The following is a 72089-nucleotide window of genomic DNA, read 5'->3' on the forward strand; positions in this document are numbered from 1 at the left end:
GTTCCTTTGCAGTGGGCTTGGGAAGCTAATTCCTTGGGAACATACCAGGATGGATTAGCAGTCACATCATGGGATATTGTAATCTGGAGCAAGGGTCTGAGTTGTCCCCTGAAGGACTAGACAGGGTAAGTAGTGTTGGAAGAAGGGCATGAATTACTGAAGTTGTTCCCATCCCAGATGAAATAGTGATTGTAGTTTTGCCCGTTTCATGGTGTTGGAGGAGCAGCTACCCAGGGAGTTTGCAAGGCCTGCTAATGGAGCAAAGAGCTCACCACAAACTTCTGGTACAAAGGGCCATGTAGGAGGAGCAGAACTGGGGTGTTCTTCACAGTATCTTAATAAGAGTCTGGCTAGGAGGTAATCAACCAAACCTGAAACACATGGTAATTGATGTTGAATTAGAAAAGGCAGAATGTATTTCACCCATCATAGGCAATCTTCTGAGAAGGAACACACAGATTTCCTGTATTGCGCTTTGGATGGAAATATAGAAGGTAACCTAACCTAAGCTAATGATTTCTCATCAGATTCCCCTGGCCTTTTCAGTGTTTTTGTCTATTTGTATTCATTTAGTGAAGGCAGCTGGTAGAACACACATGTGTTTGCACAAGCACTGTCTTGGGAGCCAGATTGCACTGTAGTGTGAGGGCCAAGGCGAGCTGTGACCGTGCTGAGCTATCTGTTGTGCAACTGAAGAATGGCTTCTTAATTGACTATGGTTTTATTTAACAACTAGTTTAAAAGAATTCATAAACTATTTTTTCCCAGTTGGCATATTTGCTTCCCTCAATGTAGATTTCCATTTTTTATCAATTTGCTTCTCATTTTTTCAGCATCCTTCTTGATTTTTTTTAAACCAGCCAAAGCTGACAGCTGTTTTAAACAGGTTTGAAACCAATTTATTACTTCTGTGCTGTCAGCACTGGAGTCTATGTGCTTAAAAGTATATGCATACATATATTTATTTATATTTACACATATTTCATTCTACAGCATGAAATTATAAGGCAGGAACTATTCACTTAATATATTAAAATGCCATGTGCAACTCTTGCACTATATCATAAAAACAATACACAGTAAATCACATATATTTGCTTGTATATGACAGCCTATTTAAAGCCAGAGTCTCACCTACTTCAGTTTCAAACTAATTAAAAGTTGTCATTTAAAAGTACTGAACTTGTGTTTTGGCCCCACAGTAAATCAGAGTTTCAAGGTTCTGTGATTTTGACTAGCATAGAGTGTGAAGTATTTCTGAACTTGCACACAGAAAGAAAAGCAGAAATATGCAGAAATATTCTGTAGTTAAGTTCCATTACATGTCACAGCTTTAATCTTTCCTCTCACTTCAATGTCTTTGGATTTCATGAGCTGCTGCTAGACCCCAGTTTTAGCTCTTGCCCCTCTGCAAATAAATACTTCCACAGTGTGGACCAAACTATAACTTTCATGTCCACTGGCAAAGGAAGTGGTGACTTGTGCCCTGAGCACCTGCTGTGCTGTGACGGCCTCCAAGCACTCACCCTTCAGCAAGGAAGAAGGAGAGGGGATGTGGAAGACCCTACAGCTAAATCCCCTCATGTGCTGGCCAGTGATGAAGTGCTGAGGTGAAATGCTCTGCACTTCCCAGATCTTCTCCATTTTATATTTTCTCCACCTCATAAATGGGTGGTGTTTTGTCATGACCATTTTGCTGTTATTCAGACCACTTGTTACATTTTCTCTCCTGATGGCAGAGGAGTCACTCTCAGCACCAGGCTCCAACCGCTTCTGGCTTTTAATCAGGAGCTACTACTGAGCCCAGGGCAACAGGCTGGGTGAGTCCATGTACTGGCCCTGCAGTTGGAATGCCAGATGTGCCACGTAATGTGCTGAATGCCATTATTAATTAATGTGAAGCCTTTGCCTCTTTTGGCAGGTTTGTTTCAAGTGGCTTATTTTCAGCTCGGCTTTTCAAATATATTCATTATATTTTGACAGTGCATAATTGCCCCAGATGTCCCCCCTTAACTTTACTTTCATCAACAGCATCTGACACACCAGGTGATACTTTCACTATTGATATGGTAATATTCATGGTCAGTTATGCTTTTTCTTTTGGATTGGAGAGATCAGTGATAGGACACAGTCCTTGTCTGGGGGAGAAATGTCAAAAGGCCTTTGCTGATGGGTTTCTGATAAAATATTTTGACTTGACTGGATTCAGTCATGTGCTCTGTGCTGCTGTGCTGGCTGACTTTCAAAGCTCTTGGAAAATGTGCCTGTGCCTCTGAGTTCCTGTGCCAATTCTCTAGCTGTTCTGCAGATCAGAAGGGCAAGTTTCAGGTGTTCTGCTCTCCACGTGCAGAGTTGTAATTCATAGTGCAGGCCAAGTTAATAACCTGATTAATTTACTTATACCTGGCCTTCTGCCACAGAGTGCAAAACATGAATCCTGAAGAAGTGTCGGTGCATTTGCTTATGAAACACAAGTCACAAATTGACAATTTTTTTTAAACCTAAATTCAATATCAATATTGATTGGGATGGGGAGGAATGATCAATGCCTACGTGTAGTTAATCATTAATGTAGCACTCCAGAAGCACTCTCTAGTGAAAAGCCATCATGGCTAACTTATTTCTAAAAAAATCAGATAGAAATAGAAATGTATATTGTGGGTTTTAGCACCTAGTTTTCCAATTGTGGTGAAATCCTTAGGAAAAAAAACCCAACACCTTCAAAGGTTTGTACAGGAAATGTTAGCTTAACTGTTTCCCTTGCTTGAAAATAATTTTATTTTCCTTCAAGGCTCATCCTTTGTTACTCCTTAAGGCTTCTTATTACCACAGTGACTTGAATTCAGCAATGTGTGTTCTTTAAGACCAGTAAACACAAATATCCCAATTTTCAAAGTTTTACACCCTCTTGAATTTGCATATGCATGCATATATGCATACATGCCAACCCCTAAATCCTTTTTGACACACTTTTAAGTTTCTTGAATGTTTCTTCCTGTGCAGCAAATATTCTAAAGGCATCAGCTATGAATACTTATTCAGTAGGTTTTAGATTTAGTTCAAAAGAAGATGAACATTTTAAAGCCAAAAATACAGAAGGTCATTGCTTCTGGGAGAAATGGACTGTGTGTAAAGCATAGCAAGAGGCTAATTCTTTTCTGTATTGACTAGCTTTTGAAACCTGGACAGATTTGGAGCCAGAGGGACTGGCTTTTAATGGAAGCCTGCTGAGCTACCACCTGTCTGCTGAGCCACATCTCAGCTCATCTAATTTGCAAAGTCAAACACATTAGCCTAAAGGACCGCAAACATGGTGAAAACACAGGACAAGAAGACAGTCTTCATTTACAAATTTCAGATGGCTGTTTGATTCAGGACCATGTGGGCTCAGAAACTTGTAAGCAGGATAGAATCCTGTAAAATGGCACCAAACATTTGTGTGTGTATTCTATGTGCTCACACAGAGAAAATATTGTAGAATGAGTAATTAAGGCTTACATAGCTGTTTTCAAGATTTCTATTGTAGGTCTGAATACAAGATAAGGCTCCTTCCTGTATCAGACTAAAGCATTTGGAATCATCAGGTATTGACTTCAAAAGGAAAAACATAATTTTGCAGCTGCACAGAACTTTAGAGCACCCATAACTTGAATGTTATAGGCAGTTTTAATTTTTGCACATCAGAAAGGTCAGAGCAGACTTAAAAGTACAGGAAAGATCACTAAAATGGATAAAGGGATGAAAGAACTGCAGATTAGCTTGGGACTTCAGTCTGGGAAGGCTTTGGGGTGTGTGGCTAAGGATTATAAAATCATGGAGAAATAGTTAAGGTGACTGCAGAACGGTTATTTTCCTTAAATACAAAAAATTTGGGGAGGTTGTTGAAACTGGTGAGAAACTATTTTAGAGGACATAAGAGAAATTATGTCTTTATGTAGTGGGTATAACTTGGAACTCATTGCCTTGGAAATTAATGGAGGCAGAAGGTGCCAGCAACTTCAAAAAGGGACTAGACAAAAAGGAATGCAGTTACAGGTGCATAGACAGATACTAAAGGGAATGGGCAGTATTATCCTGTAATTGATTGGTGAAGGAATATGGAGAGTTAATTTTCCTAGATTTCGCATAGTCCTAGTTTTCTTCATATTCCTCAGAAAGGAATTTCTCAAGGAATTAATTAAAAAATGATGACATTCTACTTGAGACTGCCTATGCAGTGCTACACTAATTACTAAATATACATATTTATATGTGTGTATAAAAACGAAAGAGTCATTCTTCATAAATTTGTATGTTTGGCAGGTTGGTCCTGTTGCCTTTTCAGACCCAAATGTAGATAACTCCTGTGGAAATGATTTCATACTGTTTTTGCACTGGTGTAATTGTGCTTGGTTAGTTCAAACTGGGCAGATGTCAGTAGCTGGCAGTGACTTACACCCAGATGAAGCAACCCAAAGGGGTTCCAGTGACCTGCTCTCAGAGCTGACTGGGCTCAGGACAGGTACAGCAACAGGTACCATTGCAGGCATAGATATAAATGTATCTATTTCTTTCTGTGTGCATGTGGGTGAATTGATTATGATATGAATGTTATCTTGAATCTATAATTAAGTCACTGTTATAATTGTAGTAAATCCTATTGAATCACTTGTCAAAGTAGTCATGATTAAGTGCTTGCTAAACCCTTTTGTACCCTTATTTTTTTACATCCATGTCATTTGCACCCTTCCTGGTCTCTGTGTAAATAATTTTGAATTGATTTCCATTTGTGTGCTTCAACTACGGGGTAAGTAATAGGGCAAATCTTGCCATTGAACTCTGTTACGTTGCACTTTCACAAATTTATATTAAAACTTGCTTTTCACCAATGCCTTTGATGGTGATTCTCTAAGCCTCCCAAACCACCCATTCATAACAGAACTGTCCCAAAAGTAGGGTCACAGCCCTGCTGGTTGCTGTGGGACCGGTTACTTCGTTAGTCAGTGACAGCCATGTATGAGCATGTTGAGGGGGCACATAGTCTGTTATCTGCATCTATCCTGATTTAAGTTGCTTGTTGTTTGCACCACACAACTGGAAGAAGACTATGAGCTGAGGAGCAGGGCCAGGAGCCAGGCAAGCTGTATCTGGATTCCAGATAATGAGCTGGATCAGTCTCCAAAACTTGGTTTTCTCTGTCTTCCTGGTGGGAAAACTTTATGAACACCTGAAACTGCTCCTCCCCATGAGATTTTATGAAAGGAGCAATAGTTTTTTCATCTGGCTTTTGTCTTCCCTTGGCTCAGATTTGTATTGCTCAAAGGTGTTTTTTAAATAGGATTAGTAAAAGCTCACAGTCCATAGTGCCATAATCTCACCAAATGTGTGCAATTCTGGAAGCCCTGTGCAAGATGCCTAAAATCTGAATCCGTAGAACAAAACAGGAATTGTTCCCCCTATGCTTTGTGGCTGCAGGAGACCTGTGCCAGCACAGTGTGCTTGCAGAGGATATCCCTGGGCAGCCTCATTCTGGGGACAAGGAAGGTCCATTTACAGCACTGGATAGAAGCCAAGCAGCAGGAGGAGCTCTTAGGAGCTGTGACAGCTTATGTAAACATGATCTGCATCCTCCAGGGAAATGAAACAGGAGTTCACCCACTCGTTCTCCTGTAATCACACATCTGTAATACAGTCTAGAAATGAAAGACAAATGACAGCTCCCATGTTGTGCTGCTCATCTCCTGGTGAAGACAGAACTGAGCAGCAGCTGAAATTTGATGGACAGGTTTCCCAGAAATAACAGGATAGGAAACCAAACTAATAGCTTTAGATGAAGGCATGGCTGTGAGTATTTTTTCATCTGAGCTCAGTTTTCTGTGGGTGAATATGATTATTCCAAGATTTGAGGCTCCCATCATTCATACTAGCACTGTATTGAAATCACACAGCTCATTGATGTGGCCAGGCAGAATGGGATAAATGATTTCAGGCTAACGGCTAATGGCTGTCTCTTCCTTATGTTCCCAAAGGGCTGGGAAAAAGCCCTGTTAACCTTTCCTCTGTATTTGTCAAAGATTACTTTTGTGTGTCCACTGGGTCTGAAATATTTGATGAGTGCTTCGAAGGTATTGTCAAAATGAAATGTACTATTGTGTTGAATCTGCAGATCATGTGGCGTTATTTCTGCCCAACTGACTGATGTGTAGAACTAACTTTCAGCAAGAACACTGACGTCAAAGTGCAGATATAAGGGTTTTTTTAGGAATTTAGATTGATATGAGGTTAAACATTGCTTTTTTATTTTTTTGGACATTCATACAGTAAGTGAGTGTGCACATATACACATGGGGAAATTTGCCATGTTTACCAGCAGTAAGCAATCGGTATTTTGTGGTGTAAACATCCCACAGAAAAGACCAGCCACACCAGTGTTCTTAAAAATACTCACTTGCTGACCCCTTATTTTCAATGAGATTCCCATCCCCTCCAAACCCCCCACTTTCTCTCCCTCTGTTCTAAGGTGTCCATATCTTCTTGGAGATGATGTCTCGTTCCTGAAATTGCTCAGAGGGGATGGATGCAGTTTGAAATATATTGTGTTTGCTTGACATAGCTGCAGAGAGGAGAGGTGGTGGCACACCTAGTGCCTGCAGGCTGTGAGGACTGCAAGGCTGGCGTGGGGGGGATGGATGCATGCACATGTGAGACTTCTCAGCCCGTGTCTTCAATGGCTTCAAGCCTAAATGTTGAGGAACTAACCCCCTATCTCACAGCTCTTAGTACTCACTGCTCAACACAACCTCTACAGCAGCAGGCTCCATGCCAGACAGCACCGTGATTTATTCCTTGCTCTCAGCAGTGCTGGCACATTGTGCAGTGCTGGGTACCCACAGCTGCATGCTCTATCTTACCTCTCTTCTCTTCACCCCATCAATTTGATGTAATAGCTCATGTGCATGAAAAAAATCCCTGAGTTAAGAGGGTTAATGCCAAAGCCTGTGGCTGATGGAAGAGCTGCGAAGACTGTCTGTGCCCTAAACCTGGCCATCCTGCACATCCTGACTTGTGTCTTCCTGTGGACATTGATACTGTTCCTGACAGGGTTGGTGTCCTCCTGACATCATGCCCAACTGCCACGAAACCACACCCAGTTTATTTCTGCCAGGGCTCCATCTCTTTTTCATCCATCTTTTGGAGCCCAGGCCCAGAGCTTCTGCTCATCTCTTACAATAAATAGATTGGTAAGTGAAATTGTGTTTAGTTGCCTAAAAGCTGTTCTCAGTAGTTCCAGACAGTGCAGCATGGGTTAATAACTGTAGACTGGGGTTCAAACGTTCAGGTAGAACTGTAAGAAAAATGACTTCACCAGAAGCATGGTGACGCAGCTCATAGGGAGCTGTCAGACCTCAACCTTGGATCTTTTCAAGATGTGGCTGGACAAAGGAATGACAGACCTGAACAAGTGAAGGTGATTTTTCAGTTTCAAAGAAGAAGTTGAATTAAGCCATCTTCAAGCAATATTTCTATGTTTTTATGATTGTTCATGCTCTTAAATCATTGGAATGGTCCTTTGAATGTGTTTGGCCTGGGACTAGTATCAGTGTCCTGTATCATCCCCAGGCATCACCTGGGAATTAGCCTAAGCCATTCCCAATACAGTTTAAGTGGTGCTACCTTGTTTATAAGGAAAAGAGAATTTTAAAGCATGTTAACAAGCCATTCCATACAAGTTATCCTCAGTGTCCTAGCATCCAGCAAACATATAAGTGTTTAGATTTCCTAGGATAGATGTGTCCTGTCAAGGAATCTAAAGTGTGAATCAATGCATGTGTCTTTCCCACTTGGCTTTGCCTCTGGTAAAGGCAATCACAATGTGGCCATTTTGTTATCTTTGACAGAGGACTAACAAAATGTGCACTTATTTACTGGAGCACTAGGATTACTAGTTTATTACTTTAAAAGTTCTTTAAAACATGGAAATGACAACCATTTATCACTGCTGTCAGGAGAGTAATCTAGTTGTGATCTAGCAGATATGTTTCTGAGGATTCTGCAGCAAAATGAAATTTATCATTGTCTTTTTCTATAGAGGTGCAGTGTGATGTTAAATTCAATTAGGATATACAATAAGAGGGGGTACTGATTTCCAAGACCTGAAGTTTATTGCCTTGAATTCTTGGAGAGGGCTTTCCAATCAAATAAACATGAGACTCTGGAAATCTTTGTTCAAGGTAGTGTAGTTGTTGGGTTCTAGTCTAAATGTGTATGTAAGCAAGTTGGTAATTCAGTTTTTTCACTTTAGAATTTAGCTGTTGCTATCATTTTAATTCTAGGATGGATCATGAGAATTCTCTTTTGGGATCAGACCAGGGCACTTAGTCCAACATTCTGTCATAGGCATCATCTAGGCTCAGAATCAGTCAGAGCCTGAGATTCTGGAAACCAGTGGACACAGCTGTTAGTACCATATGGTGAAGAAAAAACTGCAAATAGCCCTGCAGCAAGGGGTCTGGAGTGAGAGATCAGGGAAACTCACAATAGCTGTATTCAGACCTTTTTTCTGACCTTTACCAGTGGGTTTACATTGCATCTGAAAAGTTTCCTCTGTTTCTGTTCACCTTTCCCATTACCAAATACTGAACGCAGAGGAGCTTGGTCTCTAAGGTGCTGTGCTCAGGTTAAGAGGAAGGACAGCACGCTGCCTCGAGGCACAGCTGGCCTCCACTTCCCTCGTGGGGAAGGGAGACAGAGCAAGATTGCCCCTGGGCAAGAGCTCATGCAAATAAGATGGTTCTCAAAGCTGTGGGTAGAATCTCCAGGCAGTCCTGCCTCAAATGATTCCCAAATTGCTATTTGGGACTGAAATTGGGAAAAGTGGATGTTTGCACTCACACGGGATTAGCCAGCTCTTTCTCCTAAAACCTTCCTGAAGAAGAAACTCTTATTTCCACTCCAGATTTGGTGAAGTTGCAGCAGTGAGATTACACTTTCTCTAAAGATGAGTGAGGATTTAGTGAGAAGGTTTGAATTAGAACCTGCCTTTCCTGCCTCCAGCCCTGAGTTCAGCCCTGCAGAGCATGCTGCTTTCTTTTTCATTTCCTGTTTTCTTTATCCCACCACATCCACTTGGAGAACGATGAAGACATTACGTCTCCTCTCCAGGTTCAATCCCTGTATATTCATTCAGTTAGTGACAGATTTGTTTTTGATTGTAATACAGAATTCAGCTCATCAAGTTGTTGTTTTTTTTTTTAATGTGTTTTAGTATTTCTAAAATTAAAAAAAAAGGATTTTTGTAGTAGCACTTTGCAAAAGAAACATTTAATAGTAACACATAATTACACTCTATAGTTGTCAAACAGGAAAGGGGTTGAGTGGCTGTCCAATAACAGGCAGCAGAAATGCTATATCAGGTACTAATGCTGCTTAACTTTTAGCTACAGTGTAATTATTGGTATTTTAGTCTGCATTTATTCCCATGTGAAAGTGCTGCTGTAATGTGGGAAAGTATTCTTAAATCATAATGCTTATCAAAGTTAATGTGCATCTGAGTGAAATTGAAAATGTCAATCACCTTAGAAAGAAAACGGAGAATTGCTCATACTTTCTAAAGTCAGTTGTTAAAAAAAAATAGGACTGTATTAGAGGTACTTGACTCTTGTGTTCTGGAAAAAGTTCTGCAAACATGTTGTTTTCCCTTACTTTATAGAGTAATAGAAGGACTATAAAAGAACATGGTGCTTGAACATAGAGGGCAGTAGAACATAATATAGGTCATTTGACATTACTCAGACTGGTAAGTGGCTGATAGTATTCAGTTCAGCATGTTTTTTACAGCACCCTAAATTAAACATCCAAAATCTTTAGGAGGTTGCATTTGAGCCTAGAAAATAATGCGCTGGAAAAGCTAAGTCATCTCTTACATCCTTGAGGTCAAGGTGTGTTTTCTGTAGTGTTTTGAAGCCTGGATGCACTGAGAAGTCTTAGCAAAGAAAGCCCCACCTGTAAGTGTTTTGGGCATCTTAAGTATATTTTTCTATAGGGATTAGTTTCCTTCATCAGGATTAGAGTGTGGGGATGTGGGGAGTGCAGCATTCTCCTCAGACACTGCACATACTTGCGCCCCTGTCATTTGACAGCGCTTGCACCCTATTAACCTGTAATAGACGAGACTGAAAATACACCTGACACCCTTTCCTACATTATTACACAAAAGCAGAGATGAAAATGCACAAGCAAATATGATAGTAAATAAAAATGGTCCATACTAGAAGCACAGGGAAAAAATACTGTGAAGATCCCTTAAAATTTTGAGTGGTTGCTCATACAAAGTGTTTCTTTACTAAGCATTTCAGTGAAGGGGTGCTTGCCAAACAATGTCTTTTCTATGTGTGAATACCTATATTCATGTCAAAAGAGTCATAGCTACAGAGGAAGAAGAATGCTGGCTGGTTTTAGAAGGATGTTATTTGTCCAGTGTTGTTGTGCTTGAATCTCTAAAAGTATTTGCCCGGGGAGCAGCAAAATTATCATGTGCAAAGTAGTCAATCACATGCCAAACAGAGATTAACTACCCATTTATGGATTACCTGAAACAGGCATTTATTTACATATTAAATTTCTCCTCTTGTTCTCAAGAATAACTGACAAGACAGGATTGTTGTCAAAGAGGTTAATGGCTAAACATGTCAGATTTATTCACCATGAATCATTCAAAACAACCTGACTCTGTTTTCTTTTTCCAGTTGGAATAAAAAATTGCTAATAGGTAGAAAAGAAGGTTTACTGTCCAAAAGATTGAGCACAAGATACTGGTTGGAAACATAGCTGAATCCTTTAACATGTACATAACGGCAGTAAATGTGTAGAAGTATTGTTTGGTACATATATTTCAGAGATACTTTCAGGTTGTTTTAGATGGCAACTGCCTGCCTTGTTATCCAATGTCCTGAAATGAGTAATGCTATCTGTGAGCCCCAGCTGTGACCTGTATATTCCTAACAAAACAGGAGCTTTTTTGTAGCTTTAGTGAAATGTGGTGAATATGCCAGACCAGCAGGTGAGTTGCGCACTTACTAAATAGCGGCAAGCAAACCTTCTTTGGTGTTAATGCGTCTAATTGCAAACATTAGGTAAAATCAGAAGCTGACTAATCTGGAAACAAAGGGCTCTCACCTACTGAGTCAGCTGGTAGCTGGTGACAGCTATCTCTGTATGGGATGAGCAAACTTTCTCACAGGCTTCAGTTTGAATCATAAGGTTGGAGATCACAAACAATGTAGCATCCACAGCTTCTCATCCTGTCAAAGAAGGGAACATAAAACACCTGAGAATCAGAAAGAATTAACAGAAAATTTTCTGGTTGTTTCTTCCATCCTTTGAAGCTTGTGGAATGAGTTCTTGCAGTTTTTCACTCACCGTTAAATTCTGATCATCCCACCATTTTTTTCCACACCTATGATATATGCACATCAAAACTTCCTGCTAAGAATCACCCATAACGTTAGCTCAGCTTCCCTTTTACTCCTGAGAAGTCTTCAAAACTTCCAAATTGCCTGGGAGCTTACTGGGAGCTCTTTTTGCAAGAGAGTAGAGTCACTCTTAACCCTTTGACATCAATACCCTCTTTCTTCCCTCCACTCTGGTACTCTACTCATTCAATTACTTTTCTCCTCAGCTAGGATGAAGTAAACATTTGGCACCAGAAAGTGCTCCCAAAAAGTGCCATCAGTTGGCTTTGAGGCTGATGGACAATGGAAGACCAAATGCTGTGGGGAGAGACACTGGGGAAAGAGATCTTTCTGCTTTGCAGCCCTGACCTGAGGCTGGCTCGGTTCTGTAGAGGCAGAAGCCGATGCAGCTTTGTGCAGACAGTTGTCTCTGGCAGAGTCAGCCCTGAAGCATTAAGTGCAATCAAACATAAGTCAGCAGGGCTATATAGTTCATTTCCCAGTGGTATTCTATTCAATCATGTGCTTAATGTTTTGATATATTTCAGAAGCATGGTAATAAAGAGATACATCTGTGCAATGTCATCTTTCACTCCTTTCAATGCAGCCACTCTAGGCAAATTCAGTATCATCTGTCCAAAGCAAAGCACAAAGTAAAGTCAGGCATCTCAAAACCAGAAAAAAATACATTATTTAAATGATAAGTCAGGCATTATTCTGAGTTTGGACTGATAAGCCCTCATACTTGGCACATAAATTATTTCAATAGGTGATTCAAGGATGAAGATGGCCATCACCTGAGACTATTAAAACATCAATGATGAAGTAGTCTAGTCAGCATGCTATTTGCTTCTTGGGCTTTCATATAATGACTGATTAATTTAAAAATTTATAAACCAAAAATATCTCATGATTTTGTCTATTTTTTCTTAATGGCTGAGCTGTGTTTTTTTCCTTCTTGTAATGATTGTTTATTGACTTCACTTGTGTTTTGTTTATTGAGGTTTGCAAATGACCACTTGTATTGGTTCTGGTGCGAGTTTTCTATGTTACAATATCTAAAACTTTTCCCATTAAATGAAATGCTGAAAATCCCAAATATTTCAGCAGTCAGGTCTGTGGGATAACTCTCAGTTTGGTGATGCTGATGTGCATCATATGGCTGCAGATTCAGCTCCCGGAGGAACATAAATGGCTATAGCATAGAGTTATCAAAGTAAGAAAAACATGCATTATTTATTTACTAACGTGGAACTGGAAGAGTTACAGTAAGGCTAGATAGTGTCTCAGATATATCCTTACTGTCTAATCTCAGTCGAAATTATACTGGCATCTGTCCCATATAAGGAACTAAATTTGAACCATGACTTGACAGCAGAAGAACATTCCTATTGACCAAAACAAGCCTTTTTTCACTCCTACAGACTGCAGACTCAAGCAATTTAACAAACATGCTGGCTTAACACAAGCATAGTGGGGAGGTTCAATATCTTCACAGTGACTTTTTCCATGTACTGAATCTTGATTAAAATCTTGGGCCTCATCTTTAAAATGTTTCTTAGAAGCTTGGATTTAAGTTGATCTGAAAGATTGTGTGAACATGAAAGATAGAATGTGGCTGGAAACACTGTTCCTTTAGCACTATAGTGTCTGTGGAGGTGGCATGTCCCTTGCTAGCTTCTTCCATCCTCATCTAAGGTCCATTATGTGCCGTACAAGCACAGCTAATTATTGCATTAGGCACACAATTTTGCCTTTTGTCTGAAGTGAGAGTGAACAAACACCAAATACTGTGTTGCTTAATGCAGTAGCAGAAGGGATATTGACATTCTGGGAATGATAAAGCTGCAGGGATTTCTGCAGAAGAGAATGAGTGGCTGATCACTGCTCCCAAATCCCTCCGAGCTTTGTACATGCAGCTGCTGAGGTTATGATGATGAGTCTGGTCCATTAAGAAAGGTTTTCAGAAATGTCACTCAGCTTTATTTAACAAACAGAGCTTACTGGCAAGTCTCATGGCATAAGAGAATGGCAGGTGACTGAATATGACCTATGCAAAAGACTTTTGGTCTGAAAACTGGGGTAAACAACAGCAACACAGAGAGTATTTGAGTGATTGAGAACTCACTCAGCTCCAAACCATACAACCAACTGACTTGGCACTACTGTCTCAACAACAAATGGCCAGCTAGCAGTGACAGCCCAGCTGGTGTTCAGAGTTCAGATGCCCCTAAAACTGATCCCAGAAGCAGTAGCCAGGAGATCTGACCTATTTGAAAGTGCCAGAAAACTCTTGGGCTTGGCTGGTTTCACACAGAGCTTTTTTCAACAAGAGGTGGATGGAGCTCATGGTTTTGCTTTGCAGTTTTTATGTACTAACAGTGCCATTTTGTGTCCTGGGATTTTGGATGCAAGGCAACAGATGAATTTAGCTTTTTATACAACTTTTCATGCATTGGCTGTTTCATGTTTGTGACTTTTCTTTCACCAAAAGGGAATAAGATCTGCCAGCTGTTACTTGAGCGCCATCAGCATGGAGGCCTGTTTACATTGCTCGCTTCTCTGTCTCAAGCTTTCTGGTGGATGTTCCATGGCTGGTTTTGTCCAGCTGACTCAAAATCATAGACTCACAGAATAGTTTGGGTTGGAAGGGACCTTAAAGATAATCTTGTTCCAACCTCCCTGCCAAGGACACCTTCTGGTTTTGGACACTTCCATGGATGGGGCATCCAGACTTCTTTGGAAAAGCTGTTCCAGTCCCTCACTACTCTCTGAGTAAAGAATTTCTTCCTTATATCCTTTTTAGTTCACTGTGATTACTTCAGAGAAATTAATTACTAATTAGAAAACTGACTGGATGCCAAACCTGGCTTATACTCACACATAGGTGCATACCTTTGGGGCTGGATTTTCTTTTTATAAACACAGATAACAACATGCTGAACTATTTTTACCTGTGATTCATGATAACAATAAGGCATTGCTATTTTCTCTCTTATTCCCTGGCCACCGGTTACCACTCTGATGTTTGCTAGTCCCGATATACACAGTAAACGAAAATAGTGGGACCAGTTTAAGCATAGGCAGACAGGCAGCCATCTGTGGTAACAGTCTGTAAGCACTGCTAAGATTGTGATAGTGAAGGAAAGCCAGGATCCTGCCTCTGACTTTGCCAGGGCTGGTGCCTTGGAGAACTAGGCCTGTTCTTGAAGGAGACATGAGGGCTGAGGAGGCAAAAGCTCCTACTAGGAAAAAGGAGTCTGTACTCTAGATGAGATTTTCCAGATGATGAGAGGAGAGAGATCCCTGCCCTCCACTTGTCTTACCACCAAAATGCACTGAGCCCTCTCCTCCAACCTGGCCCTCCTCTGCTGCGCTATTGCTGTCTCCCAATTAATTTTGTCATGAGAAGTAGTGGGCCAGTTTTGAAAAATAACAAATTCATCCAACTATATTCCCTGCTAAGTTTTTTTATCTTAGAATACCTCAACGGAGTTCAGTCCTGTTCATCCTGAGTCTGTGGTGAGAGGAGTCTGGCATTGCTCTCAGGATGTGGTCTGCAACTCAGATGTCTGAGAGTACATCTATTAAACTGCAACTTACCACCACATTGTATTAACAAGCTATTAAAGACTCTATCTTCCTTGACTTTCATTGGTAGCATTAATATGATGCAAGTATGACCTAATGGAAAGAATACCAAATCCTGTGGATTCTCAAAGTCATTGTGGACACTGGCTTTGCTGCTGAAGAGTTACTCTTGTCTATGGCTTCATAGTCATTTTTCTGGCTCCTGTAGTACAGGATGCATTTTAAAATCCTACCACAAATCCATGAAGAAAAATATTTATAGCGCCTGTGGAAGGTAATAATTTCAGATATTTATTAAAAAAACAAAACCCCATGCAATTCTTCTTCTAAGATAAGTAAATTTCAGCCTTCTACTTTTTTTAAGAGTAGACAGCATTACAGGGAATTTTGGTGTTTAATATTCTGTGCTCATAGTGTTACCGAAAACAGCAAGAAAGTAAACTCCCTAACAATATGATTTTCATATTAGAAAGCAGGCATTCTTTATTACAATGCTGATGCTTGAGGGGATATTTCTACCAAAATATCATGTGTGTGGATGTAGAAAAGCTCACATGTATATACATACATGTATTTATATATATGTATATACATATATACACTATGTTTTACATACGTATCTGTTGGTTTTCACAAAAGAAACATACGTATGATAATAATTTCCTTGGAATAATTAGCCTATTTCCCCTCCCACTGATGCATGCATTTTCTTGTTCTGGGGGTCTCTCTGGTGGGCTTTGTTGGGCAGAGACCCTAAAGTTAGAGTTGACTGCCTGATGAACTTGATGTTCCTTCCCAAATATGGAGCTGAGTTGGCACAACTAGTCTAGTTCATGCCTTTGGAGACTCCTGACCAACGAAGTGCATTCACCTGTTCCTCTGCTTCATTACCGTTTACCTGGAACTTAATCTCAAAAGATTAATTTACAAAGGCTTTTCTGGCTCTGGATGTTCTCAGAAAGTTTCTAAAAAGGGATGGGGGCATCTGCATATTTATCTGAGAAAAAGACATCCAGTTGGAATCTCAGAAGAAATACACACAGTTGTAGACTTTGGATAGCTTAAGAGATCTGAAACTGTATTTTCTGTATGTTATTTTTGCATCTCTGAGTACCAACAAGGCAACATTTCCTGAATTTTGCCCATTGGCAGAAGCATCTGTGCAATGACAGAACAGGAACAAATTGTTGTAGCAGCATTATAATTGTTATATTTTTATAGGCTTAGTAGGGCTGTACTCCCAAAGAAATGGATCCAAAAGACAATTTTTGTTACTTAATACAAAGCTCCACTTTGAAAGAATGTTGGTAACAAGTTCCAGTTCAGATTAATTTTACTTGGTCCAAAACTGGAGTTACTAGACCTTAAACTGTACAAAATGACTGGTTTGGGCTGTAGCATAGAGGAGAAAATGGGAGGTGCACAAGCCTCTGTGCAACCCAGTCCCTCTGCAGAAGATGGGTGCTTGCCTGGACATGCTATGAATAAGCTGTGTTTTGCTATGTGAAATATTAATTAACAATTTTCAACCTTCCCATTGTCTCTGAGAGGTCCAGTTGTGGGTGCTGGACTGATCTTGGACCTGCTGTTGTAGTGTTGTCATTAGCACTGCCACCCTCAGGCACTGCCAGTTTGGTGCTTGCAACCTCAAAACTTTCCTCTCTTTGTTGGTTCCTGAGTTTAACAATACTATTGGGTTATTACAGTGGAAATGGACTCCCTAAACCTCAGCTCACTGCAACTGGACCTTTTCATATAACTGAGATGCTAAGGATAATTTTTTTATTTTGGCCTTGACAGAACAAATTTTTGATTATCAATCAAACTCCAACTCCTGAAGGAAAAAAGCAAAATCATGTCTTCTACAGGTTAATTGGGCTTTCATTTAAAGAAAGACAACATTTATAACTTTTCGTTTCATTAACAACTTCTTCTCCTCCTTCTAAATATCTGCTAACAGGTTTAAGCTCTCCCCCACCCCAAGCCACTGGCAGAAAATCATATAAGAACTCCAGACCTTGGTTATAACTATGACAACTCCATCTGGGTAATTTAATTTATCAGAAATTATGGCCTTATCAAAACTCCCACACTTACCTGTCTTGCACTGAGCATTTTTTGTGGTCATATGCCTAATCATGGATGACAGAAATGCTGACTGTGTAGTGTCATGAGGAGAAGTTGATGCAGGAATGCCTCAAGGTACCACAGAGGTCAGGGAAGTACAGGGAATGTGGGTGGAATAGCCCAAACGCCTGCTATGCCATACTGACATTATTGCAAATAACAAGTATTACATATGAGTTTTCTGAGGTATGAAATGTCTTGGGCAAGTGGAGGCTGTGCGAGATCTTTCTCAGCTGAAAATGTTCTCACAGCCCTTGTATAAACAGTAGCTTCTATGTAGGTATTTCATTCTTAACAAGCAAGTAATATTCATGCAGATGAACCATAACAACTGTCTTTCTCGTCCTTTAAAATTGCCTTTTTGCCATGGGAACATACACCAAAGGAAGTGAATCTCTGGAATTACTGCTGGTGTTGTGGTGTGACTGGATTCAATGGGAAAACAACAGCTACTGAGGAACTTTATTTTTCTCTGGTATTTTCTGAGGCTCAGATGGGCAGCAAAAGTGGAATTTGGTACAGGCTGTACCTACTTATGTTATTTTGTCAGATTATGTGGTTATTTTTGAATGACTGTCCTGCAAAAGGAGACGATATGCTGGGCTGTGCTGTAACATACATAGATTAGAGTAGCTTCCTTTCCATTTGCCTGTGTGGAACTATGTTGTAGCTCTAGCCTAGGCTTAATTAAAAGGGAGTTTAAATTCTACATAATTTGAATTATTTTTGTAATTAAATTCAAATTCTTCAGGATTTAATTTGCGTAGATGGTAAATCAAATATGCTTAATCCATCTGTGGTCTGTGATACTGACACTTGTGGCCAAATAAGTAACATTGAAGAATGAATTCACTTCCTCTGCCTGTCACAAGGCAGGGATGTGGATAGGGCATCAGAAGAGAAGGAAGTGGACAGGGTATGGACAATGCCATAAGGTCTGTGAGAGCCACCACACTCCCTTGTCAGAGCCTCAAATATTTTGTTGAGATGAGCTCCAAGAGCCTGCAAACAGAGTTTTCATGATCCACAGGATGCACTTTCTTCCAAAAGCTGCTGCAAAACCAAGTCTGATACATCAGCATATTTTGAGTGTCAGATATGATTTATGAAATGAGGCTTCAAGCTTTATTTCCTTTTATTACTGAATAAAAGTTTTTCAAATGCTTATTAAGATAACCTGAGAATGAAGGAGGAAAACAATGAATCACTCACAAAGAAGAAATGAATCTTTAAGAGAATCCTAAAAAAGAAGCATTTATCATTCATGCTTCTTCATTAATCTCCCCAGGCTGAGTTACAGTCCCATCTATATGACTGATGCTGTCTCTGAACAGTGTTTGTCCCCATATCCTGCTTTGCCTTTCCCTGGTTAGTCTGGCCACCCACCTGGATAAATCAAGTAGCTGGAGCTCCTTCAAGGTGATGCAACCATGTTTCTCTCCCTTCCCCCATTGCCATTCATATTGCAGCCAGTTCAAAGAGTGAACACAAATCAATACTCTCAGCTGCTGAAATCAAGCAAACCTTATGGGCTGTTCTGTGTTGTCTTTCATGATTAAGTTGTTTTCCAATAGTGGTTTCTTAGGCTGCCATTACAACAGGAAAAAGAGCAATTTCTCCAACTGAAGAGTTGAAAGACAAAATCTAGTGATACTGTTTGATCCTGGTCTTCACCCAGAAACACCTGCATGTAAAGCTGCAAGCTTAAAAGTATTAAGACTTTCTCAGGTAGTGTGGTTTTCATGCTTATGACCAGGTCTCAGAGGTAGGGTACTTATTGTTTTCACCCAGGTACCCTTTGGTAAATTATCTGTTTAACCAGCTCCATCTGTTTAATTTCTTGTCCAGTTTAAAACTATTTTGTTCCTGCAAATCTTCTCTCTTATTACAAAAGCACTACAGGGAAACAAATTGCTAGCTGTACTCATCTATACGTTAGCTCAGAGATTGATTTTTCCAGCTCACATCATCAGTAACAAACAGAAAAGTTTGGAAGTGTTTCTTCAATGCACTAATGGATCTGCTCTTCATCCCACTCAGTGCAGGACTGGACTAGTGTTGCTAGTAATTAGTCTAGAGCTCTGTTGAAAAGTCAGGAAGAGAAGAAGGAGTCTAAAAAGTTATCTGTCCACTCTCAGAAGTTGTTAGTTTCAGTTTCTGTGAGTAGTAGTGGCTCCAGCACTGGAACTGGACTCCTTGTGTTTGGTATGACACTGGAGGGAGGGCTATCAAAAGTATTATTTATCGTAGTTGATGTTAAGCGTGAGGATGTGTGCAGTCAGGGAGGCATTGGGACCCTGGAGTTTCTGTGAATGTTCCTTGGAGATGAGAGGTTTCCTATGTATTCTGTTGCATTTGGAATAGGTAGTCAGCAATCAAATTGCATTAATTCTGAAAATGAGGATTAAAACCCAGGTACAGGAAATATTGATTTAGGGGAAAGCAATTCAGCACTTAGCTGAATCTCTATGTAAGAATTAAAACTTAGTTGTCTGAAGATGACCTGGGGGATTTTTTGGGATTGATTATCTTCCAGACTGCACTGGTTATTCTTTCTTTAGCAAGAATTTTTATCAAACACTGACACATAACTCCTGTATGGTGCACAGACATACACACAAACCATGGCAAACCTCTTTTATTTCCATAATATCATGAAGATATCTCCCAGTTTTTGACAAAGATTGATCTGAACTTGTTCCATCTGTTGATCAACCTATCTTCAATACATCTTCCTTTACCTGGGCCTGGCTTCTGCTGTCAATATGTATCCACTGGAAAGCGTTTCTTTTTAGAGTTGTCAGAGGACAATAGAGCCAAAACCCCCATCTTTGCCCAAGGCCATAGATGAAATACTGAAGTGAAGCCAAAATCTATGACAGTAACTAGTGGTGACTCTGACATGTAAAACTACAGTACTGTAGCAGCTTGTAGGACTCCAGAGCAGCCAAATATATTCTTCCTCTTGTGATTTTTTGTATTTTTGACAGTGCTACTATGAAGTAAAATCTCCTGAGGCTGGATCTGAGCTCTATGGCAGACCTATTCTATGGCCCACTTCACAATGCTTTTAGAAATCCCCTGTACAGAGGCAGTGGATGAAGTCTGTAGTAAGCAGAGATCATCTGGGGCTGTGTTCTATTGCCACGAAGTTAGTAATAGACCTGCTGGTGATTTACTTGTATGGGAGTGAGATTCAATTATACCTGTTTTAAATGTTATATACATATGAGAAATATTTTTATTAAAACATTATCAATTCTGCTGAAAAGCCAGATTAAATGGCACGCTACCACAACTGTGAGTTAATGTCATCCCAAACAATAAGTAAATAGTCAAATAGGAGATCATATTTCAAAACATATTGACTATATTGATTGGACAGAAATGGGCAGGATGAGAGAAACCCCACGTCTTCAAACAGAAGAAAACCAAATTATGACTATTTTTGTTCATACCCTGCAAAGGCCCAGCTACACTTTAAACAGAATTGTTATTACTGTATTTTTAAAATATTGAAAGTTGTAAAAAGTCTTCAGGAGATGATCTGAATGATTTACATTACCCCAATTTAGATTTTGTACCTATGCTGTAGCCATCACAGTCATTACAAGACACTACACTGCACCACACCACATTGCACTACACTAATACAATATTGTGTCCCAAACTATCACTGATGAGGTATTCTTCCTTATATTGTAGCATCATTTTCTTCCTAAAATGACAAAATCAGAAAGAAGCAGTTGATTTCTTCAAATCAATGAAGCTCTCTCATCTACTTGCCCAGCACCACCATGTGCATTTGTCTCTGTTTTTATTGCTGGAAAGGGACTGTCAGAAAGGAAAATTTGCAGGAGCAAAGAAGAGTGCTTTTAGGGATATGAAATCATAGCAGACATTCCAGTTATCCCATTAAGATAAGATGTGACCTTTAACTGAAGGAGTGATACTTTGGAGGCTGACACTTGGTTTCCCAGTGTGCTCCCAGCATGATGTAATTTGTTACAAAACAATGGGTAGCATCCATTTGAGGATAAAACTTTTGCAAGTGCGCAATATGCTGTGAAAACAGCAATTGCATTTTATGACATGCCAGGAACTCTTTCAATGTGCTAGTGAAATTATCAGAAAAGAAATAGGAACAGGTTTATGAATATTCCATGAGAGGAGCTGCACAAACAAACAAAAAAAATTCTATGGTTACAGATATATTACTCAGTTTATTAAAGCAGTATTTATTCATACATTAAAAAATCACATTGAAATATTAAAGAGTTTGGTCTAAGCTGGGAAAACTGTAACCATAGCTGGTTCAATCTCTATTTTCAGTGTCCTCTCCCCCACCACTGCACAGTTCATACTCTGCTGTGGACATAATTCCCCTCTGGATGTGGCTCTTTGTGTTGTGGGAAATCTTTATAAACACTGCCCAGCCTCAGCTCAAGAAAGGAGCTGTTACTTGCAAGTCATGTTGGTTCCTACAAATGACAGATGCTCAAAGCTCTAAAGAAAGGTGGGAAGTCTCTGGGGACAAGAACTTGTTTGCTCTTGGAGGTGAACAGGGGTGAGGTTTTGCCTTGCAGAGCTGTTTCCCACTCAACTTTGGTCTTACATTTCCAGTGCCTCTTGTGTGGCACTTTCTGGAAAGAAAATGGTACTTCCCTGCAGGGATGATGCTGTGGTTGGATGTGTGCATTGCCAATGCTTGTCTCAATTTTTTCACCCCGTTTCAGCAAGGTTGGCAGAAGACCACTGTATTTTACCTACTGCCTCACCAGGAGGCAGCCCATCCCTGCAAGTCCTGCTGTGCCAGTGCCCTACAAGCATGGCAGCTCTTTCCCCAGGCTCACAGCCTCCCAGGTCACACCTTCGCAAGCTGATCCTTTGCCACTCTGAGACACCTCCTATGAGATACTCATCATCCCACCACCAGTATCTTCTTTTTAGAAATTCAGAACAGAGGATTAATATTTTGCACTATTTTTTGGTTGATTTTTTTTTTATGGAATGAGCCCTACAAGAGCCAGCTCATCTCACCTGTGAGAAATAAGACAGGCTGTGTTTTAACCCCACATTCCTGTGATTGTCACTGGGGACTGCAAGTCAATGCTCTTCTGCTCAGAGTTTGTGTCCACAGCCACTCTCCCAAAATCACCCATTTACACCAGTTCTCTTGCAGTGAAGGTAGAGGTCATGTTCTGCTCAGCAGTTCCTTTATCTGGTAACTGAGTTATTAGGAACTGCAAAATGCTCAGTGATGGACAAAAGTGAGTTATTAGAATCTATCCTATTTGGGAATCAGCACTGCTTGTGCTCCCACAGAGAAACTCCAGAATCCACAGGCTCTAGGGTGTCCCCTGGCCTTAGGCAGGAGCTGAGGGATTAAAATTAACAGCAAATGGCTGCTGAGGGCAGCAAAGAGAGTAGGATGGACATATCCATCTGTGCACACTCCATGCTGGGAGTGCTGGACCCAGGGAGAAGTGTAGGTTACTGGGATTGTGGGTAAGAACATGCAGGGATCAGAAAACAAGTGGTGTCTGTGACAGCTGTAGGAACCACGGGAAAACAGAAAGGGTTTCACTGAATTCTATTTAGTTTTCTTTTTTGGATATTTTTTTGTATTTTATTTTGGAAGGTGGTTGGGGGTTTGTTTCAGGGATATTTAAGGAAGACGGAAAACTGGCAGAATACAAAGAATAAATGCAAATGTTCATCATTAATATTTTGCATCTTTGTCTTGCAGAGTGCCAACAGGCAGCAAAACTGTCAGCTCCAGAAGGGTGGGTTTGCTGTTGGCAGTTGCTGGCTTGGACAGGTTTTTCCAGCTTTACCCACTGAGACCTTGAAAATATATCAGGTTTGCTGAATCTGAGTGAGCTGGCATGTCACACCTTCTTTACCCATTAGTACATCAACATTTTTGACAGCCAAGGATTGTTCTGTAATTAATTTTCCATCTCTACACAGTTGTTAAATTCTATTATTCAATAGAAAATGTTTCTCAAAACGTTTCTGGACTTTCATTAGTAATAATAATTTTCCCAAACCAGAAGCTAGCCTCAATTTCTCTGAAATTATTACAAAGGTAATTATATTAGTTCCACTGGTGCCAAATAGGATTTACATTAGTTTGGTGGGGTTTTTTGTGTGTCCAGTCCAGTTATTAATTTTCTTTAATAATTTACAATTTGATTGTCATCACTTTGCTTTGTACCTAGGCATAATGGTACTGTAGCCAGGAAGCTGGCCAAGAAATGAACAATAATATCTATAATCTGAAGCCATGATTAAGAAGAGAATTTTGAATGAAAAACACCCAATCTCTGCCAGGCCAGACTGCCAGGAGGGTGAGACCAAGTGCTGGAGGTAGTGTTTTCTTTCACTGCATCTCTGTGTTGGCTCCAAACTCACTGTATTTAGGCAATACAAAAATGACTAGATCATCTAAGCCTTAAGCCTGCTAAGTAATAAAAAGTACATGTTGACCTTTGTAATATTGTTTAGCCTTTAAAAATAATTTTTAGACAGAAAATCAACAACTCACAGTGAATCTCCTCTATTCTATTTGTAGTTTGAGACTTGGGAAGAAGTTGAAATTGCCTTCAAAACCCTGCCCTCCCATGTTTTAAACTGAAGAGTGAATTGTTTGTCTTCTCAGGAGACAGTGTTAAATGATCTGTTAGTAAACAGCTGTCCTTCTCATCATCATCATCATCATCATCATCATCATCATCATCATCATCATTTACATTTTCTGCTTTGGCTTTAACAACTAGAAGAACGATTGCAGACTCAATCTGTTAACTATCTTCTCTGTAAGAGTTGAAACACTGTGTATTATTTGCACAACAATGAAACAGAAAAAAGAAGCAATAAAAAAGAAAAAGAGGAAAGGAAATGAAGAGGAAAAGAAGAAAAAGAAAAAGTTAGAAAAAGTTTTTAATTTTCAGTCAGAAAAACCCAAATGATTCCAAGGTCATGTCTTGAGTATGAATTTATTGGTGGGAAAGCAAATCTCTCTAGGTTTTTAAAAATTGTTACATAAGAAAATGGCATTTTACACAACGTCAATGAAGTGCCCGTGGGCAAAACCTGATGCAAGATACTGGTTTTATTCCCAGTAGAGGGCACTGGAGAACTAATTCCAACTCACTGTGAATTGCCAGGACACTCTGTATTGGAAGCACGAAGGGCTGGGTATTTCACAACAATGCCTATTCTTTGAGGTCTTATAATCTGAATGCATATCAAAGAAATCTGTATGGGCTGTTAATAAACATCTGAACATTTTTATCTGTGTGCTATGTTACATTCTTTTTTACAAGGTTTTAACTAAACTCTATAGGCTTGCAACTGTTGAGCACCATTTCTGTAATGAGCGCTAAACTGCCTCTGCCTTTTTGTTTCTGCAGTCCCAGCTTCAATGAAAACTTTTATCACGGAGTGATGCTACACAGGGAACCATTAATTTAGATATGCCTGCTTCACAGAGGACTTCTCCTTGTCTCTGATCATTAAATAAGCCAATCTATATTGCTTTGCAGTAAATATAATGGCGACAAAATCTGACTTGAAATTGTTCGGGGAAAATGCGCTACCTAAAATAATCTAAATATTAATTTTATTTTTGGACTGATTAAATAAGTGTGCATTACAGAATGTTTGTTCAGCAGCTTTTGGATGGTTTTGGCATCAAATTCAAATTCTGGTCAGGTCTAACTAAAATTTCAGATTAATCCTTCATTTTTAATTTTCTGGTGGCATTTGTGTATTAATTTGTTATTAGACAGCATTAGGAACAAGGTTTTTTTAAATTTTAAATGCTTATTTTCTGGATTGCTTGTGTTATGTCCCTTATGTAGTTAACTCTGAATGCAATTTTTGGTGAACTCCTTCCTATTTGTGAGAGATGTATTTTGCAAGTTGGTTTTAGGCTAGACGTTCTTTCTCCATCCCATTGCTCCATGGAGGATTGAGTCTAGCCTAGCACCTGGAGACTCAGGTGAGATCCTTGCTTAGCCCACAGAGCTACAGAGAGAGCAGCAGAATAAAAACTACTGAGGTGCACATTTAACTCATTTTGCCAACTAAAGATTGGTCTGGTTAAGCATAAACAAGTTCCTCTTGCTGAGCTAAACAGAAGATGGTTATTCAAGGTAAGCACTATTTCTCCTCAACCCTTTTCCTTATCCAAGGAATAGATAATGAACATAATTAATTGGCCATTTATTTTGTTGCTTTGCAAAAGCAGATGATGCTGCAGGCATAAACAAACAACTTCTCTTTTGATAGAGCTTCCTAGTTTGGAAACACTCTCTATAGTTAGTGTGAGGAATGTCACTGAGACCAGCAGTGTTGCTCATTTTCAGTTGAGACCCGTGTTTATATCTTACTGATTAACTCATAACTTAGCCAAAGAGGAGTTTGAGTTTCAAATGAAAATGGATGCAAGGGAATGTATCACAATGTGTCTTCCTCCTGCTTTCCTTCCGCCTTCAGTTCCCCATGCTCCCCCTCCAGGTTCTCTTCGCCCCTGTTTTTCCACCTGTGTACTTCTGTTCCCTCCATGTAGCCTGTCGCCACCACCACTATGGTTTCAATGCTGCCATGTCTTAAGCAGCCTTCATCATCACATCTCTAGATCTGCCAGTGAAGATCCTCCTTGATCCAATTCTTGAAATGTCTTCCTGTAAAATTGCTGTATTTTTCTCTTTTATTTCTCATTCATCCTATGATATCCCAGCCTACCCTGTGGTCCTCCACATTTCCCCTCTCCAGGGGCTCTCCATTTCCCTCCTTCGGTTCTTCCATTGTTCTCATTAGAGTGTGAGACATTTCCCTGCTCCTCACTGACTGCTGTTGCCCGCTGGTCGAGAGGAGCTTGCTCTTTGTAATTTGTGACTCTAAGGAGAGCATGTGTGTGTCCTTTGACCTGCCAGTCAGCTGCCTGCCAGTCCAGAAGTGATGCACAGTTCGCAGTCTGCTGGCCAGGAAAACCCATTTTCTGGCTGGAAATTACTGGTGCTCTGCCTTACACCCTGACGGAGTGGACAGCATGCATGTGCAAGCTTTTCCTCAGGACTTGCTTGGCAGCAAGAAGGGATAAAATCCAGATGAAGGGTTCCACCACAAAAATAGTATTTCACTGCTTACCAGAAGTCTAGGAAGATTACACTAATACACTGCTGATGAGTGAAATAATTGTATTCACTTACAAATAACAGTCAAATGCCTTAACCCCCAATATTTTTGTTATTGGATGGAAATCTGATTTAATTTGATTAATGGATAAACAGGATGACAGCAAATTTCTTATGGTGTTACATTAACTGACATTTGCAGTCTTTCCTCCATAGGGTCGTCCAGCTGGTGGTCTTCCCCCACCTGCACTCTTAGCTGTCAATCTACACTTTTAAGTCTTGCTCCATTGGAAGGCTTCATTTAAAGTGAGCTACTATGTTAGTGTTCCTGCTCTCTGCTCCTCCTGTAGGCTACCCTGCTGTAACCCCCTTTACCTTTGTTCTCTTCTGGCCTCTGAGCCTTGCTGTCTGCTCTCTCCCTCATCTTTTATATGCTGTGCAGGATACACTTACAGCCAGCATTCCCATCATTCTCCTGTGTCTCAGCTTATAGCCCAAGTGTCCCTCTTTTGGGACCTATTGCTTTAGATTAGCAAGGCTACAATGACTAGGGCTGTTTGGACACCATTAATAGGCTTTAGGAGGCCAAAGGCACCTGTCATTTTTCCCACTTCACAATATGACTCTCTTTCGGGAGAAGAAACAGCTCCTCAATAAAAATGGAAGCAGAGTGAAATAAAAAAGCGCCTGGTCTGAGCTGACTATGCTCCAAAAACCTGCCGGGACTGAAACTTGCAAAGTAGAGTTGGGTATGGAAGACAGCTTATTTAGGACTAAAATCTGCTCTGTCTGTATCTTCTGGAAAGGGAGCTGGGAGAGCTCAATATTTTTGACAACTGACTCAAAAGGTGGTGTCATTGTTCTACTTTTTCTACATTATCTACCTTTGCATCAGGATGTTTTGTTACATCTGACTAGCATGCTCTGGCTGGTGTTGTTCATTTGTGACCTTACAGTTTCACGTTTGCATTAATGCAGATAAGCAAGCCCCAAGCAGTAAAAAAGTTATGAGCATTCCCTAAAAACACTTTAAGAGAGGAAATGGGACCTTTACTGTTTCTGTTTTTTTTTTTTTTTCCTCAGGCTGTATTGTAGCAGAAAAATAAAAGTTTAAACTGAGGTGTAACTAAAGTTGCAAAAGGATAAGAATTTTGAATTATCTCTGTTGAGCAGCCCCATTTCAAAGAAACACCAGCCTGCTTTACTGTTCTCTCTCCAGTCCTAAAAGCTCTCTCTGGCATTTAAACAACAGATAAATCACTCCAGCACTTCAGCTCCAGGCTAAGAAATCCTTCCTGCAATATTACAGGGCAGGTAGGCTTTCAGCTTGACATTCTTTTCAGCACAGTGATTGCAACTTACAATTATAAATTTAATCTTGCCTTATGAAACTGTAAGATCTTATTCTGATTGGGAGATCTAGATGCTAAAAATTTGCATTTTCTTATGAAATTCTTATGAAATACCTGAATTCCTAAGCAATGCATCTTTATTGATATGCAAAACCATTCTGATGAAACATGATTAATTTAGAACTGGGATAGAAGGACTTATCTGCAAAAAATAACATATGCAACACATGACCTCCCTTTACGTTCATGGAATACAATTTTGAGCATATCCTGATTTCTTTCTCTTAATTTGTTATTCCAAACAGTTCCACTGTAAATTTAGTTCTGTTGATCTGCCTGGGATCTGTGCCTAGACCTGGTAGGCCTGGCAGAGAAGCTGCAGCTGGGATGTGCTATTGACTTATGACCAGTTAGTGAACTGAATGGAAGTTTCTCTGCTTCTCATGAGACCCATACAAGCACTTCCAGCAGGAGGGCTCACAATGGCCAATCTGTATCCTTGTTTGTTGACTGGTTGAGAAATGGATTGCTTTGGAGCGCCCTGCTAGGGACATAAATGTTTTTTATGTTCTGTTGCACTGGTGCTCCCCATGACTCCTGCAGGTAGCCAGTGTCCAGGGTTTGTGGGCAGCTCCTCCTGGAATGAGGAATTGTTCAGTCCTCTTTCTTGAGAAAAAGTATTCACCAGGTCTCACCTGAACAGGGAAGAAATAAAAGTGAAATAATTTATTCATTCACAATTTCAAGCTTCTGTAGAGGCAACACTGTATCAAAATGCTTCTTTTCTTATGTCCTTTTCATATTTGGTGCTCTGTTGCTTTTTTTTTCTGTAAGCTTTCCTGTTGCTGTGTCTGTTTGCAGATGCACACATTGCTCTCTAAATGGACTCAGCTTATGCAGCTCAATTTCTGTGTGGGCATGTTTTGCTATCTCCTCCTGCAAGTGAAATAGCAACTTCTACTCAATCCTGTGTGAAGGAGGTGTGTCCAGCAGCTCTCTCCTGCTCCCCAAGGGAATAAAGGTGATGTTTTTGACAAATGAAAAAAATTCAGACCGTGACCAAAACAAATTAATTTAGTCTTTCCCAGTTAATTCATTCAACATTCAGATGTTTCTATTAATTGCTACTGTTAGAGAAGATGTTGCATGTTATTTTTGTGATTCTGAATAAAAGAATAAAAATTCAAAGCAAATAAAAACAATGAAAACAAATATTCAGAAAATCTAAAGCACGTTCACTTGTCAATGAAGCTTATAAATCAGCCCAATTCAATGCAATCCAAACTATCCACATAGTGAGGCTATGCCCCACAGCAGGTAGTTCTGCACTCCATTTTGACCAATGTTGATTAAAGACAACAGCAGAATGCTTAGGAAACTCAGAAAGCCTGACTCGGAGCATATGTCTAATTTAGGAGAAAACTGATATATTTAGAGGAGGGAATAAAAAAATAATGGCAAGAAAAGTCAAGGAGTCAAATTGATTGGTTTTTTCCTGCTTTCATCAGTCAGCTCCTCTAGAATTCAAAAAATACGTTGCAGTATTTGTACTTCCTGAAGTTTACTTTTCTGCATATTTATGGTTCTGCTTTTGATAATGGAATCTTAAAGAATTTTTTTTTGAGTAATACACAAAGTAGGTGCTATATCCTCAAAGTAGCACTATTTTACAGGCTAAAACTGGAAGGAATTCCACAGAATTGGAGCAATATATTGGAATTTTCTTTTCTGCAGACTGTCCAATATTTGTTTGTATAAACTTCACATCTTACCCTAGTTTCATGGCAGAATGTTTTGTCCTAGATTTGAAAAAAGGTATTCAAGAAGAAATATAATCCCACCTATCCCAGGTGTGTGTGCATATATCTTCTATCAAGAGCTTCTTCTACAGTCAGTGACTGATAAGGATAAACTGTGCTATAAAATAGAGAGACATAAAATGTAAACAAAGACACTGCAGATTAGAATTTAAAAAATCTAAAAACTAAAATCCCATTTCAACACTAGGTTTCATGTCTGACATGATTTTTCAAGGTGGTTTCCAAGGTTGTCGTAATCAGGTATTCATGCAAATCAGGGAGGAAGGGATGAAATTGTGGTTTGGGTTGTAGTTCAAATGTTCTACTCTGATAAACTTTCTGTGTAAGCATTGCAAGCTTTGCTTTCTTTGTGTCTCAATTACCATTTGAATAACTCCCTGTCTTGTATAGTATCATGGTAAAGATTTAATAGAAAGACACTGTAAGCATCTGTTCCATGATAAATATTATATAGATAAAATCACATAATAACTCTTTCCCAGCTAGCAGCTGGTCTACCATGAAAATCAAGCCTTGAACATCAAACTGCTGGGAACGTAGAGGTCTTCCAACTCTTTTTTTTGAGAATAAGGCATTGGCTTCCTCTCCATTTACTGAGGAAGACATAATAATTTCTATGTGAACTATATTTTTTGTCTTCAAAAATATAGGTCTTTCTATGTGACCTATATATTTTTCCTTCCCAAGACCTACTGGAGGTCTTGGGAAGGGAGGTGAAAACTTGAATCTGAATTCTAGCACCAATTGCTTTGTCTCAGTTCTTTTGTCTGTATTTTTTGTTTTTGCAGGTTTTTTACCTGTGAAAGCTTTTAGCAATGAACACATCAGATTCTTAGTTCTAAGAGGGAGCTCAAATTAGTGTATATACTTTAAGCTGTAGGGGATATCAGCAATACCTAGCTGTAATCTATGATTATTTTTTCAAGTCAGAAACCTTTCCCTAAGCATTTAGATTTAGGGGCTGATAATGTTGGGATGAAACAGAAATTTGGTACAATTTTCCCTAGAGATCTCTTCCTTTCTCCTCATGCAAGCTGAATATAGCCCTACTCAGGTAAAAATATCTGTGTTGTAAAAGACAGATTACAATTGCTGCTTCCTACATTTTCACTGGTGTCTTGATGCTGTCTAAGGACCCCCTGAAAATTATTTTGGCAGATGTGTCAAACAATTCTGAGTTGGCTGAGCCCACAACTTGCTGTGGCCATATGAGGGAGAAGGAGTCAGGAGACAAGAATGGGACACCCAGGTCTCTCAAGGGACACAATTATTTTTGAAGCTCATCATGCTTCACATGTGACAGAAAACCTGTGGCAATGAGATGGAGAGGATTGCATGAGGGCCATTTCAGTACCAGCTGCACCCACAGTACCACTGGTTGGGAAGGGAAGACAACAGCATGGCTTTGTGTCCCAAGGTGTTTGTTAGGCTGCGTCAGCAAATTACCTTCACACCAAGATATGAAGATCTCCTGTAAATCTGCCATTACTTTTCATTGCCCTTATTTTTTGAAACCAAGTTGCTTATAGCTGGTATGAGTTTAACTGTAGGATGTTGAAAGTAAACCATAAAAATATCTGGAAATAACCTCAAGTAACTTACAGACCTAAAATGTTTTAATGTTTATTCTGATATCTCAAGAGATCTTAATAAAATAAAATTTCTGCTTGTGGGATCAGCTTGGATGAGACATAAAGCAAAGTCAGAATTTTTTTTAATGTTATGAAAATTTATAACAAGTCCGAAAAATGTGGATCAGGGCTGGAACAAGGTGAGGGATTCAGGTGATAATAATATTAGTTGTTACAATGTTCTCCAGTTCAGTCTGCAAGGATGGAAAATTTTCAACATGTGTCTCTGGTAAGGCCAATGTGTTTGTTGCCCTTCTTTTCTACAGGTTTCACTGAAAAGGTCTGCTGAGATCAGGCAGCTAATGCAACTATCATTAAAAACATAGGGTAAAATTTCAGGTTAGGAAAAGACAGAACGTGCATGGATGCATTTGAAGTTTACTGTTCACCTGGGCCCGCTGATCTGCTTTTTGAGTGTAGCTTTTTGAGGCTGAATGAGATGCATCTGACCAGCCCCAAATGCATTACAGTCAAAGTGGCTTGTGCCCGTGTATGTCTAAACTTACACATGCGCTTGGGGCTGATCAGGGACCAGAATAAACAGATACCACAGAAGAAGGAAAAATGCTGAAGGTAGGAAATAGTGACATATTGAGTATGGGCTGGTGGTGATGGTATCTAAAACTGAATAAGGAAGAAAAAAATATTCTGGGTATTTAAAATTAAAATATCCAATGTTTATATTGACTTGATTGCTCTTTACAGAAATAGCTCGTTTGTGGTAATTCTATTTTTGATTGCTACTTCTGTCTTCTGAAGGCAGTAATATGGTGCAACTACCTTTATCAAAGGGCTATTAGACAAGGACAGACCACAACAAAAAGCATTTTAAACAATTTATAAACTAATAAGATAATTAAGGCAAGAGGATTCCACTGAAGAGCCAACATTTGTCAACATCTTCTGATCCACATATTTCAGATGCCTCAGGATAAGGACTGTCAGTAAGTACTGACATTAAAAACAATGACCACTGTAAAATGATTTTCTGTTTCACTTGACTCTATAAGGCCAGTAATGTGTTGCTAATGAAGCACCCATGGTGTATAGCATGGCCTTTTCTGGGACTCTGAGAAACAGCCAGCCATATGTACAGCAAACATCTTTGGCAGCACTCTGTGGCCTTAGTTGGAATTTCTGTGCTACTATAGTTTTATGACTCAATCATAATATTATTTAAACATCATTTTTCTGTATCTAATTTATTTATTGTCTCTAGTGTCTGTAGACACAGACACTGGTGAGCTAGATTGTATTAACATTTCAGAGTAATAATAGAAGAAAGCAATTATCTTTGGGCATAAAAATCATTTTAATTAGACAGTCAGTAAAGTGGGAATGGACAGACAATGATGAATTATTATTCTGTAGTTTAATCAGACAGCCAGAGAGCTGGTCTGCAAGAGGAGCTTGCACTCAAGAAAGTGCTTTGGCTGATTGACTCAAAAGTAGACAATGAGGAGAAATGGTCAACTTCCTTGAGCATCTTTGCACTACCAATAAAAAAAACCACATTAGCCCATCATTTCTTTGAAGTCAAGCTGATGCCTTAAAGACCTAGAAATAAAACAACACACTTTAAAGACACTATTAATATAGGAAGTAATATAAAAGCTGATATTTAATTGGAGTCCTCCAGGGGCAAGTATGGAAAAATGCTCACTCGATATAGGCCAAACACAGTTTTATAAGTTTAGCGAATTAGCTTAATTGACAAGAATCCCCATTTAGAGCAGAGGTGATGAGGTAATTCACCCCCTTGGTTCAACCCTTTTCTGGAGCCCCCCTTTTGCTAGTTTATATGAGAAAGTGTCTTGAGAGAGTGGCTTGTCCTTGGTTCCCAGAGGAAGCAAGATGGGATAGGGGTCTTTAGGAATGTGTTTTGTCTTTCTGTCTAACAGAGCAGGTAAAATGCTAGTTACGAATCTATAGTTATACGATAATACATTAGAGAGCAACAAGTATATGTGAAGAATATTTAAAAGCAAAAATCGGTTTGGCATCAATGGGAAGACTTGGAGTTTGCTAAAAGTTAATGGAAATATTTTCTTTACTCTGTCTTAAGATCCTACAAAACCAAAAGTAACTTAATACCTATGGGCTACTCCTCTGAACGTTCACTTGCTTTCCTTCTACCATATGTCAGTCTTTTTCTGTCACATGAGAACATTTGAATGGACACTCCTTCTATGGCAATGTCACCTGACTCTACTTCCAGGTAACCTGTGCATAATACTAGATTTTTGTTGTGATCTACTTGGTACTTGCTATTTTCCAGATCTGAAGATGAGAAAAGAGAATTATGTCTGAAACTTGCTTGCTTTGTGTGAGTGAGCAGAGCTTCTTACCACTTCAAATTGCATCCATGGCCCTTGTTACAGCGGGGATTACTGTAACAAGCATATATCAAACCAGGAGTCCCGTGGAAAGGAAATATCTATGGACGGATTCTTGATAGATGTTTCAGAGATGTTTATTTCTCCAGCCGCATGGCCGGGGCTCTGCTCAGGAACTCCCACAGTCAGGGGACCCCAGGGTCCTTCCCCCACCGGGGAACACAAACCAACCAATCGGGAATGAGGCTGACCAGGGGCAGGGAAACCCCGTGCCTCCCCCCCAGGGCCCCTCTCCCAGGGCTACATGGCAGGGGGAGGGACCCCAACAGCCCTGCTTTATTCTTGTACCAATTTTCAGGTCAAATATAACATAGTGATCCTCTAATATAATGAAAGATGAAACCAGATGGTATTGTAAACTCAGTGTAATTTAGGTGCTACATTACACAGTATCTGTCGTATGATAAACAAGACCCATTTGCATATGGAGAGTCTTGATAGCTCTACACAGAGCCAAAATGAACTGGATAATTCATCATGATTTTTTATCAGCATACAGCGAGGTGCAGGCTAATGCAGCTCCAGTGTATACGTGCTGCTCAGGCAAACAAAGGCAGACCCACAGCTCGATCGCAGCTCCTGAGCACCGGCATTTTGAGGCTGTGTGCCAGGGCACAGCAGGCATGCTGACTTCTGTCATGGTTTAATAACAGCCAGCAACTAAGTACCACACAGACGCTCCTCACTGCCTCTCCCCCCAAGTGGGAGGCGAAGGAGAACTGGAAAAAACATAAAACCCATGGGTTGAGATAAGGAAAATTTAATAACTGAAATAATGTGAAATATAACACTAATTAATAATAATGAAAAGAGAGATAAAAATACAGTTTTATTCTTGGGAATAAAACCCAAGAAAGGATAGTGGTGCACGAAACAATTGCTCACCACCCACTGACTAATGCCCAGCCTGTCCCTGAGCAGCAATTGGCTCCTCACAGTATATAAATGCCCCCAGTTTATATACGGGACATGGTGTTCTATGGTATATAATTTCCCCAGGGTGAGCTGTGCAGGGCAAGGCAATTCCTGATTTTTAGATGTGCTGACATCTACTGGCATGCCTCCTCTTCGCCACATGAGCTGCCTGGGCACCTTGCCATAACACACGATAAAGCAAGGTACCTGAAAACAGTGACCATGCTGAGTTGAGAGTCTCCTTGGTTAGCCAACAAAAAGCCCTGAGTGCAGTGGCTGGGAAATACTTGCATCTCACTGTGTTTTGCAACCTGAAATTCCTGTCAGAGCTGGAGTCACCCAAATGAGAGCTTTCTGAAAATTGGCAGTCCTTTCTCCAATTTCCTTTCATGAGAAGCTCTAGGTGTCTGCCCTGAAAGCCAGGCTTAGGACCTTCTAGATGACATTAGACTGGTAGCCACAAGACTAGTAAGTACTTTTGGACTGCTGTTCTCCATCTTGCCAGGCGATGACATTTCATTTTCCATCCAATTTTCAGTGGGCTAAAGAGATTACCAGGGCAGCTGGAGTGAAGATGTCAGCTCTTTTGGAGGAGAATGGTTTTCATATAGTATAACATACATACAGGGTGAAAGTGTTAGAAGTCAATGGGGGGATAAAGAGGACCACCAGGAGATGCCTACTGGTCTCTGTCCTTGATGGCATGTTTGAATGGATTAGAACAATCCCCTAAAGGAAAAAAAATTAAATCCCAGTTGAAATCCTGTTATGATCCAGTTTTAAGGTTCTTAGAAACTCCTCTGCCCGACTTAAGGTGCAAATGAGACCATATGCCAGTGACAATAGTAAGGGGTTTATTTGATGGTAAATATGAGAGAGAGAGAGAGAGAAAGAAGTAGAAAATAGGTGGGGGGGGACAGAAAGAGTGACAGGGACAGAATAAGGAAAATATCACCACTCCGTGGACCCCAAGATGTCCCACTGATCCTCTCCAGCTGGTCTTCTTGGTGGTGAAAGTCCCCCTGGGAGGCACAGAGTCCGATGGGTTTATATGCTCAGGCTGGGTGGGCATGTCCGGCCATGGCCCCCTGGAGGGGGGGGCAGTCTCTCACAGCAGACTCTGGGTCTGTTGCACCACGTGCAGTCCTGTGGGGCCAAGCCTCTCATGTGAAAGTCCTGTGGATGTGCCCTGTGGGGTTGGGGGTTCCACAGCTGGGCCAGTTTGTGTAATCAGAGGATGGGTGTTTATTGCCTCTCACCAGAGGTTACACCATGCACCCAAAACCTCCTCCTCCCCCCTCGGTTGGGGGGAGTCTGTGTAAACCTGGTTTCTGTGAGCTGTGCTCTCCCCCAACCCCAAACTCAACCGGGGATAGTTGCAGCAGGTGGCTTTGGCCGTTTGTGGATGCACACCTTTCCCTCAGCCTGAGGTGATAGAACAATGTGTTTCCCTTTATCTAATCAACAGTTTGACTTTCAGTCCAAAGTCCCACTCTTCAGGGATGCTTCTTTGGTTGTAGCTTCTTTATAATGAGCAAAACTTTATATCAATGTTTGAGGCATGAACTATTTTCAGTCTTTGACAAATGCACATAATTTTTGTTTTCTATACCTGATGTTTGAAGATCCATATTAAGTCCATGGATAACCTCTCTGAAGGACATCCTCAGGGTACCTGGATATCCTCAGGTACCAAAGTCCTGTAGAGATCAAGTCTCTCCTGCTGGCACCACAGTGGCCACTTTCCCCTCTTGCTGTGTTTTGCAAATTAAATCCCCAGGAGAAAATTTCAGAGGCAGAGAAGGGTAGGTTGGCAGCTGACAGGGAGGGCATCTGAAGGCATATGGTGAGTTCCACCAAGGGCAGCTCTGAGAGACAAAAATTGTCTCTGAAAGCAGAAGAGATATGAAGTGTGGAAAGATGAGTAATTATGCAGCTGAGAAAGAGGATGTTGAACATATTAGTCATTAACTCCTAGAGGAGGTACTGGAGTTTGAAGGGAAATTGAACTCCCTTACCAGCAATATAAATTGGTACAGGTATAATCACCTTTATTAGGGACACCAAAAGAGGTTAACTGATGGTTGACTTCCAGACAAGGATCACAGACAAGCTTTCTTTATTCAATATTGAGGCTAATCTGACCAAAGGCAGTTTTTCTCATGTGACTACAAGGAGGGCAATTAGTAGCTCCCACACAGTCTAACTCACCTGAGAATAGCAAGAAGATCCTGCTGACCGAATCTCCATCTGAACTAAGTAGCAAAAATGCATTTTACCCGTGTCTCTCAATAAGTTTGTGAGAAATCTGAAAAATCGAGAGCTTCACCCCATGTCTGTTAACTGACATGGTGACCGTAGGGCTCGGGCTAGCTTTGTTGCTACCCCAGCTTGAGCCTGATGTTCTGGGTTTGGGCCTTGCCAGTGAAACCCTGCTGGTCCCACTGCCCCTACTGTTCCTTGTAGGGTAGCTGGCCTGCACTGCCTATCCATGGTAACTAATGGGGTCTAATAGGCAGCTCCCTAGTGACATCACAGTGACTGTGGTGAGGTCTCTGGAACTAGTGGGAGATTCAGTTAATGTGTGTGAAACAGCCACCAGCCATTCCAAGGTCAGAACTGCTATGGAGAGCTGATGACTAATGTAATTTGGTTCTGTTTTTTGTTTGCTAATTATCAGATTCCTTTTAATTTATTCCTTATGCATTGAAAAATTTCTACAAGTTCTTAGTCTGTAGCTTGCATGAGAATTTGCTGTTTCAGCAAATGTTCTTACATAAACGTGCAGGCTAAACAGACATAGAAAATGAAGGTAAAATGAGAATGAAAATACCAGAAGAGGATAAAAACTATTTATTCTGATCATATTTGTATTTGTTTCACCCTTCCAGGCCAATCTGTGAGGAACCAACAAAGGGTCTGGAATGGTGGGAGAGCAGCACCGAGCTGTTTGCAGGGCTGCCAAGCAGCCTTGTTGCAGCAGTTCAGTACAGGCTGTGATCTCTTGGAACAGCACAAAAGCTGCCTTGTGCACGAATGGGGCCAACAGACTGCTGAATATTAGGAAAAAAAATGGCTCCTCACTTTCTTCTGGTCTCATGTTACTGAGGATTCATCTCTGATGTGGTCACGTTTGAGTGATCTGCTGGTTCTGTCACACAGGCAGCATCTGAAATTCCTCACTTGAGTTCAGTGTCATGACTGTCTCTCATCCCAAGCAGCTCATGCTGGGCATACCCACCTGCCCCTCCTCTGCAGGACTCAGCATGAGGCTGCACAATTTTGGCTATAGTGCCAGATACTTTTTTCCCTTTTCTCTTTGCATTTGCTCACCCTGTTATCGAGCTTCACTGCCCAGGCACTAAACAAACATTAAGTATTCAGCACCAGCCCTTAGTTTCTGCACTTACAGCCCATAACTGCCTGTGTGATCAAGCCCTAATTGAAAGAGTATTTAGGCATGACTTCTTGGTGATTGCTTTTAAGGACCGTATCCTAAGCCCCTTCAGAAGACAAAGGCAGCTGTGGGCATTAAGACTCAAGGATGGTGTTTGATGTCTCACAAATTTGGATCTTACAGGGACTAAGCTTTCTGAGAGTTATGTTTAAATCAAGTGACAAAACCAGCTTGGAAGTTAAACAGTGATTAACTCTCTGCTCCCATATGTGAGGAGGCTAAAGAACTCAGCCAAGAAGTATTTTAAAATGAATGTAACTAGTTTCTGCACACAGTAGGAGATGAGAAACAAGGAACGCATTTTGGAGAGGATGTTTACCATATTTTCACACTTACAACTAGCAGGATAGCTGGAGGGAAAAATACTTGCTTATTCATCCATTCAAGTTATAAATGAGTGTGGGTTATACAAAGGGAATTGACTGAAGCATCTCTTCTCCCTTAGGTCCCCAGGGCTGCTCTGCTCATATTGTCTGTCTTCCTTCTCATTTGCCTGTTTCTTATTCTAATCTTTACTATTCCTTACCTTATTGCCCTCTAGCCCTGATTTTGTGTGCATATGCAGGCTATGAGTCCTATGTATAAATACCAATTTACAGTACTCAGATGATGTAAATTGTGTGCAAGCCAAAATGGTAGAGAAGGTGAACAGTGCTAGGTGCTTAATGTGCAGGAGCAGACTGGTGTATGCAGATTGGAGGTTCATATTACTTCTCACAGCTGACTATAAACTACTGGTATTTACTGAGGCTACAGGGTTTTAAAAACATAATTAAAGATTAACGAACCTTAACAAGATCTCTGCCTGGCAGAGAAATGTTAATAGAAATGCAAAATCCTGCGTGGTGGTGCAGCTTAGGCAACCCTACTGCAGTTAACAAAGCTGAAATGTTGGAAGTACTGAGGATGGTGGCACATTTACTTTAACGGCAGAAGTTAGTCAGCTCTGACCCTTCTGTTTGTGCTTCTTGGACCATTTAGGTGTGGATAGTTTTGGACAGAACAGAATGCTGTTATTTATTGTGTCACATCTACTTGTTTCTAAGAACAATTTGGCTGGACATACGCAATGTTGTATGCACACTCCAAAACCAAAATAATATTAGTTGGTATTCTGCCCAGTTTCTCTTTGCTCTCTGCTAATGAATCTCATAAAGTTACTTTTCACCCAGTCCCTGACTATTGTTCAGCAAGGAGAATGGCCTTCCCAGCAATGTATCCGTATGAATGGTAGCCAAGATGGAATGAGATTTCTGTTACAGTCATAGCAAAATATTTTAAAAGTGAAATTCTGTTATAGGGCCATGAGAACATTCTTTTTCCCACAAGAACCCATGAGTCATTTTCTGCTTCACTCAATGCATGTTAAAAACAGAGCTTTATGTGCTAACTTTAAAAACCAACAAAAATCCATGACTGTATTTTAGGCCAGGCTTTGAGTTTTCCTGAGTGATGCAGATACTTCTGTCTCCAACAGCATACCTTTTCCACAACGTCTAGTGATGAAAGTGTACATATGAGGAGTGGGAGCCAGAGCTTCTTCTTTAGCCAAGGCTTTTTGACCATTTTCCATATCTTCTGTGGGATCAAATTTTTTGAAGAGCATCTCGACTCTTTCACTTCCAAATTGGCAGCTGTGTAAAGAAGCAAAAATGAGAGAGCAGAAAAAGATAAGCAAAACAAAGGTATAAAGGAGACCTGCATTATCCTGAAGAATATGAATTAAATGGGCTTTTCTGCTTTCTGTATTTTTCCTGACCAGTGAAAATTCTTATCAGTTCTACACATTATCCCCCTCTTCCCTGCTGTCTTGAGAAGAAAGTGGCTCTTGATTGGCAATTCTTTTCCCATGATTTACCATGGGATAAATCTGACAGTTTTTATGCAATCAGAATATACCTGGATTTCTTTTCACTGTAGTTGTCTTATCATCTTATCATGACTCTTCAGGTTTTTCTATCCCATTTTTTTTCTGTCGTGGTGAAGTATATGGAAAAATCATATTTATTGCTCATAAATTGGAATTCCCTGTTTCTGTTGGACAATTACTGTAGGCAAGTGCTGGTGAAACAGATTTTGGGAGCCTATTGGGCTATTGGCCTATTGGGGAGATTTGGGGAGCCTATTGAGCTGTTTGCAACTCTGGACATAATTATCTGCTGTGTAACGGACCTGTATAATCAGAATTAGTGGCCAGTGCTGACTGGGAAGGTAAATTCCCCTGAAGCATTATTTTATAGAGGCCTTCAAAGTCTCCTACTTTAAGCACCAATGAGTTTGATTGGTACTTGTCCCTCTTTATAAATACAGTATCCAGAGGGTGACATTTGTGGCAATCCCAGAAACACCTACAGGTTGGTCAGAGAGGTGATTGAGAACAGTCCTGTGGAGAAAGACTTGGGAGTGATGGTTGATGAAAAAGTCAACATGAGCCAGCAGTGTGCCCTTGCAGCCCAGAAAGCCAAACAGGATCCTGGGCTGCATCAAAAGGAGCATGGCCAGCAGGTTGGAGGAGATGATTCTTCCCCCCTGCTCTTGTGAGACCCCACCAACAGTACTGTGTCCAGTTCTGGTGCCCCCAACATAAAAAGGACATGGAACTGTTGGAGCCAGTCCAGAGGAGGGCCTTGAAGCTGACGAGAGGAGTGGAGCACCTCCCTGTGAAGACAGGCTGGGAAACTTGGGACTGTTCACCTGGAGAACGTTGTGTGGCGATCTCATAGCAACCTTCCAGTGTCTGGAGGGGGCCTACAGGGAAGCCAGAGAGGGACTCTGTCAGGAACCGTAGTAAGACAAGGACTAATGGGTACAAAGGGAAAGAGGGGAAATTTATGTTAGATATTATGAAGAAATTTTTCGCTGTTAGGGTGGTGAGACACTGGAACAGGTTGCCCAGAGAAGTGGTGGGTGCCCCAACCCTGGCAGTGTTCAAGGCCAGGCTGGAAAAGGCCTTGGTCTAGTGGGAGGTGTCCCTGCCCATGGCAGGGGAGGTTGGGACTAGATGATCTTTAAGGTTCCTTCCAACCCCTTAAGATGCTATTTATGATTCTATGATTGTTTCTCCAAGGCAGAGAGAAGGGTTGCCATATACAGCTGATCTGAAATGCTCCAGTTAAGATAGGTACCAGAGAAGAGCTGTGGACCTGTGGCTGATATACTTTATTTACTGACTGATAAAGTATAAGGTATTACTTCTATTACCGCTATGCCTGGGAGATACAATCCAGCATCCCTGACTCAGAGCATGTACAGAGGTTGCTCTGAAGTGTAGGACAAATAAAAGTAGTGGGAGTGCTCACCATGAGTGGTAGCTGATGACCTTGCTGTCAGGAAGGCAGGCTTTGCTCTCTTTATGGAAGTGGCCTAAATGTTGTTCAAAATCCTTGCGGTGTTGTGAGAGAGGAGGGGATCTGTGCAGTGGTAGGGCATGGATGACTTGGGCACCTCTGCCTAGCGAAACAAGCACTGGGTGTTCATATCCCCTTCCCTCTTCCTCCTGTTCCAAGACCTGTGCACAGCCAGCCTGTAGGCTCCAGGGAAGCGACACTCTCTTCCTACCCATTGCAGTAGTACCAGCTTTGGGGCAAAAATCTTTTTTTTTTTCCCATCAGCTGATGGAAGGCTGCTGCTGCTCACACTCTTTGCCTTTCACTCCTGGTCTCCACTTCTACACATGATTTTCCACTTCTTGTTTTTCATGCACATGAAAACAATTTTCTTTTTACTCAGATCAGAGCAGATATAACAATTTAGCTCTACCTTAGCTCTGTGCTCCTCAAGTGTGTACGTCCTGAAAACTCTCCTTTAGAGTATCGTGATTTGAAATGATAGCCAAACAATGGCACTTTTCAATTTAAACCATAGCCATTGTGCATAGAACATCTGTGCTCTCCCATTAAAAAGCTGTTCCTCACAGTTGCACTTCATTATGCCAATGTGTTGGTTTTATTTTTTTTGACAGCCTGAGCATTTTAAAGGGGCATTTGCAACTTAAACAACTGGCTTGTGCTAGGTGTGGAGAAGTAAGGCCAGCTTTCCAGCTACTATGACTACAACTGAGTTTCCCAGGCTGGCACAGTCTCGAGCAGTTTCTCAGAAGGACATCTAACCCCTACCCAATTCATGTAGCAATGGGTCACTTTTTTGCAATTACAGATTGTAATTATTTTCAGATTTTTCTGTTTGTCTTAGAAAATTCCAATATTCTCTTTAATTCTGTACTCTTAGCTCAGCTCCGTGTTGTCATCTTACAGTTACTTTATTGATAGAGGATACCTGGTCTTTGACCCACTTCTTAGATATACAACGTTGTTTACAGCTACCCCTCTGGTGAGTTATTTCATCCTTAGGCTTAGGTTGGAACATTTTTGATAGCTGTTCCTGAAAGAAAAATATTATCTGGGTGAAAATGTCTATAAACAGTGGAGGGTGGTATGTTCCCAGGTCGAATTTTGATGGTTCTTTTTTTCACACTTGAATCCACCTCTCTTTTATTCTTTATTCTTTATTAAAATTCTTTAACTTCTTTAAATTCTTTTCTTCTTTAATAAAATCCCAAAGGAATAAAGATTTGATGCTCACAATGTTCTCTTAGCAGCTTGTCTTCAGCCAGGTTTGTAAAACTGTAGGAAGTGAAGAGCTCTGAAGAGGCAAGGGAGAGTTTTTTTTCAGCTTTAGCAGGTCTAATGGTTTGATCTTTCTCTTACAGGTCTGCTAAAAGAAAACAATTGCTGTGTCTACCAAACCTCTGTGTAGGATGAAATCCGTGTGCATAATGTACCTGCTACTAAAGGGTACTGTAACTCTGTACCTAGAACTTAGACCTAGTGTGTGTGTATTCAAAGGTCTCTACACTTCTTGGTTTTATATCAGTTGATGTAAACTTGGGTAAATTATCTTGAGAAGGAATCCCACTTCTCAGAGCACCCATTTTCCCCTGTGATTTTAACTGCAACATGCTGGACAGCAGCATTGTAAAGCTATGTTAAACAGATTGCAGTTAGTAGAAGGAAATGAGGAAATGGTGAAAGGAATTCACTCCCAGAAAGCCCAGTGGTAAAATTCACTAAGAATTTTGAGTGTTACAGTAACAAAACTTTTTGAAAGGACTTAATTCTGCACTCGACTGAAAGGTATTGAAAATGTGGTGAAGTTTTTAATGGAAAACTGAAGAAGGATTGAAGTGATTAGTATAATACATTTTTCTCTTTTAAAGAGAATGCTCTTGATGGGGTTTTACCAACTGAAGGTGTTAACACAGTCCATGAAGCTCTCTGGTTACTCGTTTGTGCAGGTGACAGGCACCCTTGTTGTCACGTCTTCTTCCCCACCCTATCTCTCCTAGTGCAATACCAGATTGCTTCTACCTGGTGAAGTATGAGTGTGCTTATGAGCACTCATCTGCAAGGAGGCAGGAGGCTGTCATGAATCCCACAAGAGCCAAATGTGGCACAAGTCTGGGTGGACTGACTAACCTCCTCCCCGTCACATGATACAGTGAGGTCTGGCTTCTGGATTTTATGTGAATGATAAAAGTCTTTGGGAAAGTTCCTATGAAATGGAGTAAGTTGCTCTTAGCTTTTCTTTTAATGTGGGACTTCAGAAGATGATTTCAAACCTATTAAAATTTAGATCTTTAATAAGCTTAACGTAAAATACTGAAGCTTATTAATCTCCTCAGCCTCTGTGCTGAATAAAATAGAATAGAAATGCATTCTACAGATAAGATCTAGCATTTTTTACTCAGAAAGAACGTTAACCTTATGTAACTGCTATGTCTTTGAGCAGGCCAAATAAAGAAAAAAGCACCAACAACAATGTAATTGCTTATTTTAAGGGTATTTTCCATTGCAAACAAATTAGTATCTTCTAGGTAAAACAAAACAGTAGTTAAAGAAATAGACTCTTAACACCTCAGCCACTGACTATCTACACATATCGACACAGAGCTTACTACAAGCTATTTTTATGTAGCCTTTTCCTGACAATTTGCCATATGTTCTGTGGGAGTTTTATCAGTTGATTGCATGTTGCAAAAGTGTCCCCAGATGCAGGATGTACAGGAACTCTTGGGTAAACTTAGCATGGAGTAGAATTTAGTCCTTAAGGTCTCTGTGCATTTTCTGGTAATTAATCATGATTTTAAATCTCTGTGGGCATTTCACAGTAATTAATCATGGTGAGACAAACATCTCATTGACAGCCCCCTGCTTCTGAGGAGCCAGTTACCCATAGTTATTACACAATCTGTCTCATGCTTAGGTGGTGTAAAATGGATCCGTGGATCTGAAATAGACTTGGGCAGCAGGGAGCAGTAGTGTGACATAAAGAAAAAAAGTGTACTGCAGTATTCAGAGACTAAAATAAATAAATTACAGTGACCTTACATACAGCTGGAAAAATTTGGTAGCAAAAGTGTGTTTGAAGTGAGACAAGTTAGAGTGTTAATTCATTGGATGATTCTGAAGATGGTCCAAGTTTTATAGCTGAGACTGCTGCAGCTGAACTCCTGGGGTACACTAGCTCAAGTCTTTACCTTTGCCTACCATATAATATCCCTAATAAGAAGAAAAAGCTCAATAGAAAGAAGAGGAGGACATTCATTTATTTAGATTAGCCAGTAAAGTGACAAGTATGTCTTGACGCCAAAATGAAGCTATGTAACCCATACTCCTGAGAGCAGGCATATGCAGGGGAGGTGATGGAGCATTGAACCATGTGGAAAATGATGGGCAAAATGAGAAGCTGTGACTTGCTGTGAAATTGCCACCTTGTAAGTCCTTCTTGACTGCAGTGCTCTGATTAGTGACCCACCTTTCAATACTTAGCTGCTTTATTAGGCCTGGCATCAGCCCTTCTAGGCCACCAAACAAGAGCATGAACCCAAAGTAAGACTGTGGTGACATCCTCTAGAGACATGTGACACCTGGAACTGGGAATGAAGGACCTTGAAGGGAAAGAGAGATCTGTGATTATTGTATTATACAGTGTGAATTAAGGGCTCTGCAGTCTACACACTGCTCTCTGCTACAGGCAGGAGACAAGAGATAGGCAGTGCTTGAGGAAGCACAGGAAAACAGCCCAGATACTGTCATCTGGTAGATATCTGGGCTGCTTTTTGCTGTATTTTGTTTTTAAGGAGAGGGATATTATTACCTGCAGGTGAATGTACAAAATGTTTTTCCCCCATTACGTAAGGCAATCACAAAATTCTCAGTCCAAGAGAAGCAAGACTAAGCACTGAAAAGATTGAATTTCTTCTTCCTTTCCTCCCTCTCCTTCCTCCTTCTTTCCTCCCTCTCTTCTTTCATCCCACTCTCCTTCCCCTTTCCTCCATATCACTGATGCCCTCTGTGAACTTTCATTTTTTTGGAGGCACCCTCAATAAGAAACATTGAACCAGCTTTCTGCCTGTTGCATTGTTTGTCTCTTTCCTTATTATCTCCAAATCACTGAGTATTCCTGAAAGCCAAAAGCTCATATAATAATGCACAGCACTTAGTCTTCCTGCCAAAACACCCTTTATACATTAAGAATTCTGTTGTTGTGCTTTATAATTTGTTACAACATTCATGTCATTAAGTGAAGCCCCATACTTGGGCACCAAGAGATCAGATGATCAGGGTGAGCAACAGTAGCAGCTCAGCAGTAAATGAGTGGCATGTTTCAGGGCTCAGTATGATCATCCGCAAAATTCTCATGCTTTTCAGAGGTAGCACTGGGAGCATGATCAAGTATAGAGAGAGCATAATCAAGCATAGAATCTCTCTCCTTGGCACTGGAACAGTGTCTCCAGGGAAGTGATCAGAGCACCAAGCCTGTCTGAGTTCAAGAAGTGCTTGGACAAAGCTTCCAGGCACACGTTGTGATTCTTGGGGTGTCCTGCACAGGGCCAGGAGCTGAACTTGATGATCCTGACAGTTCCCTTCCAACTCAGCATATTCTATGAGTCTATGATGAAAACCAGGAGATTTATATTTAAACAAACACTAGAAAGAGTATGGAAGGAAATTGGTAAATAGTCTAGAGAGAGGAAAGTCATTTGGTATTGAGGGAACAGTGCTACCTTCTGGGATTGGTTGTGGGTTGGTGTGGAGGGCTGTGAGCCCTTGGCACAAGAGCCCTCTGCACTCCCTTGAAGGAGAGAGGCCTGAGGCCAAAAAGACTTTTCCCAGACATAAGCAACCTTCCTCCGGGTCATGGTGACAAAGTGAACCACCCCCAGCATGCCTTGTTTCTATATGGTAATAGCCTGTACCCAGGCTTGTTTCTGTATGGTAATAGCCTGCACCCAGTTGGCTAATTGGTTTCTACCCCAGCCCCTGCCTTTCCCATAAAAAGTCCCTGGTTTTGCCCCTGAGCAGGGAGCCTTTGTCCCTGGCCTTCCCTTCACAGAGGCTGCTGGACAATAAAAGCTGCACCTGTGGAATTGCCAAATGAGGCTCCTGTCTCTCTATCCCCGAGTTCGCCTTGGGTGATTTCACAAAGAGCTGAATCACATGAGCTGATATCACTCGTAGCAGAGAAGTTGCTACACTTGCTGAAATCCCCTGCTGCCCAGGGAGGCCTGCCACTGCCCCTGGAAGAGTTGTTTTTTGCCGGATGCTCTCTCTAGGAAGGTCGCGGCACCCCGGTGCTGACCAGCATCGGACCCCCTGTGATAGGTTGGCTGGAACAAAATTGGCTTCACCTATTCTGAAAGTTAACTAAAGCAGAAAGACCAGCTGTTGTCTCTGAGAAACTACCTGAAGATAAGCTCTCAGACCCTGCAAGGTCTCCTGTGAGCATGGTAGCTTGGTTGGATGGACCCGTCTGTCACTGTTCCGCAACGCTACCCCTGTCACGCCTGGGGTAGCTGGCCAGCTGCCTGAACCACCCCAGAAAGCAGACTGGACTGAGCTGCGATGCAGAGCTCATCTCGTGCTTGATCTCCAGGATTGTCTTTATTTGTCTGGAAGGACTACAGTTGTCATCTCTGAAAAATGGTTATCTTTTTTTGTTCTGAATATTTCTGTTTCTACCTCCTAGGTAGGGAGGCTTTTCATGCAGTGAAAGCCATTACTACAAATGTGTTAAATTGCCACATATATTTCTAAGGTATCTAATATGAATCTGTATATTATGAGCTGGCATGTGTATGACACAATAAGAGTTTTAAAACAGCAATGCACTGACAAGGGATACAATAAATTAAGAGTCTTGGTTACTGCAGTTTACAAGTCATCTTCACCGAGTTGATTTTATTATTGTGTGTCAGAACCTACAAACCAGTTTGGAGATAAGTTTGCGGGTGTGGGAGAAAGAGACAGGATCAGTGTGGAAATGCTCATGAATTGTCCTGCTAACCAATGAAGTCACTTTTCCAGTTAGGGTGATGTGAAACCTCCCATCCCAAGGAGGGTTGTGTCTTGGAAAGTGAATCTCAGTGAATCTCATGATGTCCTCTTGAAGATACTCATAAGGAAAAGGTAAGATGGAGGTGTAGCTTAGGCTCTGTTCCACAGAACGTCTAATTACTCTTCAGCTTCCCAGACGCAAATATCCTGGGACTGTGTCCCAGTCAGTTCACTTCTCGTACATATCAAGTACAGCAAAGTGGAGAAGGCGTTTAGCATTGTGCTGGTTTGGCCAAATTTAGAAATATATCCTCTGAGAGAAGGCAGGTTACAAACCACCCCTCCCCCACCAGGTTTGGGGAAAAATAAATTTTCCTCAAAGGAAAGTGAAAGAGATAAAAACTATTTATTTAACAAACACACAGGAAAAGGAAAGTAATGCTAAATACTAAAATCTCTTGCTGCGGAGGAAAAACCTGGGAAAGTGTCAGAGTCCTGCCTTTGGTCTCCTCAGAGCTGGGGCTTGGCCCAGGGCCAGGCCCTCTGTGCTCAGTGGAAAGTCCTCCTGATGTGTTCTGATATTGAAGCAGTCCAGTAGAAAAGGGAGAAAATCCGAAATTTCAGGGAAGGAAAAGTTCAACTCTCAGTCTCCAGGGACAAGAAACTGGAAAACTGGCCAAAATCTGTCTGGAAAGCAGCAAGCCGGGTGCTTCCTCCCTCCCCTGCCGCAGTTGAAAAAAAAGTCTCTATCTCTGTGTGACCTTGAACAAGCTGCAAACTGCTTTGAAAAAGTTTTGCTCAAGTTTTCCTCCCCCCTCTCTCAGGCTCAGTTTAAAGGCATAGAAAGGCACAAAATTAATTCCTGGGCATAGGGCAGCGATATGGGATACACATCATAAAGTCACCCCAAGACAAGCATACAGCTCAGAGGAGCTGTTCCCGTAACAGAAATGCATTTCATCCCTTCACAGAGAAATGTTTATAAAAAGTTGCCAAACGCAGAAAAATTGAATTAATCTAATAAATCAAAGACTTTTGCATTTGTCAGAATGGCAATGCTGAGATTGCACTTGTAAGTAGATGTAGGGACACAGGAACTCATGAACAACTTTGCCCAACTTAAAATGAGGGTCAATTAGTGGACAAAATAATGAGCAGATGGCTATTCTGAATGATCACAATTTGATTTGGATACAAGTAAGGTATGAAACTAAGACAAATGAGTTTCACAGTTGTGCCTGGGACTCTAGAGCCCACTATATTAATTCCACTGTGCCATTATCATTCTGACTCTGAGATGTCATGGCCTGACAGTACTAAAGGGAGAGAGCAGATGACACCAGGATCACTGTCAGGTCCGGCTGCCAGATGCCTTTTCAAAGTTACAAGTTCTACAGCTGGCCTAATCCACTGCTCTTTTTTTTTATAACCACACTTTCCTCCCCTCTTCTCATTTTTCCCTTTCCTTTTGCCCTCTGTTTAATGAGTCTTTGGTTTATCTAGTTGAGTCCAAGTCTTCTGAACACCTCCAAAATGACAGCTAAAGGCACTATTTTACACAGATTACCACTGGCATCAGATCGGCAGTTTTTGAGGTGGCTGACAGAGACAAGTGCTGTGCCTAAGTTTTTCTAACAATGAAACTACAAGTAAAACTTAGAAACCAAAGTCAATCTTTTGATTTTTGCCATGGTTTCTTTGCCTCTGTTGTATATACTTATTTGTCTTCAAGAAAACAGAATCAGGTCACAGTTATATCTCCAGAGCATCTCAATAAGCTTCCCTCTTTTTCAAAATCTTGCCAGCATGTTCTTAAAATGTCACACAATTTATAGAAATTTTAATAAATATATTCATAGAATTTCTTGGTGATGATATATTTGTGTTGGCTAAGGTTTAATAAAACACCTGATTTACTTCTCCAAGCTTCATAATTGCATCAGAGATGACAGGTTTTACCTCTGCATTTTAGGAACCCTTTAAAAAAACGAATGGATAATTAACAACTGCAGTTAACTGTCATTTCAAAATAGCGAGGACTGAATTGCAGTAGCTGGTAATTGCTATTACTGTCATAGTAAGCCAGAGGAGTTTTCTTTCTCTAAATTCCTTTAAGCTCACATATTCAGGTGCTGAACAAACACAGTGATTAATAAAATTTTGTATGGTCTTCCAGACCTTGGTAGGAGTTGTCCAACCCGTTTCCTGCTGGGCCTCTCCATGCTCAGTACACATTCATCAAAACAAGTTGTTTATGGAATAACATTGCACAAGGAAGGGCAGACAGAAAGGTTCCTCAATAAATGCTTAGACAGATTTCCTCAGTGTTAACGGATGCTACAAAGAAGAGGTTATTAAAATAAAAATTGAGGGAAATATTGTAGGAACTTCTCTGTGTGAACTACAAAGAAAATTTACAATGCAGCCCCATCAAGTTCTCTAAGTAAAATCTGTCTTTTTTCTTGGTATGGCTGCCACACTTTGTTAGCACCTAAATAACAAAAAACAATAAAGAAGGATCATAAGTACTCTGAAGTATTGCAGTGTTGCGATAGCAGGAACTGAAATTCAGGTATTGCAGCTGGTAATGTCTGCTATACCCATAAGTCATGTACATTCATCAAAGACCTTACAGAGACTGCATGACCTTACCTCAGACATTGCCATTTGATGCCATGAGCTGACTTGCTTCAAAGCTCTTCTTCAGAGCTGAAGATGTGTAGGAGCCAGGTGCCATGATGTCAGAACAAGTAGTTAGGGATACCATGATCAGCTAGCAGAAAGGTTCAACAGAGACAACCGAAGGCTTTTCTGTGATGTGATTCATTACATCTCTTTAGCTCTTAGCAAAGAATCTACTTCATTTCCTTAAATACTGCATAAACAGGTTCCTTGCAGAGGGTCCATTGAAATGAAAACAGCTCTGACCAGAGAACAGGAACATCTTCACTCCTCTGTTAACTGTAAGAGATGTTCAGATCCTTGCTCAATTGAAATGGGATCCTTGGTTACTCTCATTTCTTTCCATGACAGCCTATGCTAGGCTAATGCCTGCAGTCCTTTATGGGTTATTGCCTTAAAGGCATTGTCATCCAGCATACTGACCAGATTTTGCACTAAAAATCTAGGTGGGCCATATGTTGGCCCCTCTCAGAGTGGCAATTTTAGTTTTTAGTGATGCTTGAGTATTACTAGTAGCTATTTCTGATTACCTTTAGCTTTAGCAAACGAATGTCTGTATATGCCACAGCAATTAAGGAAGGATACCAAAACTTCAGAGGAGAAATAGCTGTTCAGTACTTGCAGACTAACTCTTAGAGAGAACAGGGTTATGTATCATCAATGACTTTAATTGCACAATACTCTTAGACAAATGAGGTATAGCTCATCAATGAATTTAATTGCACAATACTCTTAGACAAATGAGCTATAGCTCCAATTCCTGTCATTTAGGCCTTTGACTTTCTAAACCTAGCCTTAATTTTGCCTTCATTCTCAAGACTATGAGATGTCAATGTTTTAAACTCCTTTCATATTACTTTTTTTCTCTGGAGAATTTCCTGACTTTCTGAATTGAAGTTTCCTTGTTTCCTATTATCTCTGTAAATTCATCTTCTATAACACTTTGTTCCTTGTATCATTCATCTCAGGATTCTGTTTCCCCTATCATTAATCTGAATAGTGTACCTGTTTCTAAGTTAATACAGTCTCCCAAAAGAGGGTACATTCAGATCCATTGCATACTCAGCATCTTGGAAGATTGCCTTTATGCTGAAAGGAGAATTTAGACCTTTCCAGAGTGAAAAGAGAGCTATCCATCTAGGAGAAATTCTAAGCTGGATGTGCTAAATTTTGTTAGTGTTCCCCTTTTCTGGGACAAGTCAAGGTTTGGAACATGTCATTGATTTATTGCTTTCATTAACATGATGGAACTCAACAAGTAGAGTGCTGCTGTTGAGTTTGCTGCACCTGTCCTGTAACGCAATACTCAACCATCATCAGATGTAATTAGTATGTTTGAGGCAATATATTAGTCTACCACAAATGCTTTTTAAAAGGAGGAGGGAGATTATTTTTAGTGCTTTATGACTTTCCTGAAGAATCTAAAAGCTTTTTAAAGCAGTTAAAAATGTTCACACTAGAAGGGCTGAATCAAGGCTCTTCAGGAAAATATTGTTATGGATGGAGAATTGCTGTAAGCAAAGCAGTGACGTGTGAAACCAAAAGGCATAAATTTAAAAATGTTAATAACAACAACATAAGAAGAAACTTCTGGTAGCATCATTCATCCACAGAGCGTCCACTCATTACAGCTTGTACAGGAAGATCAATATCATGGCAAAATTTGGTGGGGTGTTGAGCCCTAAACAATCTGGGATTTTGAATCTAATGTACAATTGAATAATGAAGAAAAGAGACAATGGAGTATGAACACATATGATATCTTCTCTTTTATGCATACAACAAAGAAAAAGGGAAAGTTTTCTCTAATTTGTGGAAGGTGTTAAGGAACAAACCAATGACTGAGGAAAGCTGGGAGAGCTCCTCGCAGAGGTATCCAAATTGACAACTTGTGGTTATAAAAAGTAGATCTAGGTGCAGGTCTGAAAGTAGCCCAGGATGATCTGCCACCTGCAGTCTTGGGCCTAATGAATGTGCTTTTGTGCATGATCTCAGCAGAAAATTTACCTACACAGAACAGCTTGTTGTACTCACATAACAGAGAATGCAAACACCAAGTCTGTCTTTTCTGTTGCATCTCCCACCTATGGTACTTCAGATCCTATGGTACTCATCTGCTGTAGAAAACATGGCTGTATTTTTTGATCAGTGATAAGAAAGGATTTTCTGATAATTTAAGAACTTTTGTTTCTCCTTCCAGTGCTAAGAGAAGACAGACTACATGAACATGCTGTACAACATGAGTGATAAACAATGAAGGAAGCAAATCCTTGTTCAGTTTCCCTAGTCCTCAGCCACTGTTTTCTCACTGTCTGACTAACAGACCTCATCAGGGTGCTGAGGAACTACTGCCTACCCCTCAGTTCTCTTTCGGGCTAAAACAAGGATTGAAAAGGCAGAAAGCGTAGTAACATTTACATTAACATCTCCTAGCTGACAGTTGGCCAAATTAAAAGTCAGGACACCAAGCATTTTTTCCTTCATAGTCGGATCAAATATCTGCTGGAGCAATTTATGAGCTGTTGTAATGACTTCCTTTTCCCAAGGAATGTTTTTGAAATAAGGTAGTTGTCTGAGAAGATGCTCCACTGCTGCTGGGCTTGAGCCAGCATCCAGAGGCCTTTGCTTGCTGGGCAGAAGAGAGGAATATGTTGGTTCCTTGGATTCTGCTAAAGTTTCATGGCCATTTCAGATTTAAAATATGCAAAGGTTGTAACACGAGTACACTAATATTTAAATATCAGCCTATTCTCACTGGCCTAAATATTGGTGACTAGCACCATCTAAATATTGGCATGGCACTGTGCTCAGAGCAAAGGGGCCTGTGCTTCCTGCTTGGATCTCTTTTGTTCACACACATATTGTAATGGAAGTTTCTCTTTCTGTGCTGTCAGTTGCCTCACAGTGTTTGTTTGCAATATTGTGCTGAGGAGAAATGTTCCAGAGAATATTACTTTGTCCTTTCTTCTTTTCATAAAATGTTTTTGTCCTGATTGATAGCTTATTGTTTTGATAGCACAAAGTGGAGGAGCTGGTACAAGAATTCATCTGAGGGCAAAAACCAAGAGGTGATTTTGTGCGTGTAAAGTACTCTGATAGTGGAGTGACAAACACAGCAAGAAGGCCAGCCCTGAAGAGAATTTAATTTATTATGGAAAACAACTGCCAAAGCTGCAACAATACTTGGCTGTGTGGTATAAGTAAAACTATAATAGTTGTCATTTATATACTCTGACTTGAAAACAGGCTGCTTTCAAGTTGATATTGTGTGTTTTCCATACAAGATTACTTTTTCCCTCTGCATGCCACCTCCTTGGAATCAATCAAACAGATTACTCCAAAGTGACCTTGTTGTAATAGTCTGTACATTGAGTTTATACATAGCTTCAAATAAAGTGCAGGTTTGCATTATTGAATATATGAATAAGGCAAGCAGTAAAAATATTAATTTTATTTAATATTATGCCTTCTATATGGAGTTAAAAGATAGGAAGATTTACTATCCATTTCAAGGGAAGTTACTGCAGTTTGATACTAACATTCTCAGGCCTTGTCTTGCCTTGCCTTGCCTTGCCTTGCCTTCCCCTTCCCCTTCCCCTTCCCCTTCCCCTTCCCCTTCCCCTTCCCCTTCCCCTTCCCCTTTTCCCCTTCCCCTTCCCCCCTTCCCCTTCCCCTCTTCCCCTTCCCCCTCCCCTTCCCCTTCCCCTTCCCCTTCCCCTTCCCCTTCCCCTTCCCCTTCCCCTTCCCCTTCCCCTTCCCCTTCCCCTTCCCCTTCCCCTTCCCCCTTCCCCTTCCCCTTCCCCCTTCCCCCTTCCCCCTTCCCCCTTCCCCCTTCCCTCTTCCCCCTTCCCTATCGTAAAGCAGCCATCAGGGGCCTCACTGCCTTGTGGGGGCTGAGAGTGAGAGCAGGACTGGACAAAGTCAGTAATAGAGTCATCCCAGGCCCCAATGCTCCCCAGGCTGGCCCTGCCGTGGTGGCACTGGGACGTCAAATACAAGAGTGTGCACTGGAAGAAGTGGGCCCATGGTGAGGGCTGCAGCCACAGCAACCCTGCGGGCTCCCTGCGTCCCCTGAGGGGTGGGGTTTCTCCTGGCTGTGCCAGTGGGGTGCTGGCCCTGAGCCCTGGCAGCTGAAGTCCAGAAGGTGAGATGCCCTCAGCACCTTTACAGGAGCAAGGAGAGGTGGGCAAAGCGTAGACACGACTATGGAGTGATGCAGTGAGCTTTGGGGTATTCATTTCTTGGAGCACGTATAAGGCATTGTCTGCACTACTGAATGCATGCATAGAGCAAGCAGTAGCAATATTAATTGTATTTAATGCGCTCTATTTCATTTAAGGGTCCATTTAATGTGGTCCATTGCTCTGTGATGTTACGTCAATACCTACTGCATGGCTCCTGTGCTATACCGCACTTTCTTCCTGTACTCAGCCCTGTGAGGCTGCACCTTGAGTACTGTGCTCAGCTTTGGGCCCCTCCCTTTGAAAAGGACTTTGAGGTCCTGGAGTGTGTTCAGAGAAGGGCAACAAGGCTGGTGAAGCTGGGCAAGGGTCTGGAGCACAAGTCTAATGAGGACTGGCTGAGGGAGCTGGTAGTGTTTAGCCTGGAGAAAATGAGGGTCAGAGGGAATCTTGTTGCTCTTTACAACTACTGGAAAGAGGGTGTGGTGAGCTGGGGGTTGGTCTCTTCTCACAGGTAATAAGTGATGGGACAAGAGGAAATGACCTCAGCTTGTGCTAGAGGAGATTTAGTTTGGACATCAAGAAAAATCTTTTCACGGAAAGGGTTGTCAGGCATTGGAACCGGCTGCCCAGGGAAGTGGTGAAGTCCCGGTACCACGGAGAGACATGGTTTAGTGCTGGACTTGGCAGTGATGCGTTAACGATTGGACTCAGGGGTGTCCAATGTGTTTTCCAACCTAAACAATTCTATGATATTATGATTATTTTAGCACAGATATTTAGATGACAATTTTCTCTACCACTGCAGATGTGCATCTTTACTTCCTCCTTTAGTCTGAGAGAAACTTTGGGTAATGTGTCCAAATAGTGAATTTAATTACTGCAAACATCTGTCCGAAGCTGGAGATGATGAGAAATGATGTCTCTTTTCCCATTCACCCTCTTGGAGTGCAGATTGTTCCCAAAACTAGGCTCTCTGCCTCCTAGCTGGTTTGCAGTTGCACACTCTTGGCCAGTGAAACCCCCATGAGTGGCAGGTGGGCGACAGAGCAGTGGCTGATCAACCCAGGTGCCCACAGGCAGCATGGCGGGGACTAAGTCACAGGATATCCTTGTCTCAGTGCCACTGGGTATTAGTTCTTCTCTCTAGAGAGTTCTGATCACTCTCCTCCTCCCTGGGAGCACAATTCTTCTCCTCGCTCTCTCACTTCCTAGGTGCTCCTCAGCCTTCTGACTGGGGTGGATGAGTGTCAGGCCCACGTGGCTTTGAGAAAGGACATGGGCATGCCTTTTTGAAATCCCTATCAGGAGCCACAGAATATGACTCAGTCTGCACATTTGGGTACAGGGCATTTCAGTCCCTAAGCTTTGAATCCCCATGCAAAATGCAATCCTATTTTCACAGATTTAAACTTGCAACACCAATGAAAAAGCAATTACATTGCACAACACATATAAAAATTATGACAGTCATCTATCTTTCTGAAACTTTTGCAGTTTTATTCAGATTTATTGAAGGCTTTTCCCCCAAATAACATCTTTCTGTAAGTCCACTTCATCTGCCAGAATATGGAGTCATCAGAATATCCTCAATGATGAATCATTAGAACGTCACTAAAATGTGGTCCTTAGTATCAGTCATGGTCACAGGAATGCAATAAGCTAAGCCATGACAGAACACTTAGAGCCATCTAAATGTTTTTTGAAGGCTAATACACTTTTCACTTAATTACATTTTCAAATTATACAGCCATTTTTCAGTGATTCATTGCAATTATCATCTGTATTTAATTTTGGGAAAAAAAGTGCACATAAATATTTTTGGCATAAACACACTTTAGTCAGTGGGTTTGTGGCAGAGTGAAATTAACCCCACAAAAAGATCTTTTCATGACTCAGCTTTCCCATACAAAATATTAATTAAAATGCTTTCAATACCCATACAAAAACGTGAATAGTTGTAGTTGTGTGCAGCTGTGTACAAAATCCCTTCAAATTTGCCAGAAAAATTGCCTAGAAGTAATGATTTTTGGCCAGAAGAAACAGTGTGATTTAACGTCTCATCTTACAGGTCTCTATGTTAGCCAAAGCATTTTGATAAGCCTCCCCAGGAGCAGCCTGTGTCTTTACGTTGAGCCATCACCTGCAAAGTAAAGCGCATCCACGAAATGCTCCTGAGCCTGGATTGTTGTGCATATGTTTAGTAAGGACAATGCACATGAGCATACAGAAAAGTAAGCAGAATCCAAGGGCAACACCAACAAAATTGTATGCCAAATCCAACTTAAGCACAAGGTGATGTGACATGTGGAGAGGCTGATCATGCAATATTTTTTGATAAATTCCACTGGAGACATTGCATCCAAAGAAGAATTTGATGAGATATTGTGGTGGTTTAGCAAAACTTGGTTTGTAGAGGCAAAGAAAAAAAAAGAGGAAAAACAGCTGCTCGAAACTTCTGTGATGTGTCGGTTTGGCCAAATTTAGAAATATATCCTCTGAGAGAAGGCAGGTCACCACCCCTCCCCCACCAGGTTGGGGAAAAATAAATTTTCCTCAAAGGAAAGTGAAAGAGATAAAAACTATTTATTTAACAAACACACAGGAAAAGGAAAATAATGCTAAATACTAAAATCTCTTGCTGTGGAGAAAAAACCTGGGAAAGTGTCAGAGTCCTGCCTTTGGTCTCCTCAGAGCTGGGGCTTGGCCCAGGGCCAGGCCCTCTGTGCTCGGTGGAAAGTCCTCCTGATGTGCTCTGATATTGAAGCAGTCCAGCAGAAAAGGGAGAAAATACGAAATTTCAGGGAAGGAAAAAAAGTTCAATTCTCAGTCTCTCTCCGGAGAAAAAGAAACTGAACAACTGGCCAAAAGCTGACCTGGCAGCAGCAAGCCGGGTGCTTCCTCGCTCCCCTGCCGCAGCTGGGAAAAAATGTCACTATCTCTGTGTGACCTTGAACAAGCTGCAAACTGCTTTGAAAAAGTTTTGCTCAGTTTTTCCTTCCCCCTCTCAGGCTCAGTTTAGAGGCATAGAAAGGCACAAGAATTAATTTCTGGGCATAGGGCAGCGATATGGGATACACATCATAAAGTCACCGCAAGGCATGTGACCATCACAGAGCCAATAGCTGATGGGCAGGTTGCTAGACCAATTGGACAAGCTGGGAACACCTCTGTGATGGACATATTTAAGAAAGAGGAAACCACGAGAAACTCCTTTTTTTCTCCTCGTTCCCCTGCAAGGGGTGGCGAGGGGGAGGGACCCCTGGGCTCCTTTCCAGAGAGGGCCCCCAGGCCTTCCTGGCGCAGTGGCTGGGGCCATGCCGCTGGGGGGGAGGACGGGCCACCCTGGTGCCGCAAGCAGCCATGTGGCTGGAAACCTCCCCCCAGCTGAGGCCGGGACCACACAGCCGAGATTCTTCTGAAGCCGCCGCCGCCTGCGCAGTGCCAGCGGGCTCCTGAGGCCAGAGTGTCTCGCACCGAACCGAGCAAAAAACACCACGCAGCCAGCAACGAGAGCCATGGCATATATTTCCCCGAGTTGGAGCCCGGATGAGATCAGCTATGGCTTTCTTCCAGGTCAGGGAGATGGAAAGTTGAGGTCACGTGAAGAAGAAACATGGCGGCACCAAGGTTGGTGGGGGAAGGGAGAGGGCGGAGCTGCTCCCAGCTCCGGAGCTGAGATTCTCCTGGAAGCCGTGGTGAAGACTATAATACAACAAACTGTTTCCCTGTAATTCATGAGGTGCATGGGGGGGGGGGGGGGTGCAGAGATCCACGGGCAGTCCGTGAAGAGGAGTGCTCATGCTAGAGTGCATAGACACTGAGAGGCTATTAAAGATTGAAGAAGAGAGCCTTTGCTTCCAGGCTGGAACAGCTCATCCATAAAAGACTAAATCCCATGAACTAGTATGGCAGTTGAGGGAAGACTGCGAGACCATGGGAGAGATCTTCACTGCAGCAGATTCAGGCGGGCTGTCGCTTGTGAAAGTTGAAACCATGCTAGAGGGGGTCGCAGAGAACTATCTCCCATGGGAAGGATCCCACAGCACAGGAGAAGAAACTTTTCCTTAAATGTACAGACTCTTACGAAATGAAATACTGACCAAAACCCCATGTTTGCTTCCTTGTGTGGTCAGTGGAAAGAGGGAGAATTTGGGAAGAAAGGTGTTCTGAAAGTTTGCTTTGGTTTCTTGTTACTCTTTTTACTTTTAATTCTCTTAGTAATAAATCTTTTTCATACTGCATAAGTTTGGACCTGTTTTGCCTGAAGTTTTCCTTTTTCCTTAATAATTCTTATTTCGCCTCATGAAAATGTTTTAAGTTTCCCTCCTCTGCTCAGCTATAGCAGAGGCAAATAAGTGAATAGTCTTTCATGATGCTTGGTGCTTAACCAATGTCAAACTGCCACAGATATAAAGCATGTATTACCTCTATACTCCTGCTGCTTACTGCACTGGTTTCTAGAGCCCAAATAAAACCAACCCCACATACAACACAAACACATCTGAGGTAAAGATGGGTGACCTTACTCTGGTATGTCCTCTGTTACTTTTCATGAAGGAGTACCACTGAGCATCTTCTGTTTAGATTCTGTCTAATCTAAAAAGTACCATTTTATAAAAAATATCTGTGGCTGTTTTCCAAACAGCAGCTCACTTAGTGATTCAAGGTGGATCCCTCTGTGTTGATAAATATAAGAACTGTTTTAGTCCTATATATTGTGATAGTTAATCTGCTGCTATTACAGCATCTTTTCGTTTAGTGGTTTTATCTGCTCACACTTGAAGGAAGTTATTATCCCAGATTATCTGCATCTGAACACTTTTAAATCAATGAAGTTACAGAAGCAAGAAATTTGGCTTATTCTTGTAGTTTTTGTGCTTTCATAGCACTTGAGAAAGGAAGAAATTATCTTGTGAGGGTTTTTCAGTTTTTTCAGTAATAGAAAAGACAAAAACTTGTTCAAAACAATACAAAAAATGGATATTCTAAGAAATTATTCTAGGGTTGGTTGGATATGTAACCTAATGGTCCTGAATGAATTGGACTTACGAAAAATTAAATAAATAAGTAGGGACAGCATTTCCCTATTGACCCTCATTTTTTTATTGCAGCAAATGGACCATTTACAAAGAACTGAATGGCTCATAGCTCTCTGCATTTAGCACCCTGCTGTTTGCCAGGACATTTGCAATTTAATCAGACGGACTGAGCAGTTGCCCTGTGACTGAAGTTGCTTTGATGGTGTCAAAACTCAATGCTTTGTCAAATACTTGCTGTTCTCTAAGCACAATATTGTCCTCGGTCACATGTTCACAAAATTTTCTTATGCTTCACCATCTCAAGATTGATGAGAGCAGCCTTCTGAATCCTAGGTTTTTAAAGGCTAGGCCAGTTCACAGCATTCTGAGCATGGAGCAAATTTTGCATGTGAGAAGCTGATGTGAAGGAGTCACTGCCAATTCCAAATCCTGCTATGGTTCCTTTCCCTACTGTTCATTTATGGACACCCTTCCACAGGCATTTCAGAAAATGCCGCCCACTATCCTTAACAGGGAGCACTTTGCTTTGACCTGGAAAGTTGTCTTGTACTGTTTGTGGCTGCATTTGTGTCTTGTATGATAAACCCACTATTCAGGTTTTCTTGTTGCTTGTCCTCACAGGAAATTAGGACCCTCGGCCTGTGTAAGCCTCTTTTCTGAAGCAGGACCTAAGACAGCAATTAAAATGATGTAAAACCTCTTCACTCATGAAATATAGATACTGTTCATGGGAGTGACAGATGTCAAGACAAAGCACAGACAGAATACAGCAGTTAGCTTAACAGATGAGTACCTATGGAATAAAACAGTGAACAGATAGAAAAGAGTTGAGCAGCAGCAGTTCAGTTTTGACTTCTGTATTCTGAGTGGAAAGGTCTTCTGCCTGTCTGTGTGCAGTCTCCCTGGCACTGCTGGATGGTGTATATGAAGTACAGCATCAGGGCCCCGAGAATGTCTCCCCTCCTGGAAGGTGGGGTGACAGCTTGGAGGTAGAGTGGCCAAGGGCAGCCCCTTCCTCTGGTAAACTTTGAGTCAGGCTCCCAGATGGTGTTATGGGAATGGCCCATCCTGGGCTGACCCTGTTTCCCATGGGAGATGCTTTTAAACTGAGCAACTACCAGCTGGCCTGTGCTGTGCTTTTACATATCATGGAAAAGAAAATGTCAAGGCTTGCATCTGGGGATCTGTTTCTGTTGGTTACAGCATCCAAAGGTGTGGGATTTTTTTATTTATTTCTGGGTTTTGTTTGTTTGTTCATTTTTGTTTTTGTTTTTGTTTTGTTTTGTTTTGTTTTTAGTAAGAAATAAGACCAATTACATTTTCCACAAATTGCAAGGAAAAAAATTGCTCTCAGCCTATTTTCATATAATGCCAAGCTGGGGTGCTTTAGCTTGCAGAAATTATGGTCTATCTGACAGCACTATTTATAATATCACCTGATGTTTTCAATGAGGCAGTTTTGCACAAAGAAGGAAAGTTTTTCAGAAAAAACTTGGGAACTAAAGCCCTGTGAATTTTTCAGACTCCAAACTCAGAGCAAGTTCATGTAAAATTGCAATTCTTTTGTCTTCCTCTTCAGTTGCTGCTGACATGTCATGTCAGGAGCAGAGTTTGTTAGAGATGCCAAAGTAGCTTCTCATAACTTTCATTTCTGTAGTCTTTTGATAAGTTGAATACCCACAATTGCTCTGAAAGAAGAGCCTTTGCCATTTCTGTACTGAGGAATTGTCAAGCTTAGATCCAGCAATCCTGATTTTGCTTCATGGCATGTACATCCATTCGGGGATTGACAAACTATTTTTGTGAAGTTAATGACTTTGGGTTGTAAGTAAATGCACACTAAATCACCACCTATTCACTGTGTTTAGGCAGTTCAGATGCCTAAACCCGACTTCATTCAAGTCTACACAATGCAAATAGTCTCCAAAAAGTATGCTTTGCTGCTCTTATTGAACAGAAAAACTTTATAGGTCACAGTTAATGTGCAACTCATGTTTCTGGAAAGAAACATGGAAATGGCAGCAAAGGAAGATATAGGTCTCAGATCAGCTAAAAATCACTGAAGACAAGAAGGTGATTTATAGCAATTCCATTCTCTGAGGGTTAAAGACCCTTAAATCAAAAAGGTCTGGTCAAACCTCTCCAGCCCTGGAATGGTTTTTTTATTTTGAGAAGAAGTAAATTTATACCAGGTCATATTTCAGTAAATAATCAAAGATCCCAAGTAATCTTCTAAAGTTTCTCCGAGGCTTTTTTTTTTTTTAATGGGGAAAATTAATTTTTGTTGAGTCAAGTTGTCTTCCTGACTAGTATTGACTTGTGTGGAGGAAGATTTACCACATGTTGGTGTTTAGATACAGCTTTGTAGCCTTTTACTTCACATTCTTAGGATGTACTTTAAAGATGGTGTTGAGTGTTCCTGAGACATTTTTTATTTCATCTGATCACCGTTATAGAATTTGAGCTAAGCCAATTCCCAGAGAAAAGAAAACATTATTTCTACATAGGATTATCTGTTTATTTTGGGAATTTCCAATTGGTGCTCTGGAGAAGAAGGGTAGAGGTAGCCATGGGCATGTATAATCCATTCTAGATATCCCCTCCTTCTGTCTATAAGTCAAGAGGAAGAAGACAAAATTATAACTAAGGCCTTTGTAGAAATAATGGGTCAAACCCCAACCCAACAACAACAAAAGAATGAATGAAATATTAAGTTCCTTATTTGGAGTAGCTGCTTGCAATGTTTGAGGTACTAAGGTAATGTTTCAGTAGTCATATGCTCTAGTCACAGTTGAAATTCTAGCCGTTTTTGGAGTGGGAACTCCTGTGAGTATTTTGAATAAACATATTGGGTCTGGCTGGGTTCGAGCTATCCTTTCTTACAGAAGCCCTCCTAGTGCTGTGCTTTGCAATTTTGGCTGTAACTGAGTCAACAGGACAGCAGCATTTTGGCCACTGCTGAACAGCATTCACATAGCATCAAGGCTGCCTCTCCAATCCCATCCACAGAACAGTGGGCTGGGAGGGGGTGATAGGTTGAGACAGGACACAGCTGAGACAGCTGACCCAGACTAGTGGAAGAAACATCCCGTCCCATCCCATCCCATCCCATCCCATCCCATCCCATCCCATGCCATCCCATGCCATCCCATGCCATCCCATGCCATCCCATGCCATGCCATGCCATGCCATGCCATCCCATCCCATCCCATCCCATCCCATCCCATCCCATCCCATCCCATCCCATCCCATCCCATCCCATCCCATCCCATCCCATCCCATCCCATGTGATGTCATCTTAGCAATAAAAGCTAAGAGAAAGGAGGAGGGGCTGCACTCAGTGTTTTAACATTTTTCTTCTAATGCAACTGCTCTGTGTACTGGGGCACTACTTCCTAGGAAGTGTCTGGATATCACCTGCTCATTGGAAGTACAGAATAAATCCTTTTTATTTGCTTCCATGTGAGACCTCTGCTTTTCTGTTATTAAACTGCCTTTACATTGACCCAGAAGTTTTTTATCTTATTTTCCCCTATCCAGCTGAGAAGGGGAAGCGATAGAGTAGCTTGTAGGCGACCTGGTGGCTGACCAAGGTCAACCCAACAAGCTTTGTTGCAAAATAGTTTTAGTTTCATCTCAAAGTGTTGCAAAGCATAACTAGGTATGTGATATGCCTTCAAGTAGTTCCAGATAGGAAGAGAATATAAATTCCTTGTTCTATAAAATTACTCAAATCCTATATTTAGGAGAACACCCTTCTATTTTTTGTGCTTGAAATGTCTTTCTAAATAGCTGGAACATTTGGCAGAGCAAGAGATCCAGCCTAGAAACTTAAACACTTCCTGTTGCAAGCAAAGGTCTCTCATGAAGTTATTTTAAAATTCCCAAGGGTCCTGATTCTGAAGATGTTCACCTGCCCTGTAAAATGAATTTATAAAAATATGGAATCAAAGTAGTATAAAGTAAATGGTTATTTTTCCAAGTTTAATGCGCATTTCTGGTTGCTCAACTAGAAATGAAAATTGGCTCTATTAAACGTTTTCATTGGTACATTAAGCTTCGTAAAGTAAGTTTTATTTAGGTCACAAATTTCCAGACACTGTGTTGTGTTCTGCTGTGCTACATTATGTTATGTTATATTTAGAACCAATCTAATTTTTTGATCAATTTTAATTTGCAAACACACCTCTTGAAGTCAGAAAACATTTACACATTACAAGGTTTAGTTATATAAGTAAAGAGAATAAAATACATTATTGTTAAATTATTTGTGTGGGAAACAGATACTATGGGCCCTATAAATATAGACATAATTTGCAAAGATAGCCCAAGAGCCAGGTTGTTGTTTAGTGAGATCCAGAAAAGCACTAAAAATATTGGTTTATGATCTATAACATTCATTATGATATATAAAAATCATTCATACTATGATATACAAAATAAGGTATTTTTGAAAAATGTGTATTCTAGAGACACATATCAGAAAATCTTTCATTCTTTGCTGTGTGCACTACCTTATTAGATAACACATGGAAACTAAAATAAATTCTAATCTGAGGTGGAGTGTTTTTTCAAACTTCAGCAAAATTATATGTACGTCCATCTTGGGACGGTTCATTAAAAGAGGTAGGCTGTCACTCTTTCAGCTCTTGTTATTGTGATTTAATAAAACTAGGATAACCAGATGTGCCATTTTTAGATCAATAGATGACATAAATAAGGAAGACTAATTGTTATATTAATATAAAAATTTTAAAAAGGACAGCAATAACTTAGTTGCTTAGTGCATCAGTAACTGTGTATCAGTGCATAGAAAATTGATTTTTACTTTTTTTCATATTTCATTAAGTATATATGATTTTTGGGTAGAAGTGGGAGAGGTATTTCCAATTCCATCTGCTAAATCTATCTAAGTAACATTTGTCAAGCACATTTGATGGAGAGCAGAGCTGTGCAAAGTAGTTTACAGAAAGGGGAAGCTCCTCCTGCTTCTGCGGCATGGGAGCTTCCCCAGAAACACTGGGAGGAGGAAAAGTCTGGCAATAATTTATTGCATTAGTTAGGATGCTGGAGCAGGCCTAGGCTCAGTTCTGTCTGCCTGGGATGTCTCCCCAGTTGTCCTCTGGCATTTCCCAACACAAAATATTCCATCAAAACCAGATCTGACAGAAATTTGCCCAAACAGTTCTCAAAAAATATTTGTCAAAAAGCACCTTATTATCTCCCCAATGACTTAGTCCAGTGCTGGGCCTCTTGTGCTTTTAGAAAACTATTCTTACCCCATCTCCTGATTTTCCAGGGTAAACTTGTTATACTTGATCCTTTATCCAGTCAACCAGGTGAAGAATTTATTTTCTTCCTCTTAGTCGGAAGCTTTGAAATGTTTTGGGGACTGTAACTGTGTTTCCCTTTGGTTTTTCCTAATTCAGACAAAAGCACTCCATTTATTTCAGGGTAGCAGATAATACAGGCTTGGCACATCACAACATACACTGACAGATGTCCTTTTAGTTGTTCTGTGTACTCCTCATGCTTAGAAGTTTCACTATTGAGTAATTTACTAGTGTCTAACTATCCCATACGTAAAAAGATAGCTCCCCAAAACATAGATCCAGAGTCTCTCATACTAACTTCTGATCACATCTAAAAAACCCTTTGTGCTAGATGTGAATACAAATTGAAAGGTCAAGGGAAAACAGCTGGTCCCATTGATAACCACAAATACTATTTTGTAACATCCTTTTGCTTTATTAAACCACAGAAACTGTTTTAGAAAGTGTTGATGGACACAGATGCTTTGTTGTGTATGGTCTTAACTGCTAGGCTTAATTGCTATGGTCATAATTGGTCATGTAGTTGAGGTTAAGCTCATGGGCTATGACAAAAATCTAATTGTCCACAAAGAAAATCAAAGGGTCAAGAAATGCAGCACTAAGCTGTGAGTTAAGAAAGACAAAACATGAATGTGTAGAAATGACTCAGGAAGAAAAATAAGAAGTGTTTTCCTGTTTTTAAAGATATTGCTCCATTTTGGTGTAACGGGTTCATTAATGATCTCTTCAGAGCAAAAGTGATGTGATATTGAAGGATGTTAGTGTCCCTCTGCACCAACAAGACATGAGATCCTAAAGACAATAAGGCAGGCTCGAAGTAAATGGGAAGCTGAGCACTCTGCTCTCTCCCCAAATACAAGAACAATCAGAACATACCACCACAGAATTTGATTTCTGTCTCCTGCAAAGCAGATAATAAGTGCATTTTCACAAAACAGTGCCTCAGAGTTATCATTTTTGTCCACTTTCTGTGATCTTGTAGATCTAGTTTCAACTGGATGTATTTAAGTGCAGCAGGAAAAGAAAAGGGAGCTGGTGACAACCAAAGAGGACTGAGCAATGACAACTGATTACTCAGCTTTTTAGTCCCTGAAGCAGAATTTCAAAGGCAGCTCTCCCCTCCCCATCTTCCCTTATCCCCCTTAGAAAAAGACCTGGTGTGTCTAATAGGATATCACGCTTGGACAGAGATTAGTTAGAGCAGATTCAAATCTAATTGTCTTTATAAGTCACTTAGTCATTTGTCTCAAACAATGGAAGACATAAGATTGTAATTAAGGCTTCCAGCTCATGGCAAGATAAAATGCACACCATGACAGCAAAGCAGGTGGTTGAACAGCGTAGCATGTCATACAGTTATCACCTCAGAGGGAGACTATTGTTCCCTTCTGTGCCTGGGAGCTGTTCTGTAATCGACAAGGAAATTAGGAACAGATAATGATTTTAGAGGCAAATCTGCTTTTGTTCTGGAAATGTCAAATTTATCTCGTGTAACAGCATCAACTTATCAGAAGAGAACACAGGTAAACAAAGAACTGCAGCTTGAGGTGTGACCATATCACACAGCAGTGACCCCCTAGGTCACACCAAGACCAAGCAAACCCAAAAGCTGGGTATGCATATGTTTTTATTCCATTAAGACTACCTGGAGGTATTCTCTAGATTGAGAAAGTGGGATTTGACTGCATATCCAGGTAATTAGGTGACTAGCAGTCTGGTCCCAGCAGTTGTCTCTGTGCACGCAGAAAGCAGTGATGCAGCCTGGGCACAGTCCCAGACAGACACAGGAGAGACTCTGTGTAGGGCAAGGTGCCCCTCCATCACCTTGCACCATCACATTTGTACCAGAGCTGAATCAACCTCTGGCAAGGCGTGTGGCTGGACTGAGAGAAGCCATGGGCTTGCCCAGACCAGTCTTCCTCCAGGATTTAAAAACCAGTCTGTGTACCCAAGTTGTGCAAGTTTGGGCTTTTTATCTCCTGCAGAGAAGGAAGGCTATTTACTTCCTTAGCAGAGAAACTCAGTAAATCCAGCAATCCTTGAGAGGCCTCAGCGACAGAAGTCTCTGTAAATGCAGTAGGTTCCCAATCTAATTTCACTCCATTAAAGGGTTTATCTGAGAGGGCAGAACCTTTCCTGATGGAAATCACAGAGTGGAGTTCAGTGAGAGTGTCTTAGCTGTCAGGTGCATGTACCAAACACCAGGCTACAGCTTATTTAGAAATGAGGTTATTTCAGACTGCAGTTCCTCATGGCAAAACTCTCTTGAAATATTCTTGCCCTATTCTTCCATCTCTCATCCCTCTCCCAGATCCTCTCCCTGTCCTCATCCCTATGTACTCACTTTCCAGCTCTGCTTCCTGTGGCTACACTGCAAATTGGATCTATTGGTTTAGATTTGAAGTAACCTCTCTTTCCTTTAATGACCTTCTTTAATGACTGGCATATTTTTGAGCTGGGTAATTTCCTGAGTCACAAGCCACACAAGCAGCTATTCTGGTCCTGCAAAAGAGCAATGGCACACAGCAGCAGGTAGGAGTGAGCTGCAGGGCATGAATATCTTAAAACTCCTGGATACTTCATCTTGTGAAACCTTAGCTCAAGTCTCTTATTAAAGCTGCTCTTCTGGGCATAAATTAAGTACAGATTGACAAGCAGTATAAATGCACATAAAAATGACACTCTTGTCTACTATTTTGGAAACTCCCTGGATGATGATGGATTTCCAGGCTTGATTTACAATAATTGGAATGGTTGGTTGAAAAGAGGGAGAGTAGTCCCTATGCATCACATCTGCAAGTGGGAAATATGCAGTCCAATCCTCAAAAGCAGCAGCAGCAAACAAATCTCTAATGCTGTAAGTCAAAAAGCAACGTAGAAAATATAGCCTTTTCTTTTTTTGGCATTGCTGGAGATACAGCCTTGTATTTTCCTAGACTTTCTTGGAATGACATGTTTTGTTTCAGAAGAGAGGGAAGCTTGTGGCTGGGATTCAGTTCAAAACCAAGATATCTGAACTACAGTTTCTACAAGTAGGCATTGGCCAGGAGTTTAAGCTCCTGTGACAGTCGGTGCAGTCATTCTGCCTGTAGAGCAGTTCACCTCACTCCCAGAGCAGCTGCTCAGGCTGGGACTCAGTTTCCTGAACACAGGCTTCCTGTGGTGCTTGTGATGCCCAGGAGATCTGCCCAGGGCAGGCAGATAGGGCAGGCACAGCAGACCTCCACCCTTTTGTGGCAGCAACTGAAGACATGAAAGATAATTCACAGCATCTAAAATTACACTGGGCATCTATATTTAGACTACTGAAGCTTACTGTAGCAGCTAGTCAGCTAAATAACTTTACAATTTCAATATCTGGTTGATAGCTTGTGTCCACAAACTTTAGCAGAGTCTCACATGGTCATATTTGAATCCCTATACAGAGATGTATAGATTTAAATGTCTTACTCAGTTGAATCCCACTCTATTTGTCAAATCAAGCAAACAACGAGCTGCTTATTTTTAGAAAAAATCAAATGTGGTTTAATGTGAATACTTTTTATACATATTGGAGCTCTGCTGATAAACTGAGAAATCAACCCATTGTGGCAGCTCTGGGAGTGAGAGATTTGGCAGTGTCTCTGTGCAGCTCCAGTCCTAAACATTGACATCTCAGACTTTGGCACTTATGCAGGATGCCATATGAGACTCAGCTCTTATTTTGTGCATCTAGCTGAAAAGATTAATAAATGACAAGTGGTCAAAACCAGCAAATATTCATGTTCACATGAATGCCTGTGGTCTTACATTCCTCCAAAGATCTTCCTGAACAAAAGCTCTTTGCCTGTATGAATGGATAAGGAGAAAAGTTGGAGGAAAAATCTCCCCATATCCATTCAGACAACACATAACAACTGCAAGAGGTTATATTTAATCGTGTATTTTAATGTTTCAGTCTTTCACCCAGATATAGTGAAATCATCTGAAGTTTTAATGTCCAGTTTTTAGTATGAAAATAATTTTCCCATGCTTTGTAAGTAGCTAAAAGCCTCCTGTGTTTCTAGCACAGGGCACATTCCCCATCTAACTGCTAAGTGGGCAAAAAAAATGAAACAATACTGAGTGTTCTGAGGAAATTTTCTAAATTGGGAAAAAACAGTATTCCATTATCATTTATTTCACTTTCTTTGTTTGTCACTACTTTGTATCAGAATAATTCAAGACCTTTTTTTTAAAGGTGCAGCCCCAGGAAAATATTTATGTCAAAGCACTGTAACTTACTCCTTTAGCTGATTGAGACTGCTAGAGGAAATGTGTTTAAAACATGATGAAACACTGGATGCCTAGTCATAAGTAGAATAAATGAGGGTGACACTTATATGCGGGGCATTAGCACGGGCATTAGTGCAGAATTCCTCCTGTTAAAATTTTTTAAAGCAGATGTTATTTAATTCCCTGGACAAATTTTTTTAATTTAACTAGAAATTAGTTCTGTTGCTTATATTTCATTTGGGCAATGACAGGCTTTGATGTCTAAAGTGAATATTTTTGTGAGGTTTGTATTTACATCTGATACACCACCTTGTCAAGAGGAAAAGAGCTACTGGTCTACTCATGGAAAAACTATTGGCAAAAGCAATGAATGCTGATTTCTCTTCCCTTCTAATATTGATCAAGGTTGCCAATAAAGAGGTGCTTTATTTCACTGCTCTTAGAATTTGAGCTTCTCCCCATCCTGCTTGACTCCTCAGATTTCCTTTAATCTATCTTTAGCCTCAGACAATGTTTCTGGTTTGGAGAAGAAAAGCCCTTTCTGTCGTGCTTCCAGTGGGGGAACTTGAGTCCTCAGACACCCTAATCAAACTGATATTTCAGGGCAGGCCAGAAGTGAAGAAAGAGGAAAGAAATAAATCACTCTAGAGCAGAGGAAATTACCAGCATGATACAGAAGTACTTGAAGCAGAGGAATACATTTTCTTTTGATCTATTATTGTTAGTACGCAGGGCCTGAATAAAATGAGTAGATTAATTGGAAAATAGCCCATAGCCTATTCACAGATAATGAACTAATTATGAAATCTTTAAACAACATGCCCTTACAGATCAGATGACTGCAGGGCTTATTGAGGCACTGCTGCTTCTGATTTGGCAATATATAAATCGTTTGCAGTAAACTGACAGACTTCTCAAGCTGCCACATGGCTTTTGTGCAGCCTGCAGATTTTAAAACTAGTTAAATGTTTGTTATTAAAAAAAATGTGCATTCTTGAGTACTGCTTGAAGTGGCTTGAGCAGAAATGGAAATAAGGCAAAAGTGTGGCAAAAGTGCCTTGCGGAGCCAGCATGCTCATGCCATCTCTGAAGGGTGCAGGAGGGACACATTCACCATTACCATTCATTTCCACAAGTCCCACGGTCCCATGATCTCCAGTCAGCCCACACCACACCTTTTGCAGGAAGCTTCCACCATGCTGGCCACTACCAGGCATGCAGAGGGCATGGCACCAGTCAGCCCTGCAACTTCTGATCTGTCTGAGCCTGCTGTTCATGGGGGACTGGCAGCAAAAGAAATAAACTCTGCCACAGGCAATGACAGAGTGAGAGTAGCATTTGTAAGGCCAGAACAGGCCATTAGCTCAGCATATATTATTGAATTTTAGGCAATTATTCTTATCTCAAGAGTGGGGACTTCCACCTTACTAAAATACAGCTGCAATGCTTCCTTAGCTTATTCACACTAACAGGAGTGCTCCAATTCTCTATTAAATTCTCAGAGCTCTTAAAATCTGATTTCTGGAATAAGTATTATATGGAAAGTGAGTTTTGGTGTTAGACTCCAATACTTATTTAAAAATTGCTGATTCTTTAGCTCTACCAACTTGTGAAACCCTTGCATTGGACTATTGTTGGACACAGATGAAGAGAATTCATTAAAAAATATTGGACCAATAATTCACTGACATTCCTTGCTGTATTTGCCTAGTTCTATTAGTTTATAAATCTTTAAGACCTTTTTAAACATGTGAAGTGAGGCTGAGAAAATAAAATGAATCTGTTCTAATGGAGACATTTGTCACCAAGGCAGATCAGCAAGCCTGAAGTAAAAGAACAAGTACCAGGAAATTGAGGACACTGCTGAAAAAAGTTAAAGCCTATGATCACAAGAATTCGTAAACTTAACCAGTCAGGAGCAGTGGATGGCTCAGACATCATCTAACTCTGTTTGCCTGAGCAGTGAGCTGGAGCAATGATGATAGCTGAAGTGCTGGCAGTCTGAAATACAGAAATGCTGAACATCAGGAGAAATTCTTTCCTGAAAAAATGCCATGGGAATGGCTCAAAACCCACGTGGCTACTTAAAATACTCATCAGTTACCTAAAGGTCAGAAGAAAGTATCCTGAGGTAACTGTATGTGAGTCAAGCATTCTCTGACCTTCAAATTTCAGTAGATACTTGGAAAAAACAGAAAACAAATAGTATACTTGGAAATGGTGAACTTGAATGATGAAGGACAAATTTTTTGTTGGTGTAAATGAGCAAGTGTTACTGATTATTTTATGTGTTACATAAATTTTTAGGCTTCTTTTATTTATGGTATAAATTGCATCTAGAGGATATGTTTCTAAACCATGCTATCTCACTTTGTCAGACTATGGAATATATGTTAAATGTAAATCAGTACTTAATACTTATGTGTACTTGTATATATAGATAAGATACCTTTCTCCTCTGCCTCGTATCCCTACTTCTATTTCCCGTTATTTCTGTTGGTCTTTCCAAGTGTATATGAAACAATATCCCAGGGAGGCTGAGGAACCTGTAACACCTGCTTTTCAGGTGGAGTATCTCCTATTTAATAAATCATCAGCTTGTCTATAATAAAATATTTTTCATATGCTAAGATAGTAATTTCTAGTATTGTACAAATGGTTCATTGCTATGAAAAAGTGATATTTTTTCATTCTAATGACAAAAGTAGTATGCAAAAATATAGTATTACTGGGTATATAGAACATAGCACTATTTGGGAAATATTAATTCCCAGAGCCAAGTGCTCCTGCTTTCACTGGTAGAGGACAGCAGCAATATATATTCATAGCTGTACTCAGAATTGCTGGCATTCAGCTGCTGCCATCAGCATTAGCAGATAAGTGTTTTTTTCTTTAAGCTGATAATTTTTACATTTGAAGGAGCAGAAGTGACAAAAATCAGGACTGTATTTATGGATGGGAAAGGAAACCAAAAATATGGCTACTAATATTGTGCAAACACTGTCATTGCTCTAGAGATAGCAGCCTCAAATGAATAGGCACATTCGAGTTTTAAATTAGAGAAAACAGGCAATGGGGTAAAGTTTTCATGAGGTAAGGTGATAGGAGGAGGAAAAACAGGTAAAAAAAACCATCAGTAGTTGATTTTGCGGCAAATGTAAGGGTAAACGGAATGTGGGATTATAAATGGTAAGAGGAAGCATGTCAAGTCCAGTTTGTTAAGTAAGAAATGAGAAATAATGATAGCAAGATAAAAGGCTGCAAGGAACCATAATTTCTAATTCCAGATTGTGCAAGTTGTGGGATTTACTGATTAAGACTAATAGTATTTTTTAAATTATAATTTATTTTCATATGAATGCACTCATAAAATCCTGCTTTCCTAGAACTGTAGAAGC

The 72089-nt window shown here is 40.7% G+C and overlaps 1 long non-coding RNA gene across 1 annotated transcript; it reads left to right on the plus strand.

The window, feature by feature from the left end:
- Positions 1 to 416: 416 nt before the first annotated feature.
- On the plus strand, positions 417 to 24425 carry LOC138107359 (uncharacterized). Its single transcript, XR_011149442.1, has 4 exons — positions 417 to 494; positions 22897 to 23010; positions 23372 to 23519; positions 23725 to 24425. It is a non-coding gene; the product is annotated as an uncharacterized lncRNA (long non-coding RNA).
- Positions 24426 to 72089: the final 47664 nt, after the last annotated feature.

Source organism: Aphelocoma coerulescens, chromosome 3 (assembly GCF_041296385.1).
Source record: "Aphelocoma coerulescens isolate FSJ_1873_10779 chromosome 3, UR_Acoe_1.0, whole genome shotgun sequence".
NCBI lineage: Eukaryota > Metazoa > Chordata > Aves > Passeriformes > Corvidae > Aphelocoma > Aphelocoma coerulescens.